Below are 60,948 nucleotides of genomic sequence, written 5' to 3'. Positions count from 1 at the left end.
TCACAATAAAATTTGATGGTTAAGAGAGGAAACATATTGCAAACCAAACTTTTTTCCAGGATATGGAAAAAGTACTGTAGATATTTGCATAGAAGTTGGATATAGCTACAAACTGCACATACCCAGATCTGCCATCTTATGATACACTAGCAGATCTGGGTCAATGCAGTTTGATGGGAGTACAAACAAATTAGACCCTGATCTGCTAGCACATAATGCAGTGGCAGATCAGGGTATATGTTGTTCATAGTTTGATCCAACTTGTATATACTGTGCAGAATTTGGCATCGGACTGGGAAATTTTAAACTGGTTCAAATAAATGCAAAAAATGCCATGAAGTTTTGTGTTGAATCAGCACAGGTTATTATGTTGATTCTTCTTGTTGCAATATTCATCTTTTCAGTATAAGTATTATTAAATCTAAATAATAAGTAAGACTGCAGGAGAACATGTGTACCTTGGCCATGAGATGTTTTTGGAACAAAAGTGAGTGTGTGTGTGTGTAAAATGGAATCATAAGTCTGATTTGAAATGCAATCTTCTTATAATGATTCTGATCCTTACGAAGTTACAGGCTCATGGATGTAGAATCAGCCAAATACACTCACCTGCATTGTTTTTAGTAAGAGGTGATGGATGGAAGCAGGAGCTGTGATGGCTCTGTGGTTAGCATGCCATGCTCGTGACTTAAAGTTAACGGGTCAAAATCCTGCCATCAAATCAGCCCAATTTAGCTGCCATGGTACTTGGGTAAGGTACTTCAGTGCAATTGCCTTGGCACTAAATGACCATCAAAATAACAAACCAGACCTAACCTCTATGCAATCTCTACATTTTTTGACAAATTTAAGTAGGTGATGTGCTATAAAAGAAGGTGATGTGTTATTAAAGAAGGTGATCATTGGACGGTAATGTGCTGTAAAAGGTGATGTAATGTCAAAGTAGATGATTTGCTGTAAATGTTGGTTGATGTAATGTCAAAGTAGATGATTTGCTGTAAGTGTTGGGTGATGTAATGTCAAAGTAGATGATTTGCTGTAAGTGTTGGGTGATGTAATGTCAAAGTAGATGATTTGCTGTAAATGTTGGTTGATGTAGTGTCAAAGTAGATGATTTGCTGTAAGTGTTGGGTGATGTAATGTCAAAGTAGATGATTTGCTGTAAGTGTTGGTTGATAAGCCTATACCTCCCCAATTTACACAGTTGTGTTGTAATTTACTTTTAAAATAACTTAAGATTAAAGATACAAAATTCACTAATTTTTTTTAAATAAATGTAACGCTTATTATCCATATTTTACAGTATACACATTACACCCAAGACAAAATTATTTACTTGTGCAAAAAAACGTTTCAACAGAAAAAGTTGCAAGAATTTGTATTAAAGCAAGAGTTATGTCCCATGAAAACCTAAACTCCTTCAAACATGAGCTTTCCATGTCAGTATAGTGAATGAAGAACAGAAGTAACAACAGTGATGCAGGACAAGAGTTCATTTTACAAACATTAGATAATGACAGAGACCAACATCATGTTTGAGATGCAGTGAAATTGCATATCACATTTAACTTGATATCATTCAAATGTTTTCTTTCTCTTATATTTAGATGTAAAATATAAATGATTCTTTCATGTTAATTTTCACTCAGGTTTCAGAAAATCATTTTCTTCCCTTGCCATCCAGTTAATTCATTTGGTCATTTGTTTGTCCACTATGTGTTCAATATCTCTCATCCTATTTCAAAAGAGACTTATGAAACTGAGATGAAATGCCATCAAACAATTTAATAATAAAATAATAATAATAATAGTAACAAGCATAATGACAATTCTTTATTTAATGAGAGTGGATCAGATGCATCTAATCGACCTTGAGGTCCAATATCTTTTCTGTTTGTTTATACATCAGAAAGTTCTGCTTACTGTTTATATTCAAATATAAGTAAAGTACAACTGCAAACAACAAAGATGCTGATCTGCCATAACATAATGCACTGGCAGATCTGGGTCTGAGGTGTTTTCAGTTGTACTCAACTTATGAGTATGTATGTATGTATGTATGTATATATATATATATATATATATATATATATATATATATATATATATATATATATATATATATATATATATATATATATATATATATATGGTAGTTTATGATCAGAAAGATATTAATGAAAAACATTAGGTTTCATGTATTAAATTGGATATAAAAACATGAACCAAGTTAAACCTTAAAAAATGGCAATATCCACTGTACATGCACAAAGGTGAAGCAAATGACAATATGTATAACATATCACATACAAGATATTTTTCTTTAAAACATTCAGCAGATTTTGCTACTTTAAGATGTGCATGCAAACAGTTTCACTGCAAGGAAATATTTACAAATCTATAAAACTAAACCTGAATTGTTCAGCATGGGATTCTGGAGGTTTCAAGTGATCTTATATGTACCAAGTTTGAAAGCACAATACAAGAAGAATAAGATTCAAAGACAAGTCAGTACCTTTTATTACTGTACATACTTATAAGCAGAGTCCAACTGCAAACAACATAATGCACTGGTGCTGCAGGGTCTATGTTGTTTTACTGATTACTCCTGACAAACTGCATAGATCAGCCAGCACATTATGTGACAGCAGATCTGGGTGTGTGTAGTTTGCAGAGTGACTCGTCTTATAAGCAAGTATGGATGTTACTGCATTCAACTTGATGTGAATACATGAAATTTAGTCACAATACATTATGAGGCCTTGTGCAAAATACTGAAAGTTAGAAGAACATGTGAATTTAGAACTAAAGTACTCATGGGGAAGGGGGTATTCATTATATGTGATGGTAGGGATTTTCCAAAATTTTGGGCTGGGGTTGAATAACTGTTCAAAACAAAGCTAGTTTTTTTGTTGTTTTTTTAAACTGAAATTCTTGATCGGTTAATTTTTCTGTGTCTGACACATAGCAAAAATAATCAGATCAAAATCAGAATGTCTTTTTATGAGGTAAACTGAGGCCACATATTAACAGATGTAATAAATCGAATAAGATGCTTACAGTACCAACCATAATTACCCCTGATGGATATTCCTAGGTGTTCGGTTTAGCCCAGATCACACCTTACTGGCACGGGTATTCAGTTTCAAAGGGTATAGGTTGGGTCGGGAATCCGGGCACTTTCAATGCATAGTTACAACCGCCGAGGTGAAAACGGCCGCCATTGTTCAGTTGACTTTAGGAACGTGTGGGTGACATTTATACAACATTTTAAAATATGCCCAAGATTTGCAACTATTGTTATAAATGCAGTGTGGATAAATGTACATAGGTTGAAAAATACTCAACTTTTAGTACTTATTAATCAAGGTTTAATAGGACAAATAAAGAATAATAATTATGGAAAAATATAAATTAATGAGAACTTTCAAAAAATAATTATTAATCAAGGTTTAATAGGACAAATAAAGAATAATAATTATGGAAAAATATAAATTAATGAGAACTTTCAAAAAATAATTAGGATCACAAGTAATATCGACTGAAAATTTCAGATTTTTATAGAGTTTAATTAAAGAAAAATAGGTTTGAGAAAAAGGTGTTCAATTACTTCAATGAAATATTTTGTTAAAAAACAAACTTACCAGGTGTATCTGTATGATAGTTGCAAATATCATGCCAAGTCACTTCAGGCCATTTTGTTGGGTAATTTACCCAAATATTTGCTAGAAATTTATAAGGACAATCATTAATTTCCACAACTTTTAAGTTTCTGTAAATATCGTGCATTAGCATCGCTATCCAGCGTCTCTTTGTAAACGTAAGACATTGCAAAAATGGCCAACTGATCTTATGAACCTTGCATTTATATTCATTTTATAAATGAAAAGTGTACAATACACAGATTATATAACAAACAGCTTGAAACTGCCTTGATACTAATTGGCGTATATTGTCGTGTACACATGTACGTGACAGGTACCACAGGAGTCGGATGTTTTATCAATAAAGTACGGTAAATCTCTGACAACATGAAATCACCTTATTGGTAATATATTCTCCTTTCCTATTGTTTATTTCTTTCTTTCTTCCCCTTCTTCTCTCAATCATTTTCATCATCATCATAATAAATAGTACATCTCTCATATAAGTATCATATTTTCTTCTCCACTGTTATTTTCTGTTTTGAAAAAAATATCAGTAGAAACAACAGATAATCTTACCAGGTGGCAACCTCTAGAAAATCAATCAAACACATTGGTAGAATGAGCTACTTCCATCTGGTGGATTCTAACAGAAAGGGTTTGTGACCATAATGATCAAAATAAAGGTTAATTCAGTGGATTGGATTCATGACATGATCGTCCGAGAGTTATGCATACGTCACTTTTTTTTTAATGTATACCGTATGTGTAGTTTTTCAGTCTTCTTGCGATTCTGAAGCGATAAAAGACGCGTGAGAAAAGTCGAATCGAGCGGAGGGTTGTGGTCATGCATGCACTCCTTGTGTTCATTTATATTACTGATAAGGTGATTTCATGTTGTCTGAGATTTCCCTGTGCTATATTGAGAAAATGTCAGACTTCTGGCACATACACACCACTACCACCCTTATCAACCTAAAATATATTACGTCTATAACAATATTCAACAGACACATTCGTGGTTTTATATCCTGCTTTTACAGAAGACTATGCAGCACTTCTAAATAGAAAACAGAAATAATAAACAAAATACAGGTAAACTAAAATGGTTTGCATATCGAACATAACTAACGCTACTGTACTGTTACTAAGCAATTGTTTTCACCTCCTCAATATGGCGGAAAGTATGTCGCTAAGCTTGTGATGTCATGCCGACCCAACCTATGTTTATAATGGGGTGTCAGAACCAGTCTGATATAGTTTAGGGTTCCAAAACCTTTATCAGAACTCTCCCTACCATATGTTGACATTAGTTAACACACACACATGGCAAGTTCTAAACAAAAAAATTAAAAATGAAATAAAGACAAGTGTTGATGCACTACAGCTCAATTAGCCAGATTTTCCATCATGAAGACCCATGCCCACTGGCATGGAATATCATTTACTGAAATAACTGGAATCAAAAGCTCAATCCCTGATGGCTGAGATGCAGGTTTCCTCCAAGGAATGGGTGAAGAGTAGCCAAGGAGAGTAACTCTTGTTGAACTGGATGGTGAAGGAGACCCAAGATACAAAATGTCAGTTTCTGGCCATTTCAGTACAATTGCATATGCTCTAGGACCTGTCTCACTTTTCTTTGATGTGTACCTGTAAGTAATGTACATGTATTAAGAAATTTTATATAAAACTATGCTCTGCTCTTTAACATTTGCCTGCAAAGCAGTTGTTAGTGACCAACAATTTTTGTATTATAGCTCTACATGGTCATACATTCTTACTAAATTAGCAATAACAAACATAAAGGTCATATCAGTGTTTTGATGTAATGAAATACAAAAAAACTAGGCTCCCTGAAAATACAAAGCCTCTGCTTCAAATACATGCATGATGCGTGGTTGACACGAGAGGTAGCAGTGAGACGGCAAATGGTCAGAGAACCGCCAAAATGTCCATTGTGTAAAAAAGGTCCTTTTTCTAAATATCATGTAATGGTACAATGTCCAATACCACAAATTAAGAGAGATAAAGTTATAAGTGAAATTAATACAAATAACATATACAAACATCAACAGTTATTATATATAGATGGGAACTTTACAAAGAAAACTTTATATATGTTAACAAGCTATATTGTAGAAACAATGAGGGCCTGTGGCCAAGTAATTTGTATCGGAAAATAATTGCCTTGTAAAATTTAGAGATACTAATATCTAATTCTTTCTTTGAGGAAAACCAAGGACAGGGACCACATGTGGAGAAAGTACGAGATGAGGATGCCATGGGGCTATGTCACATGGCGCTACGCGAAGTGAACAGGCCCGGGTTGAGTCCGGAAAATTCTCCACATGAGGAATATCAGGACAAACAAAAGAGAAATATCCAGCACCCTCTACATACCAACCCCATACAGTCGTTAGACTGTATAAGCTACCTCGTTCAGGAAAATTAACAACCTTTTGGCACCATTCGATTTAATAAATTGGAATTATAAAAGGCAGCAACCCTTATAAGGGTGATGGATATGGAAATAAAGAAAGCCCAAAATAATGCTGACCTAAAAAAATAAATAAAAAAAAGCGAAGTGCGACTCACATATAGTATGCATTAAAACAATAAGCTATTTTTTTTTCTTAAAAAGCAGTAAACCGTAACTTTGCCAAAATTCAAAATTTCAAAGAAAACAAGTAAAATTAACAGGTATTCTTTATAAACTGTGGTAAGAAAACTGGGAACAAATTTGATTCAGAAGGCTGTCCCAACATAAACACTATAGCACGAACAAACAAATAGCATACTCACAGATAGCAAACACGGGACATAGGAGACCTCTAGCCAAGGTCACCAAAATCTTAATAGGGGAGTGACCCCGATTTTAGGTGATAGAAACCAAACCGGAAGAACAAACCTATAGAAAACACTAGGAGTTAAATACCCTGTCAAAAAATTCATAACATAAAATTTTTGATCCAAATCCTTTTTAAAAAAAATATAAACAGAGCAACATATCAGGGGGTTTCAAGTATACATAAAACACTTTCCCATTTTTGGCTAGGATGGGAGGGGGGCATCTGTCTGGTGCCCAGAAAAAAAAAAAAAACAAGAAATACAAAATGAAGCAAAACAAGTTATGATTTTATTTGCAACTTTGGCTGGAAACTTAAAAATACAATGGAAACAAAAAAAAATGAAATAGAAGAAAATTGCTTCAAGACAAAATGCAAATTCTTTGCAAGGTATATTGTCTTTAAAAATGTAGGTTTTCTGAGGAATAAAACAATTATTAACTGTGTAATACTTGCCTGCTACTAATGCATTGCTTTTTTTCTCCAGACAACACAGTCCAAAATTCCAAGCTAAATATTCCCTCCAATTAGTGTTGAAGGGCCAGAATTGAAAAGAACATGGTCCCTTTTTAACTCCTCTGCCAGCATATAAAATATCCTCCTCATCTTACCAGGACCAAGACACCGAAGACACCAAAGCAGGTTGGATGAAAAGAATCTTTACAATAGTAGCAGGTTTCAGACACACACAGACAGACAGACAGATACATACACACATTCAATAAATTTTAACAGCATTACCTGCTACTATTGCTTCGTTGAATTTACTAGTAAGGAGGGTGGCTTATGGCTTCAGCAAAGCTGGTACAGAAAATAGCTGCACTTTCATGACTTACCACTATGACAGTTCACTATTATAGGGTATTTGGCCATATTCTGCACCATCACTATAGGACCCAACAAAAAATGCCTTCACTCGAGTGTGCCAAAGACTAAATTTAAAAGGAAGTGAATGTAGAATGAGGTACGAGAAGGCAGTTCTCATAACATCATACAAAGAGGAGTAATTCAATTTGTTCCAAGATGAAGCTGTCACAGAATTGTATAAATCACTTTATTTTTTAAATACATTTAATTGGGATTCGTTTTCTGTGTATGACGATACCCAAAGGTGATTTATTTATATTGTACAATATTTCAAAACAGTGAGTTTGGTTCATCCTATTCTGCATGTGCAAAGTACATTCAATGGGAAAAAAACAATATTCATCAAGTGCACAGATGATGTGGGGCTACATCGTCTGTGTATAAATACCTCACAATAGGACAATATCTTTACGGAACATCTTGTCAGTGAGCAGTCCACCTAACCCGTTAGCTACTACAGCTGTTGTACAGTTTCACTACTGCTGAGTGTTATCATATCAGTTACTGAGACTACTGAGGCTGGTTGCTAGGATGAATACTAGAGCATCATCAAGGCTGACTACAGAAACTGACAATAAAAACATGGTTACATTTATATTCATTATTTCATTAGCTTTTGCTGGATTTCAGTGAAATAAAAAACTCTTTACCTTGTATAGTGTTTGTTATTCATATATTCCCACTTTATATACTCCTTCATCCCATCATACAAAAAATCCCAGTCATGTAAACTGTTTTGAATCCCACAAAATAAATCCAATATTTACATATGTACATATAAAAACATGAAGGAAATCCACACTCTAATTGTAAAGTTGGGAATGGTACCTCTCAAAAGCAGTCATTATCCTTACATAAATAACGATATATATTCCAAGATATGCCCATGTCTCTGTGATGCTGATTTCATTCCATTTCAGGTCTTTCTTTTGGTCCCCCATTTTCTTGGTATAATCATTTACTTCTTTCACAAGATTTTCCACCAGACATTCAGGAATAAACTTTAGAAAAAAATCGTTCTCATTGCTTAGTGGTCGAAGCTCAATTGTTGAACTAACATGAGATTCAAAGATGCAGCAGTCATAGCTAAAGGGTTAAAGACTTGCAAATCTTCAGCTGTAGAGGTATGTGAATTTTTTAAATTAATTTCTTATGTATATTATAAGTTATAACTACTGTACTACTACGTTTACTTCTGTATATTTTCTATGTAGCTCCAGCTTGCAAGAGACAATTCCATCCCTTCCTTCACCCTTTAGAAGAAGTCAAATTTTAAAAAATCCTTGAAGCCCAAACTGGGCAAAGGAGCATATCTTGATAATCCCCAATACAGTTACGACTAAGAGTGGGAACTCAGTAGTTACTGGAGCTACTGAAGGTAGGTGATTCTTGGCCAAAACATAAGAGAAACAGAGTCATTGCTACCACTGAACTGTTAACAACCCCTTTCCACTGACAAGGCATGCAACTCATTCCTTCTTCTTGCTGACAATAAGGAGAGTGGGAAAACAGTCTTAAGTTATCCATGGAATCTTTTAGACAATGCCCAGAACTCAGCATTAATGAGTGAGATATCAGTTTCTGAAGTTCAAAATACCTGATGCAATCAGACAGATGATGGTCTGACATGATGGCAGAACCCAGTGAAGCCAGTGTTAGAAAGGATGTCCTACACTTCTTAACAGTGGACACAGTGCATTCTCTTTTCTCAAAAAGAAGTCTGCAAATATATTTCAAGGGGGATAGCTAGGATCAATGCATTTCCTACTCTGCTAATTATGGAAGATTCTTCACTTTGCTTCATAATCCTTGGAAACAGATAGCCTCCTAGCCTGCATGATACAGTTGGGAACCTTGCTATAAACTGGTTATGATGGATCAATCATTTGAGACCCCTGTGCTGCAACAGTAGGTCTCACTTCTGTGGTAAAATCCTGGGCTTATCTCCCAACAGGTCTAGTAGATTGGTGAATCATGACCATTGGGGCTACCAGGATGAGCAAGAAATGAACATCCTGACTTGGTGGAGCACCTGCAGGAATGTATTATTTTGAATGGCAGGAAGGCAAAAGATACAGACAATCCCACTTTAGATTGAAAGCAACCACCACCTAGACCCTCCAGTTTGGTACTGAAGAGATAAAGATGGAGCTTGTTGTTTATTCTCATAGGATATTTCTTTTGCCCAGAAAGAGTCAGACTCAGAAAGTAACTCCTTCTAAGCTGCCCATCAGAGTAGGTTCCAGAATCCCATTCAAAGAGAAGGAGCATAATATGTACAGACCCGATACCTGAGAGACACTACTACTGACATGATGTCCATAACAAAACAACACCACATGAGGTTGACACACCGCTTGTAGAGCTAGGGACACTGCCCACATTTCCAAGTTGTTTATATGAAGGGTCACTTCTTCCTATGACCAAAATCCCTGAAGAACTACTCCCTCTGATCGAGCATCCCAACCCAAATCTGATGCATTTTTGAACAGAGAGAAGTGGGGTTGAGAGGGTGAATTGGGATTCTGATCACAATTTAGTCACCAACACAGGTGTGGTGAAAGTCAGATCCAATAGGGATCTGAATTAATGGCAGATCTCCAATTTGCCAGAAGCAGGAACTGGAGAAGATGCAAGTAATATCTCTCTATAGGAACTAATTTCACAGCAGCTTTTACAGTTCTCAGCAAAAGGTAAAGGCAAGCCAGAAGAGTCATATATGAGGGACAGGACTTAGTTGATCCTGTTTGAAGGAATATGAATCCTTCCAAGGCTGGTGAGTAAATTCATTCCCACATATATGAAGTCCTGAGAAGAGATGAGGTCTGACTTCTCGAGGCTGAAGACCTAGAAAGTCACCATCAACCAATAGAAGAGAATCTCAGGGCAACCAATCAACAAAATACTGGAGGATGGGGATCCCTAAAGACTTCAAATGGGCTACTATGACTCCCATTGCCCTGCTAAAGGCTGTTGGGGCAGAAGCAAAGCCAAACAGAAGAGCTTGAAATTTAAATACCTCATAGACAAGACAAAACCAGAGGACATTGGAGATTTGAAGGTATGCATTCTGAACACTGATGGCGGGTCCTATGGTATCCTTGACCAAGGCAGTAATCTCCATCTTGAAGCATTCTTCCTGAAGAAACCTGTTTAAGGCAGAAATATTGATGGGCAAAACTTGAGACATTTGTTTTAAACACCAGAATAGAAACCCAGATTTGGGGTAATTTTCCACCTACTTGACTAAGCCTCTTCCCTTCGTTGACACAGTTTAAACACATGAAAGAAGATGGGGGACCATGCAAGAGGAGTAGAGGTCTCACTAGGATTATAAAAATAGGAGTCCCACCAGCAAAAGTTGCAGTCCCCTCCCAGAAGCCTATTGGGCATACCTCAAGTGACTCAATTTCCAGATGAGAAGAATCAGTGGTTGCCAATGAGTTTAATTTTCTAAAATCATTACACCACTGACATATAGCTCTTGTTTGTCCATTAGAGTGAGACTGAATTACCGGTATGTCAGGCCAAGGAAAGGTCTTATTCCAAGGACTAAGCAAGGCATCATACTTTCCTATATATGGCTACTGTTCCATGCACTGGACCCAAGTGGCTAAGTGGTTAAAGTGCTCACCGTTACTGAGCACTGCCATCGCAGCTAATGTGGGTATGTGAGAAAGCTTGCCGGTAGCTCCTCATGGGTCAGTGGTTCTTCCTGGGGTTTACCAGGGTTAATTCCTCAACCAATTATACTGGCCACCATGTACAGCCTATCTGGTATCTGTCCTTTAATGTGCAAGGGATTCACACATCATCCTTGATGTCTGACCAAACCCTGAAAAGAGGTCTAGACATGAACCTACCTGGACAATGGGAAGAGGAAGATGCTGCAGAAGAGGGTGCAACTTCATAGGACCAACCACCTCCCTTCCTAAGAAGGGAAAGAAATCTGAAGACTTTTTCCTTAGCCTGTCTGACTGCCTCACCTAGAAAACAACAGGTGGGAGCAAGTTAGAACTGAGGCTGCTTGTGAGACAGTTGACCTGCTTGAAGAACATTCGAGAAGGTTTCATAGGGTTGTCAGGGTTGGTGCTATTCCTGGCCAGTTTTGATGGACCTAGAATCATTATCAGGGACCTGTGTTGCTGAGCCCTTAAATCCTGTGATGTTGTGGTCGGACTGGATCATCTCTGCCTCAAGCAGTGCAGCTTTAATAAGGTTCTTGCTATGATCCAGCAAGACCATAAATGTTTCCAAGGCAGCATCCCTGTGGAGGTGAAGAGCCTTTGTCAAGAACACCATTGATATATAAGAGAGGATGACATGACATCTTTGCTAGTATCCAGAATGTACTAAAGCAAGATTCCTCCATTAAGGGACTAAAAGAGACCACTTGAGATGCACTATTGTCTGGTGGCTTTATGAGCCAAGCCAATGACTGAATTTGGTAGCTGGAGACTGAGGCCAGTGGCACAGCATAGGAGTGGGACATACCACGCTTTCTACCACCTGCCAGATTCCTGGCACTTGGAAAATTTCTGTGTAAGCTCTTTGGACCATTGTAGATTGGGGGGACCAGCAGAAGATCTGGACTAGAGAAGGTCCATAGAAGATCTAGAGTAGAAAAACTCTCTAGACTGGAGAGAATCTTCTTGTCATCAGCACCAAAATGGTTTAGGATACAAGTCTCTGGCCAAGGAGGCAACAAACTTCGTTCACTGCCTTACCAAACATCCTCCTCCTCCAACATCTTACTTGAAGATGAGAAGAAGCAGAGTAGCCCCAATGGAGGGGGATGAAATATCACTGCCAGTTCCTCTGTAAACTCATTCGAGTCCCACATGATGAAATGGGCATTGTCATATAGAGCCCGCTACTTAAACAAGACAGAACTGTCCTTCCCAATATCTCTTTCTCTAGAGGTGGAGACAGAGAACTGGGGGTGCTTTGTCATCTCATAAATGTTCATGAGACTAACCCAACAAGCTGACCTTCTAGGTTAATAAGATTGCTATTTCGTTTTTCTCTGTCTTGGAGGAGAGTGGTGGGCCCTTCCTTATTGTTGGACAAGGACAGAGATGATGGAGCAGGTATATGGCCTGTCACATCTACCATACCTTGAAATCAAGCAGAGACATTCATGTCATATGGTGTAATTGTGAAGAATGATTCATTTCCCAGAAGGGGATGAGATGCTGAACCAACACTTGTCCCTAACTGGGTGAATACGACCAGACTCTCTATCCCCATGGGGATTCAGCAGTAACATAGGGATGGGGGGTACTGACCCAATCATAATCCCCAGACCAATAATCAAAACTTGGTGACTAATGACCTGTGCTCAAAGCCTAGTGACCAGTACCTGGTACCCAGTGATAGGTGACTAGTGATCAGTCAGAGACTGATCCAGTGACAAATATCTGACAGACAAGCACACTTCAGATCAGAGCAAGATTGCTGCTTGCCCCTCTCATGATGACATAGTTTGCTTATCTCATGAAGACATAGTTTGCTTATATCAGGAAGACATAGTTTGCTTAGCTCAGGAAGACATAGTATGCTTATCTCAGGAAGACATAGTATGCTTATCTCAGGAAGACATAGTTTTCTTATCTCATGAAGACATAGTTTGCTTATATCAGGAAGACAGTATGCTTATCTCAGGAGGACATAGTTTGCTTATCTCAGGAAGACATAGTATGCTCATCTCAGGAAGACATAGTATGCTTATCTCAGGAAGACATAGTATGCTTATCTCAGGAAGACATAGTTTGCTTATCTCAGGAAGTCATAGTATGCTCATCTCAGGAAGACATAGTATGCTTATCTCAGGAAGACATAGTTTGCTTATCTCTGTCACTAAGATATGGATCTTGAGAGGGAACTGTCCTTTACTAGAAGGTACAACTCACTCTCGTGTGTTTGTCCAGGGGCCAAAAATCAAACCATCACTGATTCTGATGGTTTCCTAACAAGTATCTTGGCTAGTTGGCCTTTGGTCCTACATGTTACAGAACCAGGATGTCAAACCATTAGATTGACAAATTTTCATCAATATATTGGCTTCTAAACCAGTAGGTTTTCATCAACATAACATTTTTGTATAAAGTGGATCTCATAGTTCACTGCAAAGACCATCTGTTATAAAATCCACAAGTATTTTTTATTTCCTTCATAATATCCCTGACGAGTGACCACTGGTGATATTCATTGTGATTTTTAAGTTTCACAATTAACAGGCCCTCAACAGGTTTCTGGTCCAGAAATCCCCATGAATCATTTTGAATTTTGTGAAGAATAGAGAATGTATTCTCAGTATAAGTAATAGACAAGGCAATGATAAAACAACTATTCCCATCCTGCAAAAAGGTTCAAAATTATGTTTTTCTGTGACTGGGCTTTTTAGGCTGCTGAATTTAAGTTCACCCTGTGGAGGAAGTTCCCAATCTGGACATCAGATGTAATCATAAGTCTCATTTTTTAGTCAATGTGTTTTTTCAGCATTGCGAGAAAGTTCATATTTTGGCATTTTGACAAGAATTGAACATAAAATATGAGCTGCCCTTAAATAAACCTCTAATACATCTTCAACAATGCAAGATTTAAAAATACAAAAACTCAAAATACCAACTCTAGCATTTCTGCTGAAACCATCTCTGCCAAAGGTTGGTTGATTTTCATCCAAACACTCATAAGCCATCATGGACCAAAATGAATACCTTTTAACACTTATAATACTTAATAAAACTGTCAAATTTGGCTTTAAACTATCCAGGTTTGGTATAAGGTAATCAATTAACAGCTTGTTGTGTACACATGTTAGCTTTGTTATGCTGATTACTCAGCCACATATCATTGTACTGGTATAACATTTCCAGTAACAACTAGACTGGTTCCCAGTGGTCTTTTTAATGTGAGGATAGAATGCATAAGAAAATTTCATCTTAGAATTTTAAAAGTAAATTTCAGTTATAAAATGGTATGAGCAGTAGATGGTCTTTAAAACTGAGTTTTTATCTTACTGTTGGTAGAAGTGGTACATACTTGTTCCAATGCTGGAAGAGATTCAAACCCCTCCTGGGAATGGATGGGGATGTCACCTGATGATGATTTATCCCTCTTTATGTATGGAAACTTTTTGCTAAGTTAAACACTTGATCTGTATAGAGACAACAATCAGACATCCATCCATGTGTTCACAACAAGTGCACCATAGGCAGGTGAGGAGTGTCCAACAGGGCCTTCCTAACTGTGCCTTCACTTACCCACACCCTGCAACATATTACATGCTAAAAGAGAAAACTTTGCAAAACAAGAAATCCAGGAACCAAATCTTGGCAGGTATACTTACCCTAGCATGAGAACTACAAAAGGGAATATAAGTTACTGAATCATTGCTTGCTGGGCAGAGTGCAAAAACCCATGCAAATTGACAGCAAAGAAAACAGGAAGTACTCATATCAAGTAAGGACTGTGTGTATGTGTGCTTTGGAATTTTAATGTAGCTTTAAAAAAATTTCAGTCATATCGCTACGATGTCTGCAGTGTGGCAGTTTTTAGTGATGTCTAGCACTGGGGCATCATGCCCCATAGACATGTAGCATGATGTCCCACCCAGTCACATTATCCTGACACCAGGCCAACCAGTCCTAACACTAACCTCTTAATGCTGAGTGCCTAGCAAAGCAACTGTTAGTACCATTTTTATAAGTCTTTGGTACGACTCGGCCAGGGTTAAAACCCATGACCTCCTGCATCTGGGACGGACACTCTAAACACTAGGCCACTGGATCAGTGCCCTGGACTGGGATCCCAGAAAAGAAAAGCAATGCAATAGTATGAGGTAATGTATTAATACTATTAAACTTAAGCTTTCATTAAGATTGATCCTTAATTCTTGGTACAACTAGAATAGCTCACCATTCCCGATCACTGCCATCTCACCTCTGTCTGCGTGTGTTCGAGTCCAAGGCTCAGCTAGCGTGGGCATGTGGAAAAGCCTGCCAGTAGCTTTTCATGGGTCAGTGGTTCTTCCCTGGGTTTTCCAGGGTTCTTCCTCCACCAGTTATACTGGCCGCCATGTATAGCCTATATTGTGCTGAAAAATGGCATTAAACCCTAGAACAACAACAACAACCAATATACAGTAGCCTTCATTAATTTTATTTTTATTTTCACTTCCAAAAATATCATCTACATGTTTATTAAATTAATTCTTTATGTAACGGTTCTATTCTATTTTTTCAGGGGGCCCCAAGTGGCCGAGTGGTCTAAAGCATTCTCCGTTACGGATCACTGCCATCTCACCTCTGTCTGCGTGGTTAGAGTCTCAGATTCAGCCAATGTGGGAATCTGAGAAAGCTTGCCAGTAGCTTCTCGTGGGTCGGTGGTTCTTTCCAGGGTTTTCCCGGGTTCTTCCTCCACCATTAATACTGGCCACCATGTATAGCCTATCGTGTGCTGAAAAATGGCGTTAAACCCTACAACAACAACAACAACTATTTTTTCAGTTACATGCTTGGTGCTTATTTCCAGGGCTTGTTTCCAGGATGTTCAAATTTGTGCCATCTTATGAAATTTTCAAAACTAAAGTCAGTATTGAGTTAGATCTCACCATTGGTATCAACAGTGACCTCATTTAGTTGCTATCACTATGGCAAAAAAAGCCCAAGCTCACCAAAGGTACAAATATTCTTTCACATTCATTAAGCACATCCCTGTACATTCACTGAACACACCCTATACATTCTCTAAGCACACCCCTGTATATTTAATATACACACCCCTGTACATTCTTTAAGCACACCCCTATACATTCTCTAAGCACACCCCTGTACATTTAATATACACACCCCTGTATATTCTTTAAGCACACCCCTATACATTCTCTAAGCACACCCCTGTATATTTAATACACACACCCTTGTACATTTAATATACACACCCCTGTATATTTAATATACACATCCTTGTACATTTAATATACACACCCTTGTACATTTAATATACACCCCCCCCCGTACATTCTTTAAGCACACCCCTGTACATTTAATATACACACCCCTGTACATTTAATATACACACCCTTGTACATTTAATATACACCCCCCTGTACATTCTTTAAGCACACCCCTGTACATTTAATATACACACCCTTGTACATTAAATATACACACCCCTGTACATTTAATATACACACCCTTGTACATTTAATATACACACCCTTGTACATTTAATATACCCCCGTACATTCTTTAAGCACACCCCTGTACATTTAATATACACACCCTTGTACATTTAATATACACACCCCTGTACATTCTTTCAACACATTCACCATTCAGAGTTTCTTACCATACATTTGGAGCAACAGTGTCATTTTGACTTGTCCATGGTTTTGTCTCATAGATGGCCTCTCCATTGACCTTGAGCCATTGTCCCATCTGCCGCAGTTTCTCCTCATAAATTGGGGTTATGCGACCATCCTTAGTGGGCCCCACATTGATCAAAATATTGCCACCACAGCTGAAAAGTTAAGAAACAGGTCAAGGACAAGGTTATCCATTAAATTTAATGCCTCAAAATATTAAATGTATGAGCCAAATCAGGGTCTGACAAATGTCAAAATTTAAGACAAAAGCCTGATGGGCTAACAGGAAAAGAACCATACAAAATCGTAGCCATTTTAAATTTGGCAGCCAGAGGGGCTAACAAGAAAAGAACCTGTTAAGATATGGCAGCCCTTTTTAAATTTAGCATATTGAATAGTTTTGTTTAAAACAACTGCAAAACATTAATAATGAAATAATGCAGTAGCCCATTGGATTAACTAACTTCAGGACACAGTAGCCCTAACCTAGAATTCTGGTGGCCTCCATACCACAAGCAAACAATTTGTCAGATACTACCAACTTTTAACAGCTGCTATACTGAAACTGCAGTATTTCAACATTTAGTTTGTAATTAAACTAATTAAACTTAATTAAATTAATTAAACTTTGGTTATATAAAGGCGGTTTCAAAAACATTTTGCAATTTACAGTGAAATACTGGCTAAGTCTACTTCTGCTCAACATACCTAAAAAATAAAAGTGTGTGTGTATGCATGCATGCATGCCTGTGTGAGATTTGGATTTTTAACATAGCTTTAAAAAATGTTCAGTCATATCACCACCATGTCTGTAGTGTTGCAGTTGATAGTGATGTCAAGCACTGGGGCATCATGCCACAGACATGTAGCATCATGTGCCACCCAGTCACATTATCCTGGCACCAGGCCAACCAGTCCTAACACTAACCTCTTAATGCTGAGTGCCTAGCAATGCATCTTTTAGTACCATTTTTATAAGTCTTTGGTATGACTCGGCCGCAGATCGAATCCACAACGTCCCGCATCTGAAGCGGATGCTCTCGCTAATAGCTGGTATTTTGTTTCATCTGTAAGTGTACCCATATGGATTAGGTGGTTTAGCACATTTCTAGAATTAGGGTTTTGAAGTCCTGTACCAGTACCCTCCCCCCACCCAGCATGTACTCTGTGACGTAAAATTATTGTTTGAAAGTGAAAATCATAAAGGATGCATACTGAGTTGGAATGCCATTAAATATCTACAAAATCAGAAAACTAATTTGTTTAGCTTTTCAGTTGAAAAAAGGTTGTACCTTATGAATTGAGATAATAATTGTATTTAAGAGTTGAAATGAAACTTGTCTTTAAGGGCTGAGATAATGGTTGTCCTTAAGAGTTGAGATAATGGTTGCACTTAAGAGTTGAGATAATGGTTGCACTTAAGAGTTGAGATAATGGTTGCACTTAAGAGTTGGTATAAAGACTGTATATAAGAGCTGAGATAATGGCTGTATTTGAGATGAAATTATGAATGTTCTAAGGAGATGAAATTAAAGTTGTACTTAAGTTTTGAGATAATGTTATACTTAAGAGTTGAGATAAAATTTATAAATAAGAGTTTGTATAAAGGTTATATTTTATAAGCTGAGATAATTTTTATGCTTCAGCTGGTATACAGGTTATATTTACAAGCTGAGATAAATGTTCTACTTGAGTTGGTATAAAGGTTATACTTACACGTTGAGATAATTTTTATACTTGAGTTGGTATAAAGGTTATACTTACAAGTTGAGATAATTGATATACTTGAGAGTGGAATATAAGTTACGCTTAAGAGGCGAGTTGAAAGGTTGTGCTTATGAACTGAGATGATGAATGTAGTTAAAAGTTCAGATAATGGCATAATTAAATAGTGAGATAATGGCTGTACTTTAAAGTTGAGATAATGGCTGTACTTCAAAGTTGAGATAACGGCTGTAGTTTTGCAATTTAAGAATCAAAGCCTTTTAATTTTAAATGTTTGTTTTAAAAAAATGGTATATAACTTTCTAATTAATATATAAATTGTAACAGGATGTGGTGTGTCTGTGAATATGTGACAGTAATTACCTGACAGTTTCTGCAATCAGTGTAATGAGTTCCTCAATTTTAATAAAATCTCCTAGAGTGGCCTCCCTTCGGTAACCCCATGATGATCTGTCAAGTGTCATTGCATTCTCCCACTTTCTTGGCTGAAGCTTGCCTAGATAATTAAAAATAAATGTTTGATCTCAATTATTATTTGATACATTCTGATCACATACTAATACTCTTGAATCATAAATAGGTATAACGGTACCAATTGCGCAAGTCCAGGTGGGCAGAGCTTAAGGTGTATGGAACATTGTATTCAGAATTAAAGAACAACACTAGCTGTGATTGGTGCATTATGTAAGAGTTGTACTTTCTGTTTGGCTTAAAAAAAAGTTGAGCCTCTTGGCAACATGTGAGTTTGTGTTAATTTCTATCTAGATCATATTTTGTATTTTTTATGATTTTTTTAAAATATGGTACACATGGCTGAAAATGTGCTTGTTGTGAATAGATAACTCTTACCCCTGTCTAGTTCCAGTAGAGTTATCTCTCTTAAATGCAATGGAGTACCTGGTTATGTCATTGTCAAACTGACAATCTAGCATTGTTCTATATGACAGTGTGTGACATGCATGCCCAAGTAGGACAGAAAGTATATTTATTTCACAAAACATTAGCATTGAGGTCTATGGAAAAACAATTGGTACCGTGATACCATAAATTCATGTTTAACAAATAAATAAGCTGTGGCACATGCAAGTTTGAAAATTTATATTAATGAAAATGTAGAAATTACTGTAAAACATGTTATTCCATTGACCTTAACCTTTGACCTTTTAACCATCAAAATTAATGACTAATGTCATCAAGTTTTATGTCTCTTAGCAAACCTATGCTCCAAGTCTGATAACAATCCATTTATGCAACCATTAGAGATAGTAATTTCAAAGAAAGAGTCCAATGATAGGCTGATGTTAATCATCTGACTAAGTGCAGCAGTAATTGGTCAGTTGCATGCTGGCATACTTCTTGTCTTCTAAGGAGGTGACCTTTATTGATGTTGATGAGAATAAAAACAGACAAAGGCATGAAAACTACTATATATGCTCACTGATAAGTTACTACATCGATCCAGATCTGCTCTCACATAATGCATCAGCAGATCTGGGTCCCTGCAGATTATTAAGAGTAATCAGTAGAACAAACAGCATAGCCCCAGAACTGCTGGCACAATGTGCAATGGCAGATCAGAAAGATCAGTTTTACGTTTGCAGTTGGTCCCAACTTATAAGGAAATATATACTGTATATAATGCATTGCTTTCTCTTTATAACATTGTCCATATGAGCAAAAAATAAAATAGTAGGGATTAAAAGTGAAGTTGCTTTGCACTGTTGTATGTTCAAAAAAGAAGTGTGATTAAAGTGCAAAAGAGACTCCAAAACATTGTCATTGTTAAAGATTATAATTATAATGGTTCTCAATAGTGAGGAACTATAAATATAATGCTAAATAAACAAAGTAGTGATGAGAAAATATACCAATTGTATGGTATTTCATGACCATATCTGCATTATGTATTACGTAGAGGGATTTAATAACAAGGGACCACTATAGAATATTCAATGCACATACATCTCTTGGGTCACAGGTTCTTACTTCTGTTTGAAGACTGTTATCCTTATGGGTAAATCTACATAGATAATGTGTATCTTGGTGAAATTTCTTTCATAATATCACTGTCACAGGTAAAGTTTTTACTTTATTATCTGTGAATTTAACCTCAGGTCCATTGAGAAACAAAAGATTCTAAGGAAATGCATATTTTGTGGCATTAAGAGGGGATATTTGAAGTTTTTGTTAATATATGTAAATTCATTATTGCCTAAAATATGCATTGCTTTTTAAATCTGCAAAAGAGGTATTAAAAGCACATCAGTTACCTGGACTAAACAATCATAGACTAATAAAATGTTCCCTGGATTCCCAATTTATCATGCATTAAATTCTGTCTTGCAATGATCTGGTTAATTAATTCTTTACTGTATTTTTTCCAATATCATTTCAGCAACAACAACAGCAGCATCCTAAATAATTTAGAATTAGCTTACCTGGATTATACCTGTCCATGCAGGTGAGATAACCTCCATGTTTACACCCACAGTTGGCACCCCACCTGTCATTTGTTACCACAGTGTCCTTCACTGGGCTGTAAGTAAAAATGATGGCTTTAACACAAAATCATTATGTTTAAGTCAGTTATATTGCCACTGCAGGGAACCAAACTTCAGACATTTGATAATATTATTCAATAGATGAACACAGAATTTCAATATCAACAACATTGCCACCATCATTGTTACCAGTAAAGTGATACCTTCAAACTTGTCATTGACAGGCAAGACAATAATATAGATAATAAAAAATTCAATATACACAAATCAGACATTAAATAAGTCTTTCCAATTGCACTGATCATAAAGATTTTGTTGGTCATGAAAAATAGTATATATAAATATTAAAAAAATGACAAACAATTATGCAAAACTTGGACTGGTGTCACATAAATTTTGCACTGTTGTTTTGCCAATTTTATCTATATGAAAAAGGTAAACAAGTCCATATATAGAAAATGTGTAGACTTTATCAAGTCAGTATTAACAGTGGTTGAGTCTGTAAATAAAAGAATTTCTTCAACATACAACTTTAGGTAATTTAATGGGATAACTTAGTTCTTGAAAACTTCCTTCATGTTAATATTAGCTTATTGATACAGCAATAATATGAATATTTGTGATATTTTGCCTGTAAGCTGAACCCAAAAAATGTATGCATATGTACCAAATTAACTGATTTAAACAAATTTAATGACACAAAATTATTATAATTTCCAGTACCATGTCTCATTTGGTGCACATTTAAGACACTTACTGGTATTTCTCAACAACTCTTCAGTTACATTCGGCTATATGTACATAATATTTCTGGGTCAAATTCCATGTTTCACAACTTGCAAGCCCACATGGAATAACACAATGCTACCTATTGTGGCCATTCCTAAGTTCATGGTTACATACTGATGTTCCATCAGATAAAGCAGGGGTCAGCAACCTATTTTACAAAGTGTGTCGCCTTTTTCCAGATTAATTACAAAACGAACGAGCGTGTGCCACCAGTAAGATAGAAACACTGTTAAAATCAAGATTTTTGGCTGCCCTTTGTGTGCTACACAAAACTATTTGACATGCCACTTTATGGCACGCATGCCGTAGGTTGCCGACCCTTGGGATACAGCAACCAATCCGATGTAACTTCTTCTTGTTCACTCATTTGAAAGTTTCCATGTCTTTGGTCATGTGACTCCATTTGGGCATCCCTGCATTTTGTCAGTGGAAAAAAATTCAAAATAAAAATATTTGATGCAGGTAAGAAATTTTAAAAGTGGTCCTTTAGGATTGCCTCCCTTGAGAGGGAAATGATATATGATAAATAATGTGCTTAAGGGTAAGTTACATATGTCAAAGTAAGCAAAGTTACCTGTCATTGTAGAGCCAGGCCAAAAATTCCTTCGAGTTCCAGTATGTATCAAGACCATCGTCATCTCCATCCGACCAGACTATGTCTGGCTTGTAAGTGTTGACCAGCTCATACAATTCTGGCATGGTTTTTGACTGTAATAAAAAAGTACCGATTTTTCTTAAATAACAATTCTATAATTTATTAAAACTGATTATCCATACATCTTAAAATATTAATACTGGTAAAAACAGAACTCTATCCAGGTGAGTAGACATGACCAAAGTTATCAGCGGATGGGTTAAAATTTCTCTTAGACACAGACTGGCCACATACTTTCGGCAAATAACAAAAAGAAAATTATACTTTTGATACTAACTTTAACCTTAAGTATAAATATGAGGAATCTTGACTACAGGTGTACCAAAGATACTTTTTCAGGTGTACTAAAGTATAAAAACTTTAATTTTCTATTGGCATTAGCTGAAGTTTTGATTGTCAGTTTTGTATCTCACATTTAAACATTTATTTTTCTACCAAGTTTTGATACATCAATTTTAGTTCTTTAAACACGGAGTTGAGAAGAAATATCTGATTATTAAAAATTACATACTTACGGTATAGTCCCAAGCATGCCAATACTTATCATTAAATATCAACAAAATATGGAAAAATGTGTAGTGCATTTGTCAATGACATCAGATGAATGATGTCATAGGTTGGGATGAATAATAATAATAATAATAATAATAATACATGTAATAACAATAATAATACTCAATGGGTTTTTCATTTTCAACAAATAACATTGGCTTTAGTAATGTTTTCCATAAATAACCATTCATAACAATCTGAGATGAGGCAATGTACCATGCTCAAGGGTTTGTGAAGTAATAAGTAAGACAGATGGCTCAATAGATTACCCACCCGATGGGAGTTTGACTCTCTCCTGTCTGAGCCATCATGCTGTTCTGTTCATGGGCATAATTGGACTCTAATGTATGAGCCATCATGCTTCTCATATCAGGACTAGTTGGAATCTCTCTGAGCCATCATGCTTCTCATGGGCATAACAGAACTAGACTGTATGAGCCATCATTCTTCTCATGGGCATAGCTGGAATCTGCCTGAGTCATTATACTTCTCATGGGCATAGCTGGAATCTGCCTGAGTCATTATGCTTCTCATGGGCATAACCAGACTCTCTACTGTCTGATATATCATGATTATCATTTGCATCATTGGACTCTCTACTGTCTGAGCCAACAAATGCTTCTCATGGGCATAGTCTGACTTTCTACTATCTGAACCATAATTATGTTCATAGGCATAATTGGACTCTACTGTCTGAGCCATCATGCTTCTTTTATCAGGACTCTACTATCAGAGCCATAATGTTTTGCATGGGCATAGTTTGAATCTCTCTGAGCCATCATGATTCTAATGGGCATAGTGTACTTCAGAGCATGACAAGATTCTACTGTCTGAGTCATCATGCTTTTCATGGGCATAGTTGGAATCTATATGAGCCATCATGCTTCTCATGGGCACAGTTGGAATCTGTCTGAGCCACCATGCTTCTCATGGGCAGTGTACTTCAGAGCATGACAAGACTCTCTACTGTATGAGGCACCATGCTTCTCATCGGCACAGTTGGAATCTGTCTGAGCCACCATGCTTCTCATGGGCATACTTGGACTTCTACTGTCTGAGCCATCATGTTTCTCATGGCATAATGTACTTCAGGGTAAGTTACACATGTCAAGTTATTCAAGGGAAAATGTAGAATAACGATGACCAGTAGGCAAGAAAACTCCATCCAGCATGTGATGTTGTTGTTGTTCTGGGGTTTAACGCCATTTTTCAGCACAAGATAGGCTATACATGGCAGCCAGTATAACTGGTGAAGCAAGAACCCTGGAAGAACCACCGACCCAAGAGAAGCTACTGGCAGGCTTTCCCACGTATGCACACTAGCCGAGCCTTGGACTCGAACCCATGCAGACATATGTGAGAAGGGAGTAATCTGGAATGGTGAGCGCTTTAGACCACTCGGCCACTCGGGGCCCCCAGCATGTGATGTGTAGGAGAATTAAGTGTTAGAAATGGGGCTGGATGAGCATCTGTCATCCAAAACAGATTGTTTTAACTAGAAATATGTCTCTGTTGAAAGCAATATATAAACACAGGATTATTTCTCTCTCAAATGACATTAAAACATAAAAGATCAAGAACAGACTGAGCTTTTTTAGTAGATAAAATTAAATGACAATATCTGAAAATAGACCATCTAAGTTGATTTGAAAGCAATCTATTTATTGTAGTGGGCCATTAAAAAAATCCCAAAGAAGTTCCTGGTATAAACTGTACATTGCCCTGTTTTACTCAGTGTTTGCTTGGGTTTTTGTCCTTCTTAAACAGAAGCAACTTAGAGTTGTGTATTTTATGACTTCATATATAATTTAACAGTGGCGTTTCTCTGTGCAGTACCTCTCAAAGGAGACAATCCTAAAGGTCCACCTTTTTCTCCTCCAAAAACGTCCAATTTTAAAATTTCCTATCTGCATCAAAGCCTACCTCACAATGTGAGGTCACATTTCCACTTGAGTAAGATGACAGGTTTCATGGATGCCTGACAACCTATTCTTGTATATACATGCAAGAATCAGGAAGTCCCAAATCTGAGACTCCAGAATAGCAAAGAAAGTAAATAGTCCCTGTGCTATTTAGACCTATGACATAAAAGTACCAGTATGTAAACTAATAAAAGTTAGAAACACATTGTACATACAGTGACAAAGTAGTTAGTAGTAAAGTTGTTGGCTTTGTCTTGTAGAAACAGTGGGTTGAACCATTCAAACAGAGAGTGGTACAGTCCAAGCTTAATATTTGTCCTCTTCCTAATGGAATTGGCTAGCATACCTGAAAAAAAGCAGAACCTAGTGCATGATAAGATAAATTTAGGATGAAAAAGGAGCATATGCTCAAGTTATATGGAACCTGCACAAGGTTTTGACAGCAAGTCATAGTGAGTGTGTGCTCATGTTATATGGAGCCTACAAAAGCAAGTCTTAGTGTGTGCTCATGTTACATGGAGCCTACAACAGCAGGGTTTTGACTACAAGTCTTTGTGATTGTGTGCTCATGTAACATGGAGTCTACACAGGGTTTTGACTGCAAATCTTAGTGAGTACATGCACATGTGATATGGAACCTACAACAGTGGGGTTTTGACTGCAAATCTTAGTGTGTGCTCATGTTATATCAAGCCTCCAACAGCAAGTCTTAGTGAGTGTGTGCTCATGTTATATGGAGCCTACAACGGCAAGGTTTTGACTACAAGTCTTTGTGAGTGTGTGCTCATGTTACATGGAGTCTACACAGGATTTTGACTGCAAATCTTAGTGAGTACATGTGCATGTGATATGGAACCTACAACAGTGGGGTTTTGACTGCAAATCTTAGTTTGTGCTCATGTTATATCAAGCCTCCAACAGCAAGTCTTAGTGAGTGTGTGCTCATGTGATATGGAGCCTACAACAGCAAGGTTTTGACTACAAGTCTTTGTGAGTGTGTGCTCATGTTGCATGGAGTCTACACAGGGTTTTGACTGCAAATCTGGGGCCCCAAGTGGCCAAGTGGTCCAAAGCACTCTCCGTTACAGATCACTGCCATCTCACCTCTGTCTGCATAGGTTTGAGTCTCGGATTTGGCCAGTGTGGGTATGTGAGAAAGCTTGCCAGTAGCTTCTCGAGGGTCGGTGGTTCTTTCCAGGCATTTCCCAGGTTTTTCCTCCACATTAATACTGTCTGCCATGTATAGCCTATCATGTGCTGAAAAATGGCGTTAAACCCTACAACAACAACAATTGACTGCAAATCTTAGTGAATACATGTGCATGTGATATGGAGCCTACAACAGAAGGGTTTTGACTACAAGTCTTTGTGAGTGTGTGCTCATGTTACATCAGCCTCCAACAGCAAGTCTTAGTGAGTGTGTGCTCATGTTATATGGAGCCTACAACAGCAGATTTTGACTGCAAGCCTTAGTGAGTGCGTGCTCATGTTACATGGAGTCTACACAGGATTTTGACTGCAAATCTTAGTGAGTACATGTGCATGTGATATGGAGCCTACAACAGTGGGGTTTTGACTGCAAATCTTAGTGTGTGCTCATGTTATATCAAGCCTCCAACAGCAAGTCTTAGTGAATGTGTGCTCATGTTATATGGAGCCTACAACAGCAGATTTTGACTGCAAGCCTTAGTGAGTGCGTGCTCATATTATATCAAGCCTCCAACAGAAAGTCTTAATGAATGCATTCTCATGTGATATGGAGCCTACAACAGTGGGGTTTTGTCTGCAAGTCTTTATGAATGCATTCTCATGTGATATGGAGCCTACAACAGTGGGGTTTTGTCTGCAAGTCTTTATGAATGCATTCTCATGTGATATGGAGCCTACAACAGTGGGGTTTTGTCTGCAAGTCTTAGTGAGTGCATGCTCACATAAATGGAGCTCACAACAGATGGGTTTTGACTGCAAGTCTTTGTGAGTGTGTGCTCATGTTATATCAAACCTCCAACAGCAAGTCTTAGTGAGTGTGTGCTAATATTAATTGTGGAGTACCACAAGGCTCTATCCTTGGGCCTCTCTTATTCATACTATTTATCAACAATTTACCTCTTAAGATTGGAACTTCAATTTCTTCCACTGACCTTTATGCAGATGATACTACACTGTCTGAGATTGGTAAAACCAAAACAGTACTTGAAAATAACTTACAAGATGCTCTCAACAGACTTCAAGTATGGTGCAAGGAAAACAGTATGATCATAAATACAGAAAAAACGAAAGCCCTACTAGTTACAACACAACAAAAATGAGCAAGGCTAGATAGCGACAAACTCCAGGTTCTATTTGACAATGTGAGCCTCAATATGACCTCTCAAAATAAAATTCTTGGTGTATTCGTGGATAACAATCTTACTTGGTCTATTCACATTAAACATATTTCAAAAAAGGTTAACTCTTATCTTTGGCTACTGAGGAAAATCAAAACATACATTCCTCTTCAGTATAGGGTCATCTTTTATAAAAGTTATATTCAGCCATATCTGGACTACTGTAATGTAATTTGGGGTAATACCTCTAATTCAAACATAACAACACTTTTAAGACTCCAAAAGAGGGCTTGCCATTTAATTCTAGATCAAAGTATAGACAATTTTCAGGATGCAATGAATAATATAAAGATTTTAACGATACATGAAAGAATATTTCTTAGAAAGGCCAAATTGATGTATAAAGTATCCAGAAAAGACATTCCTGTCTATCTAAGCAATATCTTTCACCAAAGAGATGCAAATGGCACTCCACATTTAAGGTCCATAAGAAGAAAAAATTACATTATACCAAGGCCAAAGAAGGAATTTTTTTAAAAAAGTTTTCAATATACTGGTCCACTGTTATGGAACAACATTCCCAGTGACATAAGGCAGGCTCCTAGCATTTCATCTTTTCACAATCAATGTCTTAAATGGATGAAATCTTTAGAAAATTGAACAGTTCTAGTACGGTACAAAAAATACCACCTGCTTTTCTGTAATTTTACATCATTTTCATAGCTGAATATTTCAATGCAGGATTATATTTTATGTTTTATATATATGTTTATGTTTTCACTGATGCCTGCGAATGTGTTCCAGGCTTGATACTTTGAATTTTAAAATTACTTAATTATTTAGTGTCAAGCCAGACTCTTCACATGTTGTATATACTGTATGTATTGTACATAACAGATAGAAGGCCTCAAGGTAGATTAGTTCTGTAACTAATTGAGTTACCTTCTCTAAATAAAGTCTTTATTATTATTATCATTATTATTATTATCATTATTATTATTATCATTATTATGATGTTGTTATATGGAGCCTACAACAGCAGATTTTGACTGCAAATCTTATTGAGTGTAAGCTCATGTTACATGGAGTCTACACAGGGTTTTGATTGCAAGTCTTAGTGTGTGCTCATGTTAAATGAAGCCTACCACAGCCGCATGCTGTCTGTAATCTTTAATGATTGCATGCTCATGTTATATGGAGCCAACAAATGTACAATGTAAGATACAAAGGTGAGATAGATGAAACAGTTGTGGCTGGATTATGTAAAAAAAAACACGGAATATTTAGTGTCCAACCCTGTACAATGAAAATATGATAGACTAAGGTTCCTGCAGAAAGTATCAGGTGAATGGTATAGTTAAGGCAAGGCAAGACACAAGGCAAGACAGATTTTAATTTATTTTATCAAGTTAAATATAAGTCCCAAGCTTTATCATTCAAAGTTATAATACACTGAAATATAAATACATATGCCATGGAGATGGTGTTAAATATACGCTTGGGTAATTGTCCATCTTTTATTCGCATTTCCAACAAAATTTATGTATGTATCATGCATTGTTACAAAGTGTATCATGTTTTGTTACAAGGTGCATTATTAGAAAAGTATTGTGATGAATAGCCTCGTTCTTCCTGGTGTACCATCAGACTAGTATTGTAGCAAATATACTTCTTAGTGTACATTAGACCAGTATTATAATGAATATCTTTTTTGGTGTACCATCAGGCTAATATTGTAACAAATATTCTCCTTCTTGGTGTACCATCTGAACAGTATTGTAATGACTATGATTCTCTTTTTTGAGCACACTGAGGCCAGTATTGTAATGAATACTGAATGTCCTTCTTAGTGTGCCATCAAGCCAGTATTGTAATGAATACTGAATGTCCTTTTCAGTGTACCATCAGGCCAGTATTGTAGTAAGTACCGAATGTCCTTCTTAATGTGCCATCAGGCCAGTATTGTAATGAATACTAAATGTCCTTTTCAGTGTACCATCAGGCCAGTATTGTAGTAAATACCGAATGTCCTTCTTAGCGTACCATCAGGCCAGTATTGTAATGGATACTGAATGTCCTTCTTAGTGTGCCATCAAGCCAGTATTGTAATGAATACTGAATGTCCTTTTCAGTGTACCATCAGGCCAGTATTGTAGTAAATACCGAATGTCCTTCTTAGTGTGCCATCAGGCCAGTATTGTAATGAATACTAAATGTCCTTTTCAGTGTACCATCAGGCCAGTATTGTAGTAAATACCGAATGTCCTTCTTAATGTGCCATCAGGCCAGTATTGTAATGAATACTAAATGTCCTTTTCAGTGTACCATCAGGCCAGTATTGTAGTAAATACCAAATGTCCTTCTTAGCGTACCATCAGGCCAGTATTGTAATGGATACTGAATGTCCTTCTTAGTGTGCCATCAGGCCAGTATTGTAATGAATATTGAATGTCCTTTTCAGTGTACCATCAGGCCAATATTGTAGTAAATACCAAATGTCCTTCTTAACGTACCATCAGGCTAGTATTGTCATGAATACTGAATGTCCTTCTTAGTGTGCCATCAGGCCAGTATTGTAATGAATATTGAATGTCCTTTTTAGTGTACCATCAGGCCAGTATTGTAATAAATACTGAATGTCCTTCTTAGTGTACCATCAGGCCAGTATTGTAATGAATATTGAATGTCCTTCTTAGTGTACCATCAGGCCAGTATTGTAATAAATACCAAATGTCCTTTTTAGTGTGCCATCAGGCCAGTATTGTAATGAATATTGAATGTCCTTCTTAGTGTACCATCAGGCCAGTATGGTAATGAATATTGAATGTCCTTTTTAGTGTGCCATCAGGCCAGTATTGTAATAAATACTGAATGTCCTTCTTAGTGTACCATCAGGCCAGTATTGTAATGAATATTGAATGTCCTTCTTAGTGTACCATCAGGCCAGTATTGTAGTAAATACCAAATGTCCTTTTTAGTGTGTCATCAGGCCAGTATTGTAATGAATACTGAATGTCCTTCTTAGTGTGCCATCAGACCAGTATTGTAATGAATATTGAATGTCCTTCTTAGTGTACCATCAGGCCAGTATTGTAATAAATACTGAATGTCCTTCTTAGTGTGCCATCAGGCCAGTATTGTAATAAATACCAAATGTCCTTTTTAGTGTGTCATCATGCCAGTATGGTAATGAATATGGAATGTCCTTCTTAGTGTACCTTCAGGCCAGTATGGTAATGAATATTGAATGTCCTTCTTAGTGTACCATCAGGCCAGTATTGTAATGAATACTGAATGTCCTTCTTAGTGTACCATCAGGCCAGTATTGTAATGAATACTGAATGTCCTTCTTAGTGTACCATCAGGCCAGTATTGTAATAAAAACTGAATGTCCTTCTTAGTGTACCATCAGGCCAGTATTGTAGTAAATACTGAATGTCATTCTTAGTGTGCCATCAGGCCAGTATTGTAATGAATATTGAATGTCCTTCTTAGTGTGCCCTCAGGCCAGTATTGTAATGAATATTGAATGTCCTTCTTAGTGTACCATCAGGCCAGTATTATAATAAATACTGAATGTCCTTCTTAGTGTACCATAAGGCCAGTATTGTAATAAATACTGAATGTCCTTCTTAGTGTGCCATCAGGCCAGTATTGTAATAAATACTGAATGTCCTTCTTAGTGCACCATCAGGCCAGTATTGTAATGAATATTGAATGTCCTTTTCAGTGTACCATCAGGCCAGTATTATAGTAAATACTGAATGTCCTTTTTAGTGTGTCATCATGCCAGTATGGTAATGAATATGGAATGTCCTTTTTAGTGTACCATCAGACCAGTATTGTAATAAATACTGAAAGTCCTTCTTAGTGTATCATCAGGCCAGTATTGCAGTAAATACTGAATGTCCTTTTTAGTGTGTCATCAGGCCATTATTGCAATGAATATTCAATGTCCTTCTTAGTGTGGCATCAGGCCAGTATTGTAATGAATATTGAATATTCTTTTTAGTGTGTCATCAGGCCAGTACTGTAATAAATACTGAATGTCCTTTCTAGTGTGCCATCAGGCCATTATTGTAATGAATATTCAATGTCCTTTTTAGTGTGCCATCAGGCCAGTATTGTAATGAATATTGAATGTCCTTCTTAGTGTGCCATCAGGCCAGTATTATAATGAATATTGAATGTCCTTCTTAGTGTACCAGCAGGCCAGTATTGTAATGAATATTCAATGTCCTTTTTAGTGTGCCATCAGGCCAGTATTGTAATGAATATTGAATGTCCTTCTTAGTGTGCCATCAGGCCAGTATTATAATGAATATTGAATGTCCTTCTTAGTGTACCAGCAGGCCAGTATTGTAATAAATACTGAATGTCCTTTTTAGTGTGCCATCAGGCTAGTATTGTAATAAATATTGAATGTCCTTTTTAGTGTACCATCAGGCCAGTATTGTAGTAAATACTAAATGTCCTTTTTAGTGTGCCATCAGGCCGGTATTGTAATTAATATCCTCCTTCTAACATATTAAAAAAATCAATTTCCTTATGGAGCTGATCAGATTCTTACCAACAAGGTCCATCTTTGGCCCAACATCCATGGCATTCCAGTTGAAGGAGTGGTTAGATGGCCAGTTAGTGAAGCCCTCATGGTGTTTGGTAATCAGAACTATGTATCTGAAGAACATATATAGTCATTGATTTTCAATATCGATTAGTATACATATATAGTCATTGATTTTCAAGTATTGATTAGTATACATATATAGTCATTGATTTTCACTATTGATTAGTATGCATATATAGTCATTGATTTTCAAGTATTGATTAGTTTTCATATATAGTCCCTGATTTTAAAGTATTGATTAGTTTACTGCATCAACACTGCAATCAATCACTTGAAAAATCATGCTGGTGTTGACACTATAAATGGGAAAATTTAACAACATCATTTACTTTTAAAACTGAAGGTTTAAAATATTAATTTGACACTTTTGTAGTAATTTTTTAATTATCAATGCCAACTCTTCTGTACACCATTTTGCAAGACATGCATGTATTTGACATGAACAATGTTTTGAAAAGTGATTTTGCTCACTGAATTTGCAAACATCGGCAGTATGCTATTGCTGGGGAAACTTTTGTCTGTGGTTCGTAAGCTGGAAGACCATTGTGAATTTTAAGCTGGAAGGGTCTGCTCTAACAGAAGTAACTGATGAAGATGCTTTATAACACATCGTAAGATGGTTCTATTATTGTGGATATTAATTCATGAGCAGTTGTTAATACTGAAGAATCAGCTGAAGCTCAAAACTGTTTTTGTGAGAAGAGTTCTGAATTTGTTGATGGCTGATAAAAAAAAATAGACTCATTGAAAAAGCCAAACAGCTCATTGCCAAATGTTAAAAGAGTGCTCAGAGACATTTGAATGAGACTATGTCATGAAACATGGATTTATATTTTTTAACCCAACTCAAAAGAAAATAATAAAGTTTGGATTTGAGAAAATCAGCAGAGACCACAAATTGATCAACACAGACAAACTGTGAATGTAGTTTTATATGTATTGCTTTTTTTATGCAGAAGGCCCAGTTGTCCAATTACCTGTGCCTGATTGCTAGAGCCACTGTACATTTTTATGATTCTAAAGTGTTGACAAAAGTTATTGTCCACTACTGAACCACCTTTCTGTACATCAGTATTTGAGGTATCCATCTACTACATGATAATGTACAAGTACATAAATCTGCCACCATGACCAACTTCCTGAAAGAACAGTATACAAACTTTACCAAATTCTCTATACAGTACAGACTTGGCTCCAAGTTAGCTTTAGCTGAATTTTGTTTTATGTATATTTAATCTGCATTGTTTGTTAGTTTGGGTGTTTTTAATTATATGATGTGGGTTTTGCAAAATTGTATCATGTAGCTGACCATGTTCAAAATCAAGTTTTATTGTGTACCTGACAAAAATCATTGATTTTTTTATATTTTCTATAAACAACTAATACATAGTTAATATTTTTTATCTGATTTCTGAGCATGGGTATAATATTAGGATCATTATCAAATAGAAGTAATCATATTTATCCTGGTCTGGGTCAAGGACATTGTGTCTACCACATTCTTTATTATAAGTTTAGTAACAGATTTATGTATGGGGCCCTGAGTGGCTGAGTGGTCTAAAGCGCTCTCTGTTATGGATCACTTCCATTTCACCTCTGTCTGTGTGGATTCGAGTTTCAGATTCGGCTAATGTGGGTATGTGAGAAAGCTTGCCAGTAGCTTGTCGTGGGTCGGTGGTTCTTTCCAGGGTTTCCCCGGGTTCTTCCTCCACCATTAATACTGGCCGCCATGTATAGCCTATCATGTGCTGAAAAATGGCATTAAACCCCACAACAACAACAACAGATTTTATCTTGTAAACATTTGGAACCTTCTAGAATTAAATATTCCATCAGATAGTGGCTTTTTTTAATATAGAAAATGCTAACTGTGACCATGGCCAGGTAGAGGAGTATAAATCTTGTTTCCTGAAAAAACTATTCCTGCAATAACATCTGGGCAAAAATCATTAATAGTGTTGTATTCAGATTTTTTATTTGGGTGAAATTATTTATTATTCTCTGGAAATACGAGTGCTTTATATCATAATTCTTCAAAAGAAACATTAACTGGGAATAATAGTGAATTCAAACAAGGAAGCCTTGGATTATACTCCTGTGATTCAACAAAAGACTATTGGCATGTCTACACTTTACAGGCCATCACAGGCACATCAACACTTTCAGCTTTGGATATTTTTGGGGAATACCACTAAAGTTTGTTCAAAACTTTATTCAGTAAAACTTGTGTTAGTAATTCTATGAATATTTGGGATTTAATTCACATTACCAAAAGTTCTTTTACCTTTTCACTTGTATTCTAAACAAATAAATTATTTGCTGAATTTGGTTTTTGATCTTTTTTGTTATGTTTTATAATACCTCAGAGCCATAAAACTTATTAAAGATTCACTGAGGAGCAGATAACTTGAATCTGCCTTGCATTTGAAGTACAGGTTTCCACTGTATGAATATACCAAAAAGTGAATTCAAAATGGCATTTAATAGTTGGACAATCAGACCAAAAGTGTGTAGAGGTGCACTGGGAGTACTTCAAGGAGATGCACTGATGTACTCTTCACTAATAAAGAACCTTGTTGCACGACAGACTACTGATCAGACTTTTTGAAATATCCTTTATTTACCATGTAAAATAAACAAAATTTGATGCATTGTGAGTGGTCATGTTGAATTTTGCTTTATACCAGGTGTATTTAGATAAGGTATGGTCATGTTAAATCATGCTTTATGCCATGTGTATTTAGATATGGAATGGTCACGCTTTATGCCATTTGTATCTAGATATGGAATGGTCATGTTAAATCATGCTTTATGCTATGTGTATTTAGATATGGAATGGTCATGTTAAATCATGCTTTATGCCATGTGTATCTAGATATGGAATGGTCATGTTAAATCATGTTTTATGCCATGTGTATCTAGATATGGAATGGTCATGTTAAATCATGCTTTATGCCATGTGTATTTAGATATGGAATGGTCATGTTAAATCATGCTTTATGCCATGTGTATCTAGATATGGAATGGTCATGTTAAATCATGCTTTATGCCATGTGTATTTAGATATGGAATGGTCAACTTGCATTTTGCTTTATGCCATGTTTATTTTATCCAGTTATTGGCAGATGGAATTTTTTTTTAAAGTGTACAGGTCCATGCTCCTTAACAGCGAATTGTTGGTCCCTAATATAATTGCAGTATACTGTGGTACTAAATTATTTTATCCAGCTCATATATATTCTGTTGTCTTCACACCATTTACTGATACAATGTAGATCATGCTGCAGGTATTCTTGGATTGTGTTGGATTATGTTACTGGATATTAATCTGATGTGTGGAATGTTGCATCATCTGCATACAGTTTCAATTTTCTCAGTATAGAATGGCAGATTGTTGATGTACAGAAGTTGTAAAGTATATTAGGGTGTGTACATCCTAAATCTCCAGTCAAGCAAAACACAGAACCAGATGCATGTCATGTATGACCTACCATCCATACTTACTTACAAGTTGAGTCCCACTGCAAGCAGCATAGTCACTGACCTACAACTGCATAATGCTCTGGCATATCAGGCTCTATGTTGTTTGCTCTAATGATTACTTATAACAAACTGCATAAACCCAGATCTGCCATGCATTATGTGACTGCAGTTTTAGGTCTGTGCAGTTTGCAGATGGACTAAAACTTATAAATGATTGTAGATGGTATTTGACCCTGAGGCAGATGTCTACTGCTCAAAATAGTATACAAGTACTGTACATGTATATACATATTGTTGTTGTTGTTGTTGTTGTTGTAGGGTTTAACCCCATTTTTCAGCACACGATAGGCTATACATGGTGGCCAGTATTAATGGTGGAGGAAGAACCCAGGAAAGCTCCGGAAAGAACCACCGACCCACAAGAAGTTACTGGCAAGCTTTCTCACATACCCACATTAGCCGAATCCGAGATTTCAAACTCATGCAGACAAAGGTGAGATGGCAGTGATCCATAATGGAGAGAGCACTTTAGATATCTCGGCCACTTGGTGCCCCATATATACATATAAATACGCAAATAGCAGAGCTCTCTGTCACTGTTTGATTTTGAAAATGGAAGTCCATGATGACACTGCCTCCCAAAATGAAAGCCCAGTATATAGACAATGGTATACTCCATTTTTAAAATTGAGTCCAGGACCAGACACTAGAGATCCCCAGAAAGAAGGGACTGTAGACACCTATATACAATACTGATATATAAAGTGAAATAAATATCCACAATGAAAAACCAATATATTATCAAGTGTTATTAAGGTTACCTGTCCATAATGGACAATGTTTATGAAACCCCTTTGTTGTGTGTGTGACAGAATGTGGGTTAATACACTATCACACATGGTTGGATTGGGAGCAGGAGTTTTCATACATACATTGCAACAGGTGTTGTTTCACAGTATTGGTTGTTCATCTTTTCATTTAATTTAAACTTAATTATGGAACAGTGTAACTTCATATTGCCAGTAGCTGCATACCTCTGTAATCTGATAATTTCCCTCCTATGTCCTTATTTCAAGTGATGTTTCAGTTGTTCTGTACCGGACTAGCTTACCTTTGATTAGGCATGGGCAGAAGTAATGTCCCTACACACATTTATGTTTTGTGCATTCAACCTAAAACCATTCATTTTTTATCTTGTTTTTCTTATGGGTGACTGACCACCTGACCTATTATGTCCAGAGTTTAGTAGTCTTTAGTGGCCAGTAGCACATGTAAAACAGTTGCATGTATAAAAGAGGTATCTCATGGGGTACATACACAACCCAATAAAAACATAATAGTAATGAGTTATCAACATTTAATTTTATACAATATTGTGACTTTTAAAAAGGCTTACTTTGTAAAATATTACACATGATTTAATATATATATATATATATATATATATATATATATATATATATATATATATATATATATATATATATATATATATATATATACCACATACATTAAAAATAACATGGCATTTAAAGTGTTGATATAAAGCAAATTGATATACCAATACTATTGGTATATCAAATTGTGATCTACCCATGGCACAATAATATGAATATATAAACATTCTCACAATCGTCTGTAGTTAATTCTATATCAATGATAAATTTCCACTCATTAATCATTAGCGACATATGAAAATAATGATAAAAAGTATTAATAATCCCTGTTTTCTAAATGAATTGAATATGTATGGTACACAATTTCATCACAATTCTTTCTGCTTTCTGTTGCCCCCTCCGTTCTTATGCATAACAGAAAAAAATCTACTTAGAAATCTGGAGTGAGAGAGAAAAAAGATTAGTGGTGAATGAAAACCTTGAAATTGGACTTATACCAAGCAACCTACAACAATATGGTTTGTTGTAATGGTATGTGTGCATTTTCTTGGGATTTATTTATAATCAATGATACAAAGTTGCAAGCTCTGTCAACATTATACGGTAAATTTCTCGGTTACGTGATACACATAATGTGAGTATTTAATGTTTTGTTGTTGTTGCTATTGTTTCTTAAACCTATTATCATTTTCTAAAAAGTTATTAATGAAATAATTATATGAAAAGGCCTCTATCTCTCTCTCTCTCTCTCTGGACCATCGTAGCAAGATACAGGCGAAAATCTGTGAAAAGAGAGACGAAGAGGATTTTCGCTTTTGACATCCAGCAATGTCTCTGGACTTATGAATGATGGTAAAAGTTAAGTCAAACTGACCAATGGGAAAGAGAGAGAGAGGGCGAGAGAGAGTTTTATATTCATTGCTATTATTTTTAAAGCAAAATAATGACTTAGATCAACTGTACATATATTAAAATATTTTAATTATCTCTTGTTGTTTTGTCATTTTGCTTAGTTTCTATTCCATATTAATCTCCATGTGATGATACATGAATAGCTGAGCATCCATGTAGACAGCATTGCTACCCATGTATTTATAGTGCTCTACTTTCTTCATTAAAACTGTCTTTCATGCTTAAACTATAAGTGTGTATTATACTGATTTAAACAATGTGAAGAATAATAGAATCTCAGAAAAGAAAACAATAACTTATCAATATGCAAAAGTGATTGTGAATAGCCACAAAAAGAATAGAACTACATTTTGTAGTGGACACACTCAGCAGTGATGTGAGGAGTTCATTCACTCGGTCAATACACAGCTGCATTTAGTAAATCTGAACTTTGTTCAAAAGGCAAATATATTTATTTGCATGTGATATATATAAAATATATGTATAGTATATAGTATACCACTTGTATACATTTTTTATTAAAGAAAATGAGGCTTGTTCAGTTTCCTTTTATGAAAAATTTATACATCTTGTGGTATATCATTGATACAGCATACATGCTATACATATATTATATTCTATATATATATATATATATATATATATATATATATATATATATATATATATATATATATAGTGAAATCTCTTATCACTGTAAGACCAAAACCCTCTGAAAAATGGAAGTTTTCTATACCAAAATGTTAATTGTTTGCCTTTTTAAATTTAATAAAATAAACCCAGTAAAGCAAAACAGCTCTTCTCTGAAAATCACAAAAAATCAGTTGCAGGTTTAAATATGAACCCCATGAAACTAAACCTTTCACAGAGCATATAGCCAGATTTGATTTAGAGTTAGCCAAAGGGTGTATATGCATGAACGCTTAATACTTGTATATGGATATGTGTATACATGTTTTCAGACATACTTATAGTAAGATTCAGTACAACATAAGGGCATGGATTATAGGGCATTCAATTACTGCAGGCATTAATACACATGTATGTGTACTAACATACATGAGCCACAAGACAAAAATTATCATTGATCAAAAAAACAATATAAAATTTAAACACTCTCAAAACTGAAATTTTGATTTAGTCCAGACTGTTGTGTGTGTGTGTGTATATATATATATATATATATATATATATATATATATATATATATATATATATATGTATGTCCCCAAGGACTAAAGTCACTCAAGGGGAGGACAAACTCTCTCTAGTTTGCATTTCTTTAAATAAATACTTGTATTAGTGCGTAGAGACAGTACTATGGTTCCCATTAGATCTACCTGTGGAAGGCAATTAAAGTGTATACACTTACCTTGCACCTGATGCATTAAATATGTCAACCCATTGATCAGGATTGTAAAATTCAGCTGTAAACTTTGGAGCAAAATCAGCATATGTAAAATCTGGTGGATAATTGTTTTTCATGTATTCCACAACACTTTTAACTGGCTGCCCTTTCCAATACCACCAGAACCATTCACTTGCAAAGCTGGGAACTGAAAACACTCCCCAGTGAATAAATATTCCAATTTTGGCTTCATCATACCAAGAGGGCAGGGGTCTAGAGTCCAGAGAGTCCCATGTTGGTTCATAGTGCACAAGGCTGGCAATGGGCAACTGGAAATACAAAAAAAATATGCAAAGAAGTACTGTTAGCTTCCTGGACTGGTGTTCATGAGCTGCCATTTTTAATATGTACATGTACCTTTGTGCATGTGAGTCACATGATTTGTCAATGTGTAATTTTCACCATTTTGTTTAGCTTGGTGAATCATGTGGTGTCTTGCTACATTATTCCTAAAAGTTGGTAATCATTTATTACATACTGCAATACAAAGCTTGTATTTGATGTGCTAAATACAAATGGACAAATATTGATTAAATGTGATTCATTAGTAAAGTTTTAGAAAATTCCAGTTATTGTAAGAACATACTGGACAATTTGCAAAATGTGCAGTGCAACCAAACAAGTTTCTACTTATCTGAAAAGTACTTACAGATACTTACAAAATATTTCATGGTACAAAAGTCATAAAAAACACATTTTCTTTAAAATTAATATTGCTTTATTATATTAAAAAATTCATCTTCCTTTAAATTCATGTCAAGAAGAAAAGTGCACCATACTGCATAATTTGCAAATCATAGTTCAGTGATGTTCCAATTTGTTATGTATTTAATTAACTATTTTTAAATAGCAATTACCCTATTGACATCATTAATACTGCTTTCCAAAAGGTATCTTCTCTTACACAACTTGAATTTTTACAATGTAAAATCGAAAATAGAAATGAAGATATCATTCCTTTTGTTATTGAATATAATCCAAGTTTGCCTAATATAGGTAAGATTATCAATAATTATTGGGATTTATTAAAATTATCATGTAAAGCGAGTGTTAAATTGCTACATGAAAGCAAACCCACACTTGCTTATAAAAGGACTAAAAATCTTAAAGATTTCTTAATTAATTCTAAATTACAAAAAACATCATATAAAAAGGGACTATCAACTAAATGTAATAGACATAGATGTTTGCACTGTACTTTTAATAATGAAAATACTTCTTTCAATAGTAACAATATGAAAGAAATGTTTAATATGCATTGTGATCCTAATTGTGCAACATCAAATGTTATTTATTTGATCAAATGCAAAAACTGTGGCATCCAAGATATTTAACTATTTCACAAATTTTAATTATAAGCTGATAGATATTTTTTATATAACTCTACCTCTTTTAAAATTTGTTGGAAAAGAATACTATCCTGTCATAATTTTACTGAATTTCACTTTTTTTAGCTCTTCTAGGGATCCAACAGAGGAGGTCATTGTCCATTGCCTGCCTGTTGTGTCCACCCATCCATTAGTTTCTTATGAAACTGGCCTTCCAACCTGATTGTTTGAGTCCAGGCATTCTAGATGCCATGAAAACCTGTGATTATGAAAAATCTCTTGGTCAGCAGGTAGATTACAAAACATGGAGAAACCTTTCATCAATCAGGCACAGAAGATTACTGTCAGTCAGCTTTAAGAAATGATTGCAATAAGAATTCTATGTGGAAAGTTTTAACAAACTAGGTGCAGGTTAGTAATCTTCAAGGTTATACAAAATCCAATAACTCAGCCAGGAAAGCCAGATTATAGATGAGGATGTTGAAATAACAAATATATTTGTTAAAAATTCTGGTCAGCACAGCCTCCAGAATCATGGAATTCATTGTCAGCTCAAATCGCAGTGAACTAGGAAATTTCTGTTCAGTAAAAACTCCACCTAACACATTATTTGTATCTCTGCAATACCAAATGAAAAAGTTTTTAAAATTTTGCAAAGTATTGCAACAAGAAAATCAACAGGTCTGGATAATATTGGAACATGTCTCCTAAGGGCTGCTGCAGATATCTGAGAGCATAGCTTGCATATGTAATCTAAGCATATCCACCACAGTGTTTAGCATATCCACCTCAATGTTTGGCATGTCCACCTCAGTGTTCAGCATATTCACCTCAGTGTTTGGCATATCCACCTCAGTGTTTGGCATATCCACCTCAGTGCTTGGCATATCCACCTCAGTGTTTGGCATGTCCACCCCAGTGTTTGGCATATCCACCTCAGTGTTTGGCATATCCACCTCAGTATTTGGCATATCCACCTCAGTATTTGGCATATCCACCTCAGTGTTTGGCATATCTACCTCAGTGTTTGGCATATCCACCTCAGTGTTTGGCATATCTACCTCAGTGTTTGGCATATCCACCTCAGTGTTTGGCATATCCACCTCAGTGTTTCACCTGACTTGGAAATTGGCAGAAGTTATCCCCACAATAAAACTGGCAGCAAATAAGATGTCAGTAACTACAGACCCATATACATGTATATCATCCCACCTGTGTTTAAACTACATGAAAAACAAATTATAACTTAATTCATAATTCATAAAAACCATCCAGGGTTCAGAGAAAACTATTCTGTGAGACAGCCTTGGTCTCCATGATAGACTGATGAATTACTGCCTTATATCAAGGAAAATTAGTTGTATCCATACAAGCTGATCTTAGAAAACCTTTTGACCTTGTTGATCATGATATTCTTATCAACAAATCCAGCATTTATCAATGTGACAATTCAAGAATTGATTAGTTTACATTAAATCTTATATTTGGGAAAACAGTGTGTCTAAATAATGGTCAGTTTTTCTAAAGAAGAACCACTTACATGTGGAGTACCACAGGGATCAATTATAAGCCCATTCCTCTTTATGATTTTCATAAATGATCTACTGCAGAAAATAGGCAACTGTAATCCATCTACTGACTTATATGCAGATGATACTACCCTAACAGATTTCAAACAGCTAAAACCAGACCTAGAGGCCTCCCTTCTGATAGCCTTACCTAGAACAGGTTCCTGGTGTATGGAAAATGACATGTGATTACTACCAAACAAACAAGAGCAAAATTGGAAATAAATCTTAAGTCAAATGAAATTTGCCTACAAACGGTTACCCATGAAAAAAATCTGCGTGGTGATAGTTGACAACAATTTGCAATGGAATGATCATATTCAAGTTATACGTCATAAATTCAATTCATGTATGTGGTTATTTAGCAAGATAAGGCCATATCTATCAACTAAACATAGATTTTTATATTACAAACATTACATACAACAATACCTACTGTAATGTTATCTGGAGAAACACTTCTGATGAGAATATTTACAAATTATTCCATTTTCAAATAAAAGAGTGTGCAGACTCATCTTAAATCGTTCTGAAAACATCCCAAATGCAACAAATGAAATTACAAAGCCAACATTAAGTGAACAAATATTTTTGAGAAAAGTTAAGTTTTTCCATAACGCTTAAAATAATATGGCCCCATCATATCTCAATCAACTATTTCATGTTAGAAATCAAGGCAACACTCACAGTTTAAGATCAATTTCAGCTAACCACCTTTCCATCCCGAAAACAAAAAGAACTCTTTACAAAAAGTTTTGAATTATCAGGATCACTAACTTGAAAAAGAATCCAAAAGGAAATTAGAGAAAATGCAAATATAAATGCATTTAATTAAAATCTAACTCAATGGATGAAAAGTGGACTAGAGTATAAATTTACTAACCTTCCATATACACAATGTACATAGTTGGATCATGTTCATTTAAATTTTCTGTTTATTATGTTCATATATAAATATAGCTCATTATTCATGCTGTGTGTGTGTGTGTGTGTGTGTGTGTGTGACTATGTACATGTACTTTGAATGTAAATATGTACATAACAGAGGGCCACAAAGAGGATTAATTCCATGCAAATAATTGTGTCACCCTCTTTAATAAAGTTATTATTATTATTATTATTATTATTATTACTGCTGCTCAAAATCTACTTAGAAGATTGCCATGAAACTATTCATGCAAATTAATTCCAAGATCTAGTTAGCCCTTAATGAAAATGGAGCCATTTGGATAACCAATGTTGCCACAACAATGACCATCCTGAAAATATTGTTATCACTAAAGTGGAACACAACTGGGTTTCATTCAGAATGCTCTATTCTTTTGGATTTGTTATGGAACTTTTATGACTATTTGGGATTTAATTCACAATACTAAAAGTTTTGTTTAAATTTTCACTTTGTATTCTTGGGAAATAAATTATTGTTGAACTTCACAAAACTTGTTGGTTTTCACTCTTTTCTGTTACTTAGTAAAAAGACCATAGAGTCATAACAACTCTCACTGCACAGGAAAGTTTACCAAAAACCTAAAAATGCCTTAAGCCAAGCAAACCATCTATTGTGCACATCAGTATGACACTAATCAAAGAGGAAATGTGGAAGGAAGCGTGAAAGGGATTCAGGAAAGAGAAAGGAGATTATATGTAGGAAAAATGTGTATTTTAAAACAGTTACCTAAATTTATACAAAATTTAGTTTTGCTAAAAAGCCTTATTGTGATGCACACTGTTCAACCATCTGTTGGTCCATGTGTAACTCAAAATCTTTTTTGCAGAACCAACAAAAAATGTGTCATGGGCAAATTACTGGCAACGTCCATATGCTAGGCAAATTCATTATGAAAGGGTGGTATATATTTTGGTTCCTTCAAATGGGGTTACTGACAGTAAATAAAAAGGTTAAATGTAACAGACTTCAATTACTGTGACATTTTCTAATTTTTCCTCTATGCAGTGAAAGAAAGAAGAGATAGTATATACAGGAAAACTTTACTTATAATGATATCAAATTCAAGATCATACCAGATATTCCAATTTAGATTGCATAACCCCTTTTATATTTTCAACAAATATATATCTTATCTGGTATAACCATATTTAAATGAAGTGCATTATTTTATATTTTACAAAATTATTTTTAACACTTTTAAGGACCATTTAGAAAAGATCACATGTATCTCTAGTGAACAAGTGAAATAATTCTCAAGAGATGGATTTTTGCTTGAACCAGTTACATGGGAAATAATCTCTGTTAAGCTAAATTAATTCATTCTCTGTGCAAATTCCATGGACCTTTATCATCATGCAGAGATTGTGAGAACTGTACTTTAAATCACAAAAGTAACAGTTGGGAATATCTTATTTATATATCGATTCTCCCCTTTTGTTTATTTTGGTTTGTTCATTGATTTTCAAATTAAATTAGCTATTAATTGGAAATTTCAAAAAAATAAGTTTATTCCATACCTAATGGGAAGCTCCAAAATCTACAGCTTCATTAAAACTATCTCCCAGTGCAATAAATGTAGTTTCATTTGAATGAATGACAGTAAGAATGCTTTTAAGGATAAAACAGGTTTGTGTTCTGTAGACAGGTTATTTATACCTCTGACCTCGATTCATACTTGTGATGCTTGTATGTGACCTCAATTCATACTTGTGATGCTTGTATCTGACCTCAATTCATACATGTGATGCTTGTATCTGACCTCGATTCATACTTGTGATGCTTGTATCTGACATCGATTAACACATGTGATGCTTGTATCTGACCTCAATTCATACATGTGATGCTTGTATCTGACCTCGATTCATACTTGTGATGCTTGTATCTGACCTCAATTCATACATGTGATGCTTGTATCTGACATCGATTAACACATGTGATGCTTGTATCTGACCTCGATTCATACTTGTGATGCTTGTATCTGATCTTGATTCATACTTGTGATGCTTGTATCTGACCTCAATTCATACATGTGATGCTTGTATCTGATCTTGATTCATACTTGTGATGCTTGTATCTGACCTTGATTCATACTTGTGATGCTTGTATCTGATCTTGATTCATACTTGTGATGCTTGTATCTGATCTTGATTCATACTTGTGATGCTTGTATCTGACCTTGATTAATACATGTGATGCTTGTATCTGACCTCGATTAATACATGTGATGCTTGTATCTGACCTCGATTAATACATGTGATGCTTGTATCTGACATCAATTAATACATGTGATGCTTGTATCTGACATCAATTAATACATGTGATGCTTGTATCTGACCTTGATTCATACTTGTGATGCTTGTATCTGACCTTGATTCATACATTTGATGCTTGTATCTGACATCGATTCTTTTAAATTACAATAGTGTAAATTTATAGAAAATTTACAGTGTATGAATAAGAGATATTTTTTTATACAGCATGTCAAAGAACTATACACTGCCTGTCCAAGAACTATACACTGAAGCCAGGATATGCTTGAGATCATTGTAGAATCAAAGTTAACAATATGTTAGAACCTTCATGATTGTAACTTTCATGCATTAATGTTCACCTGATGAAAATAAAGGAAATTCTCAAAACTTCAAGACAGAATTTTACATTTAATGGAAATCCATTTCAGACATAAAAAAGTAAAAGTTGTTTGACTGAGTTCATATCTCATTTGAACAAATTCTGAAGACATTTGAACTTGTTTGAAGTTCTTAAACTCTGAATGATTTTAAACATACTTTCCAAAATTAATCATTCTCAAATTCTGCTATGTTATTCATTTATACCCAAATATTTATGCATGGCAGTTCAGTGTATAATAATAATAATAATAATAATAATAATAATAAATTAATAATAAATCATCATTATCAATCAGTACAATTATAAATAAATACATAAATAAATAAATACATAAAGACTCAACAACATTACAAACATATTTTCAAAAAACTTTAATAAAAAAATAAGAAAATGACACTTTAAATTAAATTTACTCATAGCTGACGTTTATATCTCTATCTCTGATGCTGAACCATCTGTTCAGTGAATCCTCCACAGAGGAGTTCCAACTCCCACTCTCATCATTATGGTCATACATATCAGGCTCTCCAATCTCACTGTTGTTGCCATTCACTTTATCTCCCATCTCACTGGTGTTTCAATTCACTTTATCTCCAATCTCACTGTTGTTGCCATTCACTTTATCTCCCATCTCACTCATGTTTCCATTCACTTTATCTCCCATCTCACTGGTGTTTCAATTCACTTTATCTCCAATCTCGCTGTTGTTGCCATTCACTTTATCTCCAATCTCACTGTTGTTGCTATTCATTTTATCTCCCATCTCACTGGTGTTTCAATTCACTTTATCTCCAATCTCACTGTTGTTGCTATTCATTTTATCTCCAATCTCACTGTTGTTCCTGTTCATTCTATCTCCCATCTCAGTTATCATCATCACAATCAATACTTGCTGCTACAATCATAAAGGGGACTGCCTAAATACAGTAATGTAAATCAAATACAGTAACATAAAATTTAGAATCATGGAGCAAGAAATTCAGTATAATGCACAGAAAGTATTGATAATGGCTTTTGTTGAATAATAAAAATATACATTTTCTTTGGTACTGTTTGTTGTTCTTCTTCATCCATTGACATTAAAATGATATGTGATCATGCTGGTGCAGTACAATAATGGAACACCATTTGAATATTCAGTAAGGTAGACTATACAATGGTATGTATGTATGTACATATGTACGTACACATGTACATACGTACATAGGTATGTACATACATAGGTATGTACATAGGTATGTACATATGTATGTATGTAAGTATGTGTGTGTGCATGCATGCGTGTATGCATATGTATGTATGTATGTATGTATGTGTGTGTGCATGCATGCATGTATGCATATGTATGTATGTATGTATGTATGTATGTATGTATGTATGTATGTATGTATGTATGTGTGTGTGCATGCATGCATGTATGCATATGTATGTATGTATGTATGTATGTATGAGATTAGGAGTTATTGTTTTTCAAGTTCTAAAGTATGATTTAAAATATATATTTTCAGTAAAGGGAGAAAATAAAGTAATTTAAGAGATAGTACAGTAATGTAAGAGTAGTTACAGTAATGTAAGAGAAAATACAGTAATGTAAGAGAAAATATAGTCAAGTAATTACAGTAATGTAAGAGAAAATACAGTAATGTAAAGTAATTACAGTAATGTAAGAGAAAATACAGTAAAGTAATTACAGTAATGTAAGAGAAAATAATGTAAGAGTAATTACAGTAATGTAAAGTAATTACAGTAATGTAAGAGAAAATACAGTAAAGTAATTACAGTAATGTAAGAGAAAATAATGTAAGAGTAATAACAGTACTGTAAAGTAATTACAGTAATGTAAGAGAAATTACAGTAATGAAGCACTGAATATTAGAATTTTTATAGACTTTTATGTATACACAGTCTACACTGATGCACCTGGTTCTCATGATATGAAAATTGTCCACAGTCCCAAACTGAAATGGGAAAACTATGAACAGTTTTGATGTATTTCATATACATTTAAACATTTCCTGGTTCATTTTCTTCGATGTTTCCATTCCACATTTGATGAACATATTAAGTGAGTGCCCTTGAAGGAAATATATTTGCTTTAATTTGAAATGTCATTATTTTTGTTTGCTATAAATGACAATAAGTGTTAACTTTTATAAGAAAATTTGAATTTAATGTACTAACATTTATAATAATTTTACACATACAAATAAATGGATGCTTGAATATTCAAATGAAAGATTGTATGGACAGCTAAAAAGAAATCACAGGGAAAATAAAGCAATCATAATAATGACAATGTGTATAAAGAAAACAAATATGAAATAGAACCTTAACAACATATAAGCCTAAATAAGATAAAGAGAAAAGAAGACATACCCCACATGGAAAACAGTCTGAAATAAAAACTTTCTTGCAGTCTCTGCATGGAAATTGTTTCTGGATTTTTCCTTTAACCATTTTCATAATATCCAAGATATCACAAAGAATAAAAAAAATCAGTGAATAGCAAACTGTAGCTTGGCTTTTATGCCATATCATTCATATAACACACACACAAACACAAACACACACGCAAACACACACACACACACTTGAGCTTAATCATTCTTTTCATCTCAAGTCCAATTATTTACTTTAAAATCACTACTTATAGTCAGGAGTGTCTGTGACAAACACTTTGTTCAAAAATTTATTCAGTTCCTTTAAGTCTGTTTAATCATTACATCTCAAAGTGTGCTGTTAAATGTTAAATGATAGTTATGTTTGGTCATACATATTGTTTCACTCGTGACATTACCCACTCGACCTATTGGATTATCTGTGTAACTAATATGGACATCAAATGCATGTGTGGCAGGAGTGAATATGGCAATAATGTGCTAGTTTTAATTGGTTACACAACTGAAGTATGTCATGTATGCATTTAATTATTTTATATAATAGCTATGAAAACTTTCCAAAACTAATTTTTTTATATTTTTTATTTCACACAATCAATAATGTAAGTGCAAAATAATTCATTTCTCGCTTGATTACTTTAATTTCCTTTACATTACTGTATTTCATTTCCATTACGGGGCCCCGAGTGGCCGAGTGGTCTAAAGCGCTCTCCGTTAAGGATCACTGCCATCTCACCTCTGTCTGCGTGGGTTCGAGTCCAGGATTCGGCTAACGTGGGTATGTGAAAAAGCTTGCCAGTATCTTCTCGTGGGTCGGTGGTTCTTCCCGGGGTTTTCCCGGGTTCTTTCTCCACCATTGATACTGACCTCCATGCATATCCTATCATGTGCTGAAATATGGCGTTAAACCCCACAACAAAAACAACATTTCCATTACTGTATATTACTGTCCTTTGTTCTGTTCAGGTAGATTGTCTAAACTCATTCATCACTATCAACACAGTCACTGCTGATACTGTGTATGTTAGGTTTCCACTGTTCATGGTTGAGTCATTAGTGACATGAGAAGAAGAAGAACTGAATACAATTCTTGATGTATAATATAAATATTTAAAAATATATTTCTTCACCTTTATATATTAAATTGTTATGAAAGAATTGTTTCGCCCCAAAATAACATACAAGGCACTTTACTTATTGCCTATTATTTTCTTTATTAATTTTGATTACTAAAAACGCAGTTAAAATTTCTAAAAATAATTAAGACTAATAGACTCGTGTATATTATTTTAAATACTTCACTTACACTCCATTTGGTTCCTATAAGGTGGACACACAAAATTGGATTAGGTATTCATCGTGCACTGCCTTTCTGTACTCTGGCTGATAAATTCATCTTGAGAAACAAAAATGAAGTTTAATTGGTTTTCTATTTCTTTTAAGTATACACCTGAACGGGAAAACATTATGTGTTGGCAGTGGCGAGAAATGGATTTAGTCATCTGCGGTCTCATGAACACTAGAAGTACATGTATGATGCAGCTGTCGGCGAAATGCTTTACTGGAACTATATATAAAAGCCCATTATGGTAGCACTGCAGTTACCTAAGTCTATAACTTACTTGATTTTTTTAAAATGCTTATAGACCCTTTCTGATGACGTTGTCAGCATCCATACTGGAAAACAATGATACATTTTACTCAGGATTATATGGGGAGTGTGACAGTTAAAACAAATTATATTATCGCAACAAAGCATGCATCAATAGAACAGGTCAAAAATATAGCAACCAGATTGGTATTTGTTTAACAAAATTTTGATATCCAATAAAATCTTGATATCTCATAAAATCTTGATATCTCATAAAATCTTGATATTTCATAAACTATATATAAGGTAGCTTATAAGATGCAAGAAGATACTATATATACTTGCTAATAAGTCAAGCTCCAAATGAAAAATGCACAGACCCGATCTGGGTCTGCAGATGAACATGTCTTATAAGCAGATATATATGGTGTGCTTATAAGATATCTTATAAATTTGATTGGACATTTTATAAACTATAAAAGACAGACGTTTTTATAAGATATGTTATAAGGTTTATAAGATCGTAGTTTAATATTTATCCAAGATAGCTTATAAACTGTAAAATATATTTCATAAAGGATATTCTAATGTCTATGTATATCCTAAGACAATTCAAGTTTATTACATAGCATATCATTTCTCCATTTCTCATAGAGTTTATGGGATATCTTGTACTATTTATGAGATATCTGAATGTGGCGAACAGATATCTCACCTCTTTACGACTGCTAAGGTAGCCTAAGTGGTTAGAACATCTGCCTTGGATGCTCGAGTTTACAGATTTGAACCCCGGCCAAGTCATAAAAAAGACTTTTAAAAATGGTACTAACAGCTGCCTGGTTTGGCGCTCAGCATTAAAAGGTTATGGTGCAAGCGACTGTTTTTATGCACAAATTTAATGTTTCATACACCTAATATAAAAATTAGCCAAAAAATAAAATACGTGAGTGAGGTCAAAAAGGTCATTATCTTTGGACAGGTGTAATAAAGCCAAGCATAATAATATTCACTTGACCTAACAAGTCAGTGGGAATTCATACAATAAAAAGTTTCAAGAACAACACAAGCCGGAAAGACCAAATTCAATGCATCCATATCTTTCATTATTGCACAATAATAGCTATATATAAAAAATCACACCATAGCCTTAAGTTAAGAAATTTGCACTGGGGCAAATTTACAAAACTCTCCCATGCCACCTTAGTATTACATGTCTGCGGCATGATGCCCCAGTGCTAGACATAACTGTGAATTGTCACACTGCGGATATTGTAGCGATATGACTAAAATTGTCAAAACTATGTTAACAATCCAACAAGCACACACACATCTATTTATAATCTTTATATAATATATTTTATGGACCATATGAGATTTTATAACTACAAAGGATATTTTATATAGTTCATAAGACAGCTCATACAATTTTAAAAAATATATTATAAGGTTTATAAAACCTCATTAAATAAATTATCAGGGTTCATTAAAATGTTTCTAATATTATTAGATATTCGATAAACTTGAGAATGTATGATCTCATAAACTGTAGAAGATACCTTAATTAAAAAAGAAGTAGATATGATATAAATTATACAAGATATATCGTATTGAGTTTATTATTAAATAGGTTTTGCACATTATATCTTGTATAATTCATGGAATATTCTAGCTATGCGCTTTCTGTTATATAGTTCTCAAGATATTCTAGTTTTTGGAATATATAATAATTTTGCTTCATATATTTTCTGTCAGTGTCTTAGTAATTTGTGTACCGATTTATTTGTTGTTGTTATGGGGCTTAACTGGTCAACGTTGGCACTATTGTAAGTCAGTAAGTACAATACAACTAACACTAGTTTTAAGATATATATATATATATATATATATATATATATATATATATATATATATATATATATATATATATATATATATATATATATATATATATATATATATATATATAAGTAGTTAAGGGGGGTACTTTACGGACAATGGGAATTAGCATTACAGACCCCCCCTGGGTTAGATTACGGACAATGGAAATTTAACATGGCGAAAAATCGTGGGTCAGATTATGGACAAGGGGAATTAACATGGCAATAAATTGTGGGTCACTCTACGGACAAGGGGAATTTAACATGGGGAATAGTTTGGGCTTGTTTAGGGACAAGGGGAATGGAACATGGGATTTTTTTTAAAAAAAAATTTTTTAAAAAAGGGGTAGGCAATTCAAAGACTATCTCTTTTCGAGAAATATGGCTGGCCCTGAAAAGGGCCTTTGGGTTTTTCTTCTTCTTCTTCTTCTTTTAACTTCTTAACTTCTTCCACCATTCTCTTATTTTGTCCATCATTCCTTTCTTCTTTTTCTTTTCTGTTTCCGGCAGCCAGTCCGGGTGGCCCATGGCCCGGAACTTCTCTTGGATTTTCATCCAGTTTGTGTTCAGTTTATCTAATTCATCCCTTTTTTTTCTATTTTCTTCTTCTTTTCTTTCATTGGACCACTTTTCTTTGATCTTCTTGACCTCTTTGGTCAGCACATTCCTCATTAGTTCGTCAGCTTTCTTAAGTTTTTCTAACCCCCACTTCGCGAAACACCAATCTGTCCATTCTACAATGTCTTCTAGAAAGAACCTTGCACTCGTCACATGATCTATCGCTTCTTTTAACTTACCCACTTTGACATACGGTGGGTTAATTAAACCTCTTATTCTCTTCTCCTCATCCTCTATCATTTCTTTTACAATATTTACGGATAAGTGGAGGCTGGTTACTTGTCTTGAGACGAAGTCTTTTGTCACTGCATACCTCCATTCCTGTTCAACCCTTTTTACTACACTCAATCCATCCACCATCCAATACCAACTTCCCATAAGATCGTTGTATAAAGCTGAAGCTGCTGGCATCTTCTTGTTTGCTTATTCCGTAGAATGGGTTCGAATGGCCAACACTGTGGGTTATTATAGTGAAAGCGCGGACGTGATGGAAAACATCCCCCTAAAAACATAAAATGGATCTTACCTAGATCATGACCCAACAACGCGCGAACGTGAAGGAAAACATCCCCACTTTTCTCATTTCATATAATATAACCCTAACTATACTCTCCACATACGCTAAGAAACAATAAAGAAACCCATAATCTACTATTCACACAAACTTACTTTATTAGTTACTAACACAAACACAAACACACAATCACATACACTTCCACTATTAATAAAGAGTTAGTGTTTATTTTCACACTACTCTACATACACACATTGGCAAATCGATCGTTATTTCTTTTCTAGAGTATTGGGTAGCCCTGAAAAGGGCTGTTTTTTTGTTTGGAACTTCATGGACACCTGGTTAATGGTGGCACCTTCCAGGCCTGGCGCCGCATACACATCTTATCCCCCAGTTACTTTTTACCTTTTGGGGGGAGAGAGCAGAGGCAGGATATGTCGCTTCAGAATCCCAATTTTCGCTCTCTGGGATTTTGAAATTTCTTCTCTCCTTTTCCTCCTCCTCTTCTTTGTTTCTTCTTTCCTCTTTATATCTTCTTTCTTCTTCTTCTTCTTTATATCTTCTCTCCTCCTCTTCTTTGTTTCTTCTTTCCTCCTCTCTTATCCTTCCCTCCTCGACAATGGCTTCCGCGGCCAGTTCATTTAATATGCGCCTGGCATATTCCAGATGCACATGAAGCTCCAACAGTTTCTCAAGTCTCGTGTTCATTTTTTGGTGTTGATCAATCAACAAGGGTAGCTGGACTGCCGAACGAGTTTCAATTTATACTGAAAGCGCGGACGTGAAGGAAAACATCCCCCAATAACATAAAATTCATCTTACCTAGATCATGACCAAAAAACAACAACGCGCGGACCTAAAAGAAACACTCACTCACTTTTTTATGCTACCCATCACTATTTTAAAATTTTTTATAAATCACTTCAATAGACTATCCACATACGCAAAGCAATTCAATCTAACTCCAAATATACACCTCAAACACTAAGAAAAGATATCATTTTAATCTACTATCCACACCAACTTACTTGAGCTCTTACAAGCACAAACACACCAACACATACCCTCACATTTTTAAAAAGAGTTAGTGTTTATTTTCACACTACTCTACCTACACACACACACATTGGCAAATCGATCGTTACTTCTTTTCTAGAGTATTGGGGTAGCCCTGAAAAGGGCTGTTTTTTTGTTTGCTATGGCATTCTTTTTTAGTTTCTAAGAATGCGATGTCCTCTGAGGATAGACTTTCTGGCGATAGGTCTGCTTCTTCGGAAAGAGAAGAAGAACTCTTTGGTGTCGATACGGCAATCGACAAAGCCTCTGTCAGGTTCAGGTTGCTGCTGCTGTTGTTGTTGTTGTTGTTGTTGCTGTTTTTGAAGTCTGTACTTCTCTGTCCATTCTTCTTTCTCCCTGTTCACTTCTTCTCTGAAGAGCTCTTCTATCAGGTCTTCAGTGATTTTTAACATTCTCACATTCTCTATTTCTTCTGGCTTCGGTATCAGACTGTGTCTGACCCTATGCAAATTCACGTAGGCTTCGTTGAGCTTAGCTAGTTTGGAGCAAATCTTCGTAGGAGGATGAGTCGACAATGGATGGTTAGACTGGAAACAACCCCGGTTCTTAAAGTGAAAGCGCGGACGTGAAGGAAAACATCCCTCACACGGTTTTCGATTCGCAACGTTCAGTGATTGTCATGAGAGGGATAGTAAGAAATGAAAGAGCATCAATTCAACATTCTTATAGCTAAACAAAAGACAAAGGCATTTTTTTCTAAACACAACATTTTTTATTCAAAAATCACTTAACACTAAACAACAACTCTAACATTTTTAACAATAATCCAACACTATAACATCAAACAATTTTTTCAAATCACAAACATTTTTTTTCTCAATGGACAATCTACTTTAAACAGGGCTGACAACGTTGTGAATGAAATTGTGATTTCCACTGTTGGAAATCATTAGGCCATTGATGGACACTGCGTTTCCTAGCTTGAGACAAAAGATAAGCATAATGGTCACAGAACCATCGATCTACTTTCACATCGTTTCTAGCAGAAGAACGAGGATCAAAATGAGTCACTAAATGTTCTAAGGAATAGCCCAGGCTGCGATGATGCAGAAAATACACACAGTACTGTCCACACACCAAGGAATCTGTGCCTTGTAATTTCACATTATTGAATCGGGTGGTTTGAGCATTTCTTCTCATAAAGTCGATGATATCGTCTTCCAAAGGGGGCAATCCGTACGAATCGAAATATTCCACACATCCTTCTTGAGGAAAGTAGACGGCTACCCAGTGGGTTCCTGGAAGATGACTGTCGTCCGTGTTGATCACGTAAGCTTGATGGTCTTTAGGTTTCCGATGAGGGAGTTCATCTTTAGCACAGACGACAGGATTCCAAGAAGCCGTATACGAACTGTGGTTCAAAAGGTAATAAAGTTCCCAGGTATCCATTGATTTGTGTGTGTGTGTGTGTGTTTTTTCTTCACAGGTAATAATAAGTCGTCAATTCGATCCTGACTTTTTGCTTGAAAATGTCTGACGAATAAACGGTTATTCGTTCTGTTTCCTCACTCTGATTCAGGAGAGCTTCGATACGGTGGATCTCTTGAGTGGTTAATGGTGGACAAGAATGTTCACGCAAGTCTTTATACCACTGGTGCAACACGTCTTTGTTCGAGATGAGACTCCAAGCTTCGTCCAGATACTCGTCCAATTTTTCTTCTTGACTTAACATCAGGCATTTATCGTGTTGAATTTGACTGGGATGATCGTTTTGACATCCATAACAATTTTTCTTGATCAATTCCGTCATTTTGTCGACCAAGTGTTTGGCAAAACAGGAGACCAAATGGGCTTCTTGTTCTGGCCATCTCGACTTCATCACGATCACTTCTTCGTCTTTGTCTTGAGATTCTTCTCCTTCCACGGTCTCCTCACATTTCATCTCCAAAGTTTCTCCACTAGGTAAAGAGGGATAACAATCTTCCATGGTTTCTAGTAATCTAGAATGACTTCTCTCAAACTGTTGATTTCTATGGTATTATCGAATTCTGCATACAGGATGACGTTCAACGTTGGATTAGCAGTAGCGGGGTCTGGTTGGATTGCAAACTGAATTTCCACACGAATCTGGCCGGATTTTATAGGGTGGAAATGTCCCTCGTCGCTGCCTTGGTCTGGAGTGAAATTGAAAGCCCACAAAGCGTAGCCTCCTGCATAATCTTCGTACGTAATGCCGTGACTGGTGTTGGTTCCTAACTGTCCCGTGGCTTCGTACAGGGACAAGTACGATCTCAAGTAATTCTTGTTTTTAAAGTCAGGTTCAAAAGGTCGGGTACACAAGGTCTTGCCATCGCGACTGACTTCGATCTTGGTCACGTCAAAGTGTTTAAAGTTGAACGGATTTTTAGCGATAGCTCCGTTGAAGGCTTCATTTTCGACGATACCAAGGATTAAACGTTTGGGTAGCTGTCCTTGGAACAGATGATCTTGGATCATGGATCGCTGTCCCTTGGGAATGGTGAAAGTTTTCACTTCCACGCGTCGTATGGGATACTTGGCAGTTGTTCTGCTCAACGTCTGACTGATGTCGTTTCCCACTTTAGGTAACACTTCCACACGGCGTACGTAGAGTCTGGCTTCTAGGATTTTGGTTTTGTACTCGTCAGCATTAGCCAATAAGTGGAAAGTGGTACTGCTCCGATTCAGTCTCAGGCGGACATCCACTCCGTTCAGCAAATACTTTTCTTGCAACCACATGTCCAAATGCAAACGATCCATCAGTTCTAAACTCTGTCCATCTTTGATTCTGTCTCTTCGTTCTGTAAATCCCTCATTGTATGGTTTATCTTTATCCTTTGTATCAGTTTGGAATTCTTCAAACTGGCCTGCTTCGTCAGCTTCCCATACCACACAGGCATCGAGATGAGTGTTCTTGGCGTCTATTCCGTACGTCAAGAGATTTTCCAGGTAGGCACGGTAAGGGTAAGTATCCATGCTGCTGCTGACCAGTTTGTTATTCAAGTACAAGTCCACTCCACTAAACAAGGAATGCATGAAATTGTTGACGGGAGCTACTGCTTCAGCGTCTATATCACCTCCTGTCTTATCTAGAACTTTGACTTTCAGGTACAAGTAACTGCTATTCAGATCGATGTAATCTTCGGGCTGTCCTTTGATTTCAAACTCGATGGGAGCGGAATCGGCCAATGAGGAGACGGGGTGAAATTCCACCCATTGGGATTCTTGCATGGTCATCATGGTGGGGGGCATGGCAAACAGATCCAGTTCCGTCTTGGAACAGGCGCAAGATTCTCGGTGCATCATTTTTTGTTCTGTTCTTTCTCAATAATCGAAAACGTCTAAGTCTCGAACGGTTCTTCTTTTCTTGGCCTTTCTCGCTTGAAGTCTAGTGAAAGGGTGTTTTCTTCTTCGTCGTCTCTTTCTGCCTTGTCCTTGCTGAATGCCTGATTCGGTAGCGTGCAGGGCATTTATAGGTGTGTCTCGTCGGCCCAAAATGTCTTTGCCCGTTTGCAGCAAGACATTTTTTGCCTGCCCTCATGAAGGCTTCTTTAGGGTTTTGTTTGTCGATGATGACATTTTGGAGAAATTCTTTGCCTTGCGTCAGTGCTGCATCTTTCAAGGCGTGCAATCCGCGTGTCACCATCGGTTTCAACACTGGGGCCACAGAACGAAAGGCCGATTTCAGCATATCTCCTAAACCGTGTCCTCGTTGTCGAGCCACCCCTTGGTACACTGGATACATGACTTACTTACGAGTCGTGAGAGAACCGTTTTCGAAAATGGAGTTTCACCGTGACTTTTCCTTTGGTGAATGGAATATTTTGTCCCAGATCTCCTTTTATAGCAATGTTGACCGTGTCCAAATACGACTTACTGACAGGCAAATAGTGAGGATGGACAAATTCGCGGTGGACGTGGTAAGTGTTTCCACCTTCCTCGTCAATGTTCGTGGCAGAATCCACTTTGAAAGGAATGACACGCAGTAACGGTACGGAGGTGTGTCCCACCACGTTGTACTCCACCACATCGGAGTACACGAACATCAAATTCAGTCCTTGATTCAGTTCTACAGGGAATCGAAAATACTTGTAAAATTCCGTATTGCTGTTGATCTTCGGATTAAAATTTCGAGCCATGTTTGTGTCTCCACCTAAAATATCAAACAAGTCACGATTAAAACTGATGGACAACGTTTGGGTATCTTGAAATTTCATCAGTAAGCGACGAGCCACTTTATGGTACTCCAGGGTGACACTTTTTTTGATTCTGTTCAGGGCTTTGCCAAAGGCGAACTCGAACCTGTCCGCAATAGTGTCCACCAAATGTTGGCCACTAAAATAAAACCCTGGTGGAATTTTCACGGTGTAGATTTTGAAGGTTGGATTGCTGGTGGATGTTGTTGTGATCCCTGAAAACCCGATGTCAGTCATGGCTTCTTGTAATTGTTGGTTCAGGATTTCGACCTCAAAAAAGTTTTGAGTTTCAGTGATGTTTTTGATTTGTGTAGGGTGAATCATTTCTACTAAAGCCACTTCCCAATGGGCTTCGTGATCTAAGGGGATGGCTTGAGGTAATTTGGCCGTGTAACAGCACAATGTGTTATTGGGAAACACCTCCATGGAACTGTCACTGGGTAAGGTTAAGTAAAATTGGTTTTGGTGACTCATAATTCCAGAGTTCTGTGGCTCTCCGAGGGGATATTACTGGACGTCAGAGGCGTGTCTCCTCCCAAAATGGAGTTCTGGTTGTGGTTGGAGTGGTGACTGGCACTGGCACTGGACACAACGTTCCCGTTCGAGGAGAATTTCAGGGAGGGATTGGGAAGCAGGTAACCGATGCAACTGCTCAATAAAATGGTCCACAATTGTTTGTCTCCTTGTTGCAAACTCAAATTGGCAATGGCTGCCCCGATGACACAATACACCACGAAGATTTGGCAGAAAAAGACGATTTGCGTTTTAGGCACACGTTCTCCACACCACACCCACAAGGGTTGTTTTTGTAAATCTTGCACAGAAGAACTGGGTGAAGGAGGAGTGGTCGACGTAGCTGCGTCTGATGTGTGAAAGGGCATGATGGTCACTTCTTTTTATAGTCGATGACTTGCGAAGCGTCGATCCAAGAATCGAAACTGGGGGGATATCCTTTCCAACGTACTTTGACTTCTCTGACACGTCGTTTGCCCACTTTACGGGTTCTGCGTTCGAGAATGCTTTCGATGTCGTACACGTCGTCTTCTTTTTTGGTGACACGTTGTAACTCGGGCAAATAAAACGTTCCTTTGAGTACTTCTCCGTTCATGTCTTCCAATTTATAGACGGTAGGATGACGGCCATGCACTCGTCCAGTGACGCGAAACAATTCGGTCGTCCAGCTAGGTAAGTAACCTTTGTCGAAAGTGCGTTTGGTTTTGCCAATGCGCACCCAATCTCCTACGGCCAACTCTCCACTTTTCTTGGGGACAGCCCTCGTCGGGGACGTACCGAACAGGCGCTCAAACACCAGCACTTCGTTGTCGGGAGTCACGTCTTGCGGGGCACGTCCGATGCTTCGATGGTAAGATTGGTTGTACGCTTGCACCAGGTGCGGTAAGATGTCGATGTACTTCAGAGTGTGGTGATGCGTAAAATATTTCCACATGCGTTCTTTCAAAGTGCGTTGAAAACGTTCCACGATGCTGGCTTTGGTTTCGGGATTCTCGGTGGTAAAAAAATGAATGTCACGTTTCTTTAATTCTTTTTGGAAAGCTTGGTTCAGAAATTCGGTACCTTTGTCCGTTTGCCATCGAAGAGGGTGACGACCGCTTTGTTTCAACACCCGTTGCAGGGCTCGCACTAACTCGCTGCTCGATTTGGAAGTCAAGGGTACGACCCAGGCAAATTTGGAAAAGACGTCGATGACACAAAACAAATATTTGTAACCACGATTGTAGCTGGCCAAATGAGAGACATCGGCTAAATCGGCTTGCCATTGATGATCGATGCCTTCCACTTGGGTGCGACTTCTGGCAAACTTGCGTCGAATGGGTTTGTGTAAAGTGTAGGTAGCTTGTTCTTGTAACCATCGTTGCACTTGAGGTAAACGGAGACTTTTCAGTCGCGTTTTGGCAGCACGATACAATTTTTGAACTCCTGCGTAACCTGCAGGATGGGAGGGATCGTAGTAAATGCTGGCTAAGACTTTTTCCATTTTTTTTGCTGTGTTAATAAGTCACCCACTCTTCGGTGATGCTACTTTGGGTGGGTCGAAAGGGTGGTTTGGAAACGGATTTACGTGTCCGATGGGCTACGGGAGTAGAAGTCGAAGGTAGTGGTGGTGGTGGAGGTGGCAATGGAATGGCTTTGGTTTTCTTTTCTTTTTTCGCTTCTGGTTTCCCTTCTTTCTTTTTCACTTCTGTCGAAGGAGGCGTGGACATCATCTTTTTAACCCAAGCTTTCATTTCTTCTCGTTGGGGTGTGGGGGACGGGGTCAACAAGGATGCTGCAATCTTACTCGAAATGGGAGCTGCTGACGGTGTTTGAAACACTTCGCGCATCTCTTCTTCCTCAGGTCTTTGTGGGGTAGCATCTCTGGTGACCCTTGGGGATGGTAGTGGTGGTGGGGGTAATGATGATGATGGTGCTGGACTTTTCATCAAGGTCTTAAAATCTTTTAGAGTGGGTAAAGCTGTTTCGTCTAAAGCTTTCTGGTGAAAGAGTTGCAGTCTTTGCAAGAGTTGACCGTACTTTTGCGATTTTTCTGTTTCGGACAAATCTTGGCGATCCATCAAGGATTGCAATTCGTGTTGTAACTGGGACATCTCGCTCAAATTGGGATTGGGAGGTAAATGCGGGGTGCGTTGTTCTTGCCACCGATGGTATTCCATCCATCGTTTGTAAGGCACTAAAGCTAGTTTTCGTCCTTCCATGGGTTGTCAGGGGTCGATTCTGAGATCTTGGGACTTCCGAGGGCCTTTTTATCTTGCTCCCACCAGTCCTCCCAACATGGTTCCCAAGACTCCTTTCAGTATGGGGCCTAACAAGAGAGGTAAAATGCCTCCACGTTGGACCAACATCTTCTTTTTTTGCCGAATGGGAATTTTCTTTCGAACCATTTGGCGAAGAACGTGACGATGTTTGCCTAAGCATTGTTTCTGGTGTTTGGACAAAGGGATCGTGCCTTTCAAAACGTTCAAACAACATTCGCACACGGTATCGATGACCTCTTTGGAGGCCGTTTGAATGAGTTTTTTTCGTAGGGGTGAAGAAGCTTTGGACAGGACAGATAACATGTCCCCATGTTTAGCTAAACGTGGTGGCAGTCCTTTTCTTTTCTTTCCTTGGGGTTTTCTGGAGGGTGACATTTTTGCTTGTGGGTTCCGGGACATTCACCGAACAGACACTAACGTCGATGACTTAACGCACACCC

At 36.4% G+C, this 60,948-nt stretch overlaps 1 protein-coding gene across 1 annotated transcript; it reads right to left on the bottom strand.

The window, feature by feature from the left end:
- Nucleotides 1–1,820: 1,820 nt before the first annotated feature.
- LOC149788975 (alpha-L-fucosidase-like) lies at nt 1,821–39,371 on the bottom strand. Its single transcript, XM_089975131.1, has 8 exons — nt 38,990–39,371; nt 31,769–31,875; nt 25,087–25,217; nt 22,317–22,450; nt 20,891–20,988; nt 18,816–18,948; nt 16,712–16,882; nt 1,821–5,294 (listed from the first exon to the last, which is right to left on the bottom strand). The coding sequence occupies exons 1-8, from the start codon at nt 39,361–39,363 to the stop codon at nt 5,033–5,035; spliced, it is 1,410 nt and encodes a 469-aa protein (XP_089831257.1). The 5' UTR covers nt 39,364–39,371; the 3' UTR covers nt 1,821–5,032.
- Between the last annotated feature and the right edge of the window lie 21,577 nt (nt 39,372–60,948).

Source organism: Sinohyriopsis cumingii, chromosome 11 (genome assembly GCF_028554795.1).
Source record: "Sinohyriopsis cumingii isolate HCF-2022 chromosome 11, ASM2855479v2, whole genome shotgun sequence".
In the NCBI taxonomy this organism is placed as follows: Eukaryota; Metazoa; Mollusca; class Bivalvia; order Unionida; family Unionidae; genus Sinohyriopsis; species Sinohyriopsis cumingii.
This window is presented reverse-complemented; position numbering and strand designations above follow the sequence as displayed.

What these genes read in the sequence shown, in the direction of transcription:
- LOC149788975 (XM_089975131.1), bottom strand. Translation starts at nt 39,363, where the DNA reads ATGGCAGCTCATGAACACCAGTCCAGGAAGCTAACAGTACTTCTTTGC. An exon ending in GCCAAAGATGGACCTTGTTG is followed by an intron (nt 25,218 to 31,768) that starts GTAAGAATCTGA and finishes GCTTTTTTTCAG; the next exon opens with GTATGCTAGCCAATTCCATT. An exon ending in CATGGACAGGTATAATCCAG is followed by an intron (nt 18,949 to 20,890) that starts GTAAGCTAATTC and finishes TTAATTATCTAG; the next exon opens with GCAAGCTTCAGCCAAGAAAG.